Below are 72,089 nucleotides of genomic sequence, written 5' to 3' on the forward strand. Positions count from 1 at the left end.
CACAAAATTGTCAGTTATTCTGAATTCAATTTATAATAATAAAACACAAGAACTGAGTTTGGACTCATGTATGTTTAACTAACTAGTCAAGCTAAAGTTTGGATTCGTATATGAATCAACTCTGTTCTTAATGATGAACAATTCCAAAATGCTTGCAATCTCAAACAAATCATATGTAGAGCCAAATATCTTTTACCAAAATATATTTTCCCACAATAAAATATCTATTTAAAAAAGCATATTCAATCCCCAAATATAGATAAATTTTAAGCAAGGGAAATCCATATTTAGATCCATTTACAACACCCAAGGTATTTACTTTAAAATAGGTTAGCTCTAAATCTAAACATGTTCACAACAACCAAAAATACATAAAATTTCTAAACACATTGAACCCAATATGAAATTCTTTAAAAGCAACTAAACATTTATCCTCAAACAAATGAATCTGCTTTGCAATCCTTTTATTGGAAAGTAGGTATTTAGAAACAAGAGGATTCAATCCAAAATTGATATAATCATATTCAAAATTTATAATAATTATCATTTCTATGTTTGAAGCAGATCTGTAAGTAATAAATCCACAACAAAATATGAATTTCTAATTTAGTCTGAAATCAAACTTGGTCCATCTAAAAAATTGGCTCATTTCTACATGAGACTCTCGCTCCTGGTCTAGTGGACCCCCACCCTCCCCTTAGTAGTCTCAATTCTAATCCCATAAAAGTTAAGAACCAAGACAACTAATAACTTAACAACCCTCTTTATAAAAGCCCTTAAAGTTTTCTCACAATATTCAATTCGAGACTAAACTTTGAAAGTGAGGTGTTACAATCCACTTAAGACACACACATCCGCACATGTGGGCCCTCGGATCCAAGTGGTTGAACCTAACTCTAATACCATTGTAAAAACTCGGCCAACTCCTACATTGATCTCAAGCTTCTAGTCCAGCAGATCGGAGGCCTACCCACTAACCAGGAGCAGAGCGAGAATTTTTTTTAGGGGCAGACCAAATTTTCCAATGAACTTATCTGGACAAGGCCAAACAAAAGCATTTAGATTGAAAAAATATGATTTGCTAAGGTTAATTTATTTTCAACTTGTTTTTCACAAAAGCAAAGTTCAAATAGAAACCAATAGATACTTAAAGGATTATTGGTTGTAAGATTAGTTGAAATCGGATTTTAAATCAAATTCCATGTATTCTTGATGTTGCAAGTCTTATATATACTTAAGCATAGTTTATTTTGAAACTATAATATATCAGATCAACTTAAAAATGTAAATGTAAACATATGCTACATAGTGGAATTAATCGGACTAGTTTCAAATCAAGTTTTAGTTGAAAATGATAACAAGTTTAAGTTTGGAATTGCTTCAATTATATAGGCAGAAACATTAAATATTTCCTGAAATTCTAAATTAAACTGGAACACCTCTGTAATAGGCCCTATTAATGGAACTTTAAAATGGTAGGCAAGGTGAAAACCCTTCTCAAGGCTTTGATTATTTTTTATTTGTATTCATGTGTCTCCCTTTTAGGTGCTTGAGAATAAAGAACCCTACAAGGTGTTTCATTGATGTGTTAACTTATTAAGAACCATGGCTGGTTAATGACAAACGTCCCCAACCTTGATCAATGCATACACAAGCCTTGTATTTTCCATGCTAACATACAAAGCACAGCATAAAATACATTATATCCATCATTCTCACAGTGGGAACTATAATCTAATAGCATGTTGTGAAGGAAATCACAAAATCATGGCATGCATGTATTTGATTTCATGTATTCAACCATACAGTGCTCATGCCAACATCATACTAAAACATGTAGACACAAATTACATATTGGGATATAATGAACCCCAATAAACAACATGCACACTTTGAGATAATGTTGAATACATGGTATTAAATACCCGTGTCATAATGCTTGGTATTTAATATCAGGTACCTTTCAGGTGGAACAAAAGTTTTATCTTTCATATATAATTTCAGGTGAAACAAAAGTTTTATCTTCCATATATAATGCACTGTTTGATGATTTGGAACAACATTTTAGTTTCATATTTGTTTGTGCATATAACTAAAATTCCGCTTGTTTATGACAAGTATTGAGATTTTATGCACGTTCCCTAAAGCCAAGCTATTCTACTGTAGAGGCTGAACTTTATTCAAATTTTATGAAAAGTTTCAATAAGAAACAAATGTGTCAGGACTTTTTAACAGGTTCTAGAACTTTAGTACCAAAAATAAAGTTTCACCTAAATATGTGAAACTTTAAGCTCAGATAAAATTTTTTTACCATTGCTTTTCAGTGATGTTTGTATATCAAGATGTGCATCACAAAAGAAAACTTCTATGTAGAAACAAACGTGCAACTAAAATCCTTGGAGCAAATGTTCTAAGTCACTACAAAAAATGGTGTATATGGGACCTGGAAATTTTATCCCACCTAAAAGTCACCGAATGTTAAGTACCCAGTTATTTTAATCTCATATTTTCAAATGTTACCTAACAAGTGAAATGGAATGGGCAAAAAAATTTGCCCAACATTAAAGTTCCACCTATTTAGGTGAAACTTTGATGCTAGAACTAAAATTCCAGAACCACCTAAAAACTCTTGGCACAGTTGTTCCATGTCTGTTTATTGCTGGATCTTTTCATGAAATTTGAATTAAAATTCTACTTCTACAATAGAATATAAACTCATGCAAGTATATGATCAACATGCACATGCTTAGTGCTCATACATTGAAATAAATAGGCTAGTAATAAATAAAGACAACCGTACCTAGCCGATGTGCACAGCCCTCAAAACTCATAAACTAGCCAATGCACACAGCCTTCAAGACTAGCAGAGTAGCAAGGAGGGAGAAACCGAGAAAAAGAAAGGAAGAGAAGCTCGCATAATGATGATGGTAGAAGAGGATTATGGGGCTTCAAAAGGTGTTGCGAGATGGTTTTCCCACTACCGTCGGATTCCTTCTTTATGAAATAGTAGCTAAAATGGGGGCGAAGAAACCATTTACTAAAAATGATGGTGTCCTTGTTGGCTGGTTGAACAACGATTGACATAAGGAATGCCTCCAACAGGAAGAGCAACCCTTTGTGGGAGAACTGGAAGTGGAAGAACAATATCTTCTCTTCCCCGAACTATGAGCAGTTTTCTTCTAGCATCACCCACGAGCACAAATTTCACCCCAGCGCCTGCAACATCTTTTCCTTCTAGTTTATCAACTGAATGTGAATCAGTCCTTGCTTAGTGCTTGAGCTTCCTTTCCTGGAAGAGCATCATCGCTGAGTTTCTTACCGAGATACTCTTCAAGCATCAAAGTTCAAACGCATATGCCTGTATTAGGTATACCATCCAGGCTTGCTCCACCTTCTCCATCCAAAATAAATGATTCGCCTTTCTTATTTCTTCCATCCTTATTGGAGCAGCAAACTATTCATTTTCATTATTTGTGACCTTCAACCGATCAAAAATGCCATCAACAAGCAAACCATCTATTTTGTGCGCATGAAGAAAATTCTCCAAATAGACACTTGCAGCCTCCAAAATGTCTCTACTCTTAATATAATAGCTATTCACCACCAAGGAGACTATTGGATTTGTCTTCTCTTTATTCTTTGCTATGTAGTTTGAAAAAATTTTGTGCTTCAGCTCCCTGTAACCAACTTTTCTTTCAATTTGTTTTGCCAAATCACTTCCTCATTATGTAAAACCTTTTGGCCTCCACACACCTTCTATGTCCATTTCAACCTCCTCCTCAGCAAACTCTAGGCTCTTTCATTTGTCATGTTAACATCTCTCTTGAAGTGCGCAGGGTTCTAGAAGCCACTTTATCTCATTGAATTCAATTTTTCATATTGTAAAAAAATTAGAATTGATATTTTTGTTGTAACAACCTTGCTGACCTGTAAAGGTCTTTCTGTAATTTGCCATTCGGTTAGGCTGTTTGCCTCTGCCAAGGCCACCTCTTGTATATATAGGTTATAATTCTTTTGTAATAAAGAAGACGAGAGAAACAGATATCTCTCTGTTCAGAGCTCTGCCTTCTCTGTTTTTTGGTGTGATGCTTTTATTTCTTCTTATCATCTGTATCTACTGCTATGTTCTTATTACAGAGTAATTCTGCAACAGAACCACATACATCTCACTGTCGCTCCTTCCTTTTTTACATGTCAAGCCAAAAGACTGCTTGTTCCATATTCTCAACTTATTCTTGAGCCCATTTAACTTCCTCGCCAGTTGGAGCATGAGCAGCCCTTCATTTGTCTGGCCTCATGAACTATCATCCAAGGTTTAGAAAATTTGAAATGCCTCTTATTGTTGTCAGTGTCACTGCGACACCATTGCATCAATCTTCACTACAAGAACTGTAACATACAGTAACGTCTTAGCCTACGTGACCATAAGTCTTCGTCGTAGAGTTTGTAACGGACATGATGCATTGTGAGGGACATGAGTTCGTTAGTGGATGTCTTTTTCCTTGTAGTGCTTACACTTACTACCAGTCTGATCTTTTAAGCTGACTTGTAAAGGCTCAATCAATTTTACACTGGATTAAGTCCACATCATGCCTTCTATTAGGTAAGTAAAACAACAATAAGGACCAGTAATCTCCCATTGACCACAAGCATCCATGAAGAGTCTAAAGGTCCTGCAGATGGAAAATTTGGAAGAGACCCTGCTTTATCCGAGGTCTTCCGAGTAGTGTTGAGGTCTCCTATTATAACTGTTGGAACCACCTCCCTAGCTAGATCATCTTCTAGCTCTAAAATACAACATGATCTAAAATTCATCTCATTAAGTAGGCATACTCCAACCACTCTTATTCTCCTATTGAAATGCTTAGAGAAAAGCTACCCATTGGCCACCAACAAATCATTCTCCATTCCTCAACCTACACTCTTGATTGACCTCACAAGTGAAATGAGGTCAGGGCAAGCATCCGTCCTATCCTGCCCTTGCATTCCAGCTTATGAACTTCCACACTTTCTCCTTTGCCCATTCTTGCCCCCAGACACTTGGAACTCTCCTTGTCTTCCTCATTCTCTCTGTACCTGGCTTGAAATGGCAGCATCTCAAACTAAGTCCTATTTTCTTTTGCCTTATTTTTCCTTCTTTTCCTATTCACTGTAGTTCAACCCCTCATAACCCACATTTGTGCCGGGGCCTATAGTATAGCTGGTTGGATTGACAGAGAAGTGAAAAGCTGGTGATTAATTTGATTCTCATAGGTGTTATTCCACTAAACTACAAATGATGGGTGTGCAACACATAGTTGACAAAGTGTTCCACACTCTCGACCTAGGTCGAGAAGCAGCCCTACACTCTGAAGGTAGGGAAAAAGGGAACACTACATGAACGAGTACAAGTTTCTTAAAAATATGAGTGCAAACAAGATTCATATGCACTGTTCAACATCTTAACCTACTCTAAATTTGAGTCAATGTCCAAAATAATTTTTGGAACTCGAGTTTGTGCAACCAATGTTGTCAATGTGGATATCGGTGCCATATTAGTTTACTTAGGGACATACCATATCGGTCGATATGCATCTTCTTGTATTGGCCTTTTTATCATATTTTGTAATTTAAACAATTTAAAATTTTTATAATTTTGAAAACATAAATAGTTGTAGTAGCCATGCATCCAACCAATATTAACAACACATGTTAGAAACATCTGGCCACTTGATCATACTATTTAAGTGTTACCCATTTGATAGCTAGAAAACATATTCTAGAAGATGAATTTTATTTATTGCTTTCAAAAATTGGCCCCGACCAATGCAGCAAAAAAAATTTGCTTGCTAGGCTCCAAGCAAGGACTTTTATCTTCCCCACAGAAAAAAAAAACTAATAAAATTTCTTTCCATTAGGGCATGTTTTTATACCAATGTCTCTCGCAGCAGCAGCCAGAGCTTCCCATCCCTCCTCCTCCATCTTCAACCAAGCCTTTGCTAGTGGCAAGTAGAGTGGGAACGAACCACCAACAATGTAAAGTTCCTTGCACCATGTACACACAATAAACAACTGATAGAAGAAAGTGAGATTATCTAGAATAAAAAGGGTTGGTCAGGATCTTATGGGGTTTGCTTTGGGATTCTTTTCACACTTCTATAAAACTCTCATGTTGGAATATGTACATCATCAAAGAAAGATGTGTGTTGGGCCTTTAATAGTGAACCACTGGTTTCCATTTGCCGAAGCTTTTCAGTTATAGGGCCATCATGAATAGTACGTTGCCATTACTTTTGTCAACCATTAGGGGCTTTTTTTTTTTAAATTTACATGTAAATTTTAGAAAATTTCACTTGTTTTATATAAAAATTTTGAAAAATGATATTTCTACCATTGTCAAAACTTAGAAACTTTAATTTGGCTCACCTCATGAAAATTTCTCGCTCTGCCCCTATTATGGGGTTCCATGATTCTTTCCTACTTTTTGGAACAATTTCGCTAGATAGTAATAATTTGTCTCTGGTTCCAAACAACCTCTTAATGAATATTGTAGGGAGCTCTCCTCTATTATGAGGTCGTGGGTCTGGCTCAATCTCTTCTATTTTACCATGAGGCTGCAAGATTGTTTCCACTATTATGAGATTTCTTCGAAAACAGTTATATGTTTTCCACACATTTGGTTTTCCTACACAATTTAAATATTTATTCAAATGAAGATCTATTATGAGTTTCCCATATCATGTTTCTCAATTGTGACTTGCTTAAAAGTTCCTTAGCCCTGTTTTTGCAGACTAATTTATTAAATAAATAACGGGGAATTCATTTGACCAGCAACTATATCAGCAGTCGAATTATGTATTATTCTTACTTTCAAATACTTAAATATTCTTTTAGGTGCTTGCAAATCCGGCCATCCGACATTTTTTTAGTATCAATCAACAAGAGCAACTGAAAAATCTATGTCCAGTCTTATACATGTCATATCGTATTATGTTATATTTCAAAAAATTTGAGCAGATTGTATATGTAACTTGTTATTCTTCAACAAACAGATTAATGATATATAAAATAAGACAAATGTGGATGCAAAACGCAAAAGGTTCCGAATTTAAATGCTGCATGAACATGATACAAAAAAAATATCCAGATCCAAATGAAAATTTCTAGTTCTCTTAAAGCAACGCCATAATGAATAATTTTTATACCAACCGTGTTTTCACAGACTGCGCTCCATCATCTGTAGAGTCTCATTTGTAGTTTTTGCTCATCAAAATGATTGAACTGAGTGATGTATAGAAAACCTTTTTGCAGCTTGTATAACATAAAAATGAGGAAGGATAAACAGGGATATTTCACCAACAAATAAAGTTTTCAAAAAACGAAATTTGCAGAAAACAGGTCACGAACATCTTTCTAAAATTTTTGAGAAATAAAATCTCGGGGTCAGGAAGTAATAAACTTTAACACTGTTTCCGAATAATTATTAAATTTACCGGGGTAAATTCATAATTTTTTGAAAAAGGTATAAATAATTTTTTGTTCGGCGTGTTTTTCCTGTTTCTCTCCCCGCGTTTTCTCCTGCTCTTGCGATTTGTGTTTGAGGGTTTGAGTGTCTTGGAGTCGGTCGCCAAGTCCGTCCGGCCAGCTGGGGCGACCGACGAGTTGCGACGGCAAGCCAGAGCGCCGGGTAGAAGCACAGGTTTTCCCCCCTCTTTATTCTCATTTCTTCTATGTTTTTTTTTTCTTTTTCGCTTTTTCCTTCCTTAGGGTTCCGGCTACCGGTGGGCCTCAGGGCGCCGGAGAGATAGCAGTAGAAAGGAAGCGCACGGAAAACACCCAAAAAATATCTGCCAACGGCAGGCCTCCGCCGGCAGAATGAAAAAACAGGGTGTCATTCCCTCCCTTCTTCTTTCAGGTTTTCCGTGAGAGGAAAGGCTCCCGGATCTTCCTGCGACGTCAGCAGCGGTATTTTATGAGCAGAAACATAGAAAACAACCGCAAAAAAACTTCAGAGTAAAAAAAAAAAGGTCTTCAATTCTCTTCTCCCATTCTTTTCCTACATTTTTTTTTAAAATTTTATGTTATCCTCGTGTTTCTTATAATTTCTTCCGTGGACTGCCGAAGATTTGCAAAATTCCTCCAGTGTCCACCAGATGCAGATACTCCCTTGCAAAGATCAATTCTGTTTTTTTGTTTTTCTCGTTTAGTGTCTGTTTTTTTCTCTTAAAAATGTTCCAGTTACTGAATCGACGAATCAGATTTTGTAGTTTCTGTAACAAACAAATTAAAGAACTCATACATATAGTCTCTAATATTTAATCTGTCAAGACAAGTAATAAACAGGGCATTCTAGCATACTAGCAATGAAGGATAGTGTCTAAATTGCGTATGAAAAATAAATGCTACTTCAGAGGCAGGAGTATAATTTTTAAATTTTCATCATGCATGCATGTCCATTATATATATATATATAAAGAAACTTGTCCTTTCCTATTGTTCACATGTCATCTAGCATGTCTTCAATTGTACCTAATTAATAGGCACAGTAGGATTCATGCGTACAAAGAATCAATCATATATGTGATTTAACAAGGCATGTTAACACTTAACCGAATTTATTAGTCTTGAATTTAATATCTATGTTTGCACTTGGTGTCATTTTGTTGTGGCTCCTAGTTTCAGTATTTAAGTGGAACAATTATCTAAATGCTAAAGAGTAAATTTGAGAGTGTAGGGAAAACAAACTCGCATATGTAATCTCAGAAGCCTATTTTGACTCATCGATTTGGAGTTTTTTGATTCTCGCAGATTTAATAACCGTGGTGCTTGTACACAAATATTGTGAGAAATGCGTCCTGCAGGTGAAATAGTTGCCGACTTGTACATGAGGGATATTAATTTACTAGAAGACAATAGCAACCCGACGGTGTTTATCAACCTTGAACCTGAATTGCGAGTGTCTTGGTTGATTCTTAAACTCAAAGGGCATTAGGTGAGATTTCAGTGCTTTTTTTCTAACTAATTATTTTATGACTAATGGAGATTTAAGTGCTTCTTTTTAGTGATTATTTTCTAACTAATTATTTTATGACTAATGGAGATTTAAGTGCTTCTTTTTAGTGATTATTGTATATAGTAGAATAGGCTTGAGAACATTTAAATGCTTGTTAGTGTTTCATTTATGTTTAGATTTATGTGGAATAGATTTGTGAGCAATTGCCCAAACCTTAAAAAGTTTTGCAATCAAAATCCTTAGTCAGGCATGCAAAGTAGGTGGATATGAATGAAATTAGAGCATATTCTAAGATATCTATACTAAACAAAGTAGAACATAAAAGCTTGAATGATTTTATGTTCGATAAAACATGTGATTGACACAAAAGTAACAAGCCAATGTAGACGTGCCTTACTTGTATAATTGGACATATTAATTTGCATTTGCTTTGTAATATATATTAAACAAATTTTCTCTTATTTATTTTCGACAACTAAAAGAACTTCAACAAGAGAACACAAGTTCTTAGCTGCCACATGGACACTTCTTGAAGAGGGCTATACTCATGCCTACACAACTCGACATGAGTGCGGGTATGTGATGTGGCTTGCACCAGTGTTATCCGTATCGCACTATACGGCCCCGTATCGTGCGATAGTGCGATACGTATCGTATAGGTTTGGAAAACCTATACAATATGCCTACGATACACGATATGCTTGTATATCGTAGGCGTATCGGCTGTATCGTGCGATATGAGGGCCGTATCATATGATACGCCCCGTACACCCCCGCATCATACGAGACAGAGATAAAATTTTTTTTTTTGGTTTTTTACAAAAAAAAAAACTTTTTTGTCCCTCTTTCTAAACATGTCTAAAAGTTGTCAGAGGGGAAAGTTTTACTAGTTTTTCTACAAAAATCACCCAATTATGTGATAAATCGTCGATTTAGAGGAGAACGTGCTTGTCGATAAGAAGTTTTACTCATGGCCCATGGGGATGATGGGAACTTGATTGATGATAATTATAATATATTATTTGTTGCAAACTTGTAATGTAATCTAAAACACTTTAAAGTTTAAACTTTAAAGTTCTAATGGATGTTTATTATGTTGTTATGAATTTCTTATTTGTCATTTCTAAATGTTCAGTGTTGTTAATATATTATGGCTTATGAATGATGTGATGAGTTTTTTTTTAATATATATAAAACATGACTTTTTTAATTGATTTTTTGCTTTTCCTGATTTTAACGATTTTTTTTCTATTTTTTCTAATTTTTAAATATTTTTATGAATTAAAAAATTAATTTACAATACGTTACGCTACGTTTACGATACGTTACAATATAGTGTATAGGTCGGCCCGACCGATACACGATATGCTACGCCTTTTATAACATTGGCTTGGACATGACATGCTCATATTTTGGTAATGTTTCAGGATATTTTGCTATTTTTAGTAATTTATATTTTATTGAATATAGTTAATGAGTATATGTATTCAATTGCTTGAGGTCCTATATATATTTTTTCACACCGCATGATCTACATGTAAATATGAAGGAAAATTAATTTTCTAATTATTCAACACTTAGTTGTAAAAATATATTCAATATCAAGTTGATAATTTAATTGATTTACATTGTTTGGATTTTGCACCTTGATAGAGACAATAATAGTACGGAATAAAGGGCCCTATATTTTTCCTACATAATGTTTTATTTTCCTCTAAACTCTCCCATTGAGTCCCCTTATCTAGTTTGGCAAATGCCTACATTAAACAAGAGGCTTCATCACTGGTATTGCACATATAGCAGCGCTGTGCTGCCAAAATTCTAAATCAATGATCATAGAATGTAATTGGAGAAAAGTGACATTTGAGTAGAAAACAACCTGCCTGCATTTCTATGATAGCCACTGCATAAGATTTTATGGTGTGAGTGACCAAACATTGTTTGAAACAGTCATAGAAAACACGCAAAAAAAAAACATATTTAAAATATTAAAAATGATTTTCAGAAAAGGGCAAAAAAACACATTTTTTGCAAAAAAAATGCCGAAACGAAAAACGAGAAACAGACGCATCTTTCCGTGCTTTTTCGTGTTTTTTTTTTGTGTTTTTCTATGTACTTCTATATTTTTTTGTCTTTTCATGTTTTCCTACATTTTTCACGTTTTTTACATTTTTTATTACCAAATTTTTATTTTGAAACATAGTCACAAATATTGTTAACAGTTAACAGGTTGTAGACAATGAATTTTTTTTTCTCGTATTTTTTAGAGAAGTTGAAAATCTCAGAAAAAATCGGTTTTTAGAAAATAAAAAGTCATACAAATTAGAAAAAAGTAAAATAAATGAAAAATGAACAGGAAAATATAAAAATTAACTTGATCAAATGATGTTTTAGTGATGAAGAATTCACTAACTTAAGTTGTAATTTTTAAGGCAAAAATAATGTAAACATAGCGAGAAAAATATGCGAGAAAATCATGAAAAAAGTTTTTTAAGAAAAAAGTAAAGAGATGGGTTTTTTTCATTTTCATTGTCTTTAATGTTTTTATTGGTTCTTTTTGGTAAAGACGGGTTTTTTGTAACTATGTTTTGAAATTTTACTTTTAAGATATTCTTTTTTGTTAATTATTTTAAAATTTACTGAGGTTTCCCAAGAAAAACAACTTTCTTATATTATACCCGAGAAAAACCTACATCGATATTTGTGACTTTTGAAACATCACTTTAAAATTTTGTATTCTTCATCTACAAATATAAGAAGATAAAAATTATAACTAAGTTGGGGGCGATTGCCAAAAAGCAAGTAGGAGCTTGCCAGGAAGTCCAAGATTGGAAGTTAGCTGAAAATGAAGTAAAATTTTTGTAAATTTGAAAACTTTACAAATGGCACTCAATTATATGAAGTAATATTGAGAGACGTGCAGAACTGCCATATTAGGCTCCATAATTATAGTTGAAAACTTGACCAGTTTCTGTGATGGGTGAGAAAAAAATAGAAAATCTCCTTGAGTTTTTTTTCAGAAGGAAGGTTCTTGATTTTATGATGCCTTGAAATCTTGAAAAATCTCAACAAGTGTTATTTAGGCAGTGCCAAACATGAAAGCGTCAGTGGTTTGGGTCTGGCTATGTTTGACTTGTGTCAAACCCACTTAGGTAATTGTGAGCATGTTTCCCAGCATGTTACTATAGAACATGTTGTGAAAATTCTTTATAATGTCTAGAGAAATTTGTCATAGTATCATGCTCTACAGTATATTTCTACAATTGACATGCTTAACATGTTAGGGCAGTAACATGTTATTGTAGAAGTTAGACATGCAACTACAGTAATATGTTACCGTAAAACTTATGCAGGTATGGTACCATGTTTCTGTAGAACGTAGACTTGCTCAACATGTTCTGTTGTAATATGTTCAACATATTCTATGGTAGCATGTTGTACAGTAACATCAAGCATGAGATTGATGCAATAAGTAACACATGTAGACCAAAAGAATGACATTCTTCAGCCAACAATATACCTGCAACTCTAAAATTTGCTGCATTTTCTCTGCTAAACAACACTGTGTTCCTAGTCCAATATCTTTTACATATCATAAAAGTATGAAATAAAACTTCGGTAGTCTTGGGAGTATGTGATGAGTGATGAATTAATGGATTTCAGAAACAGAGTACCTTGAGGCTTTAGGACAATATACAATAAAACTTATTAATGTTTTTGTTATTGTATCAGTCCCATACTACATCCATATCTCTTCAGTTCAGTCTCAATTAATGATCATATGTCTTTACTTGATCTTGCATCAAGAATTTTGCCTTTCAATTGATGATAAGACTTTGTTTTATGCTTTGGCCCTATAAAAGTAATTGCGTCTATCATGGCCTGGAAAGAAGTGAGTTAATCGTATTATAAAGAACAAAAGCATCATAAAATCATCTCTCAACTACATCATTTGCCTGTTCTATTTTATCTTTTTAAGTTATACTCATACAAATGTCAGCACTGGCACATATATTGAGAGAATTTTGAAAATCTTGTGATATTTATAAAAAAAAGTAAAATGAAAAATGGGAAAATCTCGCATTTCATGATTTTTTGTTAATTTCTTTGCGATTTTTGGCTACTTTTTTTGGCTTTCTCTTTTTGCGATTATTAGTTTCTCATTTGTTTGTTTTTCTCTAAATTTTTAGCATTTTTTATTTTCTTAAATTTCCAAGATTTTTCCTGATTTTTTCACAAGAACAACAACTTTGCTGAAAAAGTCTCTAGAAAAACCTTACAGATACTTTCCCAAGAACGATTTGTGACAATGAATGTTTGGTTGAGGACAATGAGAAGTTGAAACAGTATGAGAAGGGAGTAAACTTTTGATTGATCCAAAAGCATTTAACATGATACAGGGTCTATTGCACCATATCATAAGATATAATGCGATACAGGTATGGTACACTCGTGCGTCTGGATACAAGGGGTAGCTTTCATAAATATTAATAGTTAGATATGGCATACCAACTTCAGGATACATATAACATTGATACTGATTCAAAATGAAAGCAGAACCAAATCTTGTAACTGGATCTAGTTTGTTTTTCATACTTGTAAATGGATCCAGATCCGTAATCCATCCCTTTCTCTATATAAAGGGACGTTGGTTCATTTTGTAGACAGTAAAAAAAAAGTTTAAAGAATGAAATGCAATCTCTTTTTAGTTTTCTCTGTTTTTCCAATTAGTTTAGTCATTTGCTTAAAGAAGTTTGTTGTTTTTTTCTCTTCTGTTCTTCCCTTTCATAAGTCATAATTAGTGTTAAGCATAGTTTTAATTTAGTCTTGAATGCAGTTGGATTAAGATTCGTTAATCTTAATTCTTCTTGCATCAATTGGTATCAGAGCAAGACTTTACGAACATGAGAGACCAAGTTCAGCAAACCTTGCTCACCTTAGCAAGGTAGGAATCTGATTTATCTTATATTAGACAAGGAGTTGCTGCTTTAACGACTAAAGTGGATGGATTGGAAGCCTCTCTCGATAGATCAATGGACGAATTCAGGGAAATGATTCGCTCGGCTCTGCAGAACGTGCTAATCGTTCATGGACTTGTTGTTGCAGACATTCATCCGACCATTGGCGCTTCTGACGCTGAAACGAGAAGAGGCGAACAGTCATCGAGGGTCCCCATCAGAGCCCCCTAGCGTTCGTCTGGAGGAAGTGGAGAACCAGTTGCTTCGTCTTATTTCCATTAACAGACGGAATCTACAGCCGTAGGTAGACTGGAGGCGAGGAATCCGGCCACCATTTCTCCGACCGGTGGAATAGCCGGAGGTACGAAGACTAACAACCAGAAAGTTGCTGATCCACTCTTGGTTTGGGGGCAGAGGGTGTTGGAGATGACCATCGGTCGTTCGTCTGCCGGAATGCAATGGGTGAACCTTCCTTCAACTCAACAGCCTACGCTGCCAGCAGCCAGCCTTGCCATCGCCGTGGGTGGGCGACCGGTGGCGTGGGAGACGATGGCGACTCCGTTCCCTACCGAAGGAAGTGCGGAAGATGCGGCAGGCAGTAGCGGAACCTTCACCTTTCAGCCTGCTCGTGTGAGAGACCTGGGGACCAGCTCTGCCCATGGAATCGTTGGCCGGCGGAGGACCGGAGGAGACAAGTAGCCGCCTTCCCCCCTCAGACGGGATGGTTGGGCAGCGGTGGGTGCCCCACTCCCGCCCTTTGGTTTGCCCCTTCCACCTCTGTTTGAGGCGGAAAGGGGGGAACTCGAGCGGCGCCTTGAGCTACAGCTCGAGGGTTTGGGCCGGTCCCTTTTGGGACAGGTTCAAGCCGAATGGAGTTTTGGACATGATTCGGGTCTGCATCGTCTGATTCACGAGTATAGGGGTTTGAATCTGGGTTCAAACCAGTTCTTTCCACTATTTGAGACTGGATCTGATTCGGGGATGCCCTTAAATCCTATCCAAGCTCGCGTTCCTTCTTCAAAGCCACCACCGAAGCTGCCACCTTGATCATCAACAAATGATAGTGAGCGGACCACCACTTTAGCATACACATGCGAGCGGTGGGACCTTTTGTTCAGCAGGTCCAAACCTTATCCAAACTCTCTAAGGTGAAGAATCATTTTGGCAGAATGAAAAATTTAAACTCGTAGAGGACAACTCTTCTCCAACTCGGGGAGTCTGATGCAAAATGAAGCAGAACCAAATCTTGTAACTGGATCTAGTTTGTTTTCATACTTGTAAATGGATCCAGATCCATAATCCATCCCTTTCTCTATATAGAGGGACGTTGGTTCATTTTGTAGACAGTAAAAAAAAAGTTGAAAGAAAATGCAATCTCTTTTTAGTTTTCTCTGTTCTTCCAATTAGTTTAGTCATTTGCTTAAAGAAGTTTGTTGTTTTTTTTTTCTTCTGTTCTTCCCTTTCACAAGTCATAATAGTGTTAAGCATAGTTTTAGCTTAGTCTTGAATGCAGTTGGATTTAGATTCGTTAATCTTAATTTTTGCATCAGATACCAACTTTATTTTATGGAGGTAACCTTCTGTCTAGCTATGCATCTTGTCTTTCTTTTGCTATAATGCACTGTCAAGCCATGGTTCTTTGAAGGAGTGATTATCTACAGACGTGGTCAGACCTGTGCAGCATTTGATAGAAAGATATGCTGGCAGCCTGTTCTGACTGAAAATCTCCATCTCTCTCTCTTCTCTCTCTGTCTCTCTCTCTATATGTGTGTGTGTGAGTATGACCATTTCTTTCTTCTTGGTTACAAGAGTTCCTTTGGTATTTGGGATATCTGTACTTTTTTTGAATGATCACGCCCTAGACAACTTTTCAAAAGAGCAGTAGTTATATGATGATAATTTAATAGAGTGCAAATTTGTGTGGCAGTTTAAAGAATGAGCTGTTAAACCTGTGCTATCGAATTATTGGATTCATTAATGGACTTGAATGCTTCACCTTTACCTGAAGATGATGAAGAGGAGCAAATTCTAGATGCTCCTGTGCAAGATGAAATCTATGAGGAAGAACATGTAGAAACGGCAGTGGAGACTTTACGCAGGGTAAGTTCTAAGATGTGAAGCTTAGGACTCTTGGAGAATTTACCCTTTTGAATTGTACGTCTTCATATTTTCTAAAGCTATTCAATGGCATTCCTGATGGGTTTAAAGTTTAAACTATTGGAAACTGACTTTGTTAAAGCGTTCATAGTCAAATTTATGCTGTGTTAATTTTATTGATATGCAATTTTGGTGTCTGCTGGTCTCAGTTGAGTAATAGCAATTTAGCAATTATCAGTTTTCGTGCTACTATTGACGATACTAACATTGAAATACTTGTGTACTAATCTCATTCTCATCAACCCAAGTAACAGGCCAAAAAGGTCAAAGACTAATGCTCTCACAACCTAAATAACAATGTCAGAATAAGTGCATCAAAGTCCAACCAGTGCTTATAAAAAATGGAAAAGGAATATTACTGATCAGGATGCATAGAAAAGCATGAACAACAATAAGGCTTGCTCCCTCCTTTTATGGAACAAGAGAGAAGTGGAGTAGCGATTAGACCCTATAGAGCCTTTGGAACTAGTGTAAGGGCTGGTCAATCCCTTCAGAAGGTCCAATCTTGACCAGAAACTGAAATTATGTAAGTATACATGTATTTTCTTATATATAATTATATACTGAATAATATCTATAATTCTATATATACATATATATATATATATATCTATATTTTTACTGTATATTTGTTTATAGCTTTATATCTGTGGGCCGTGGCTATAATGATAACGTTTAATGTTGCATTTATTTGTTCTCTTATCTTCCTTTTCTTGTAGTTTTTACTTCCGAATCTCTTAGTCCAGCTTAAGCACGCCTAGGGTTTTGGCGCTACTCATTCCCCATGCTCTGCCTGATGCTTCTAAATAACATAGGTCCTTACATCAAAATTCATAATGAACAAAGCAGTGCCAGCTAAACATGATCTGAAACCATACCTTTCACTATATTAATTAAACTATGAAATCATGCTTTGGGAACCTGCTTGAGGCCATGCAAAACTTTTGCAAATAGAAACCTTATGCTTGGGAGCATGCATGCATAGGGAAAACATCCATACAAAGTCACTAAAGAGTAAAATCTCTATTTAGAAGTAAAGTCTCTATAGAAATTTAGAAAGGATTGTTTACATCAATTTTCATGGGATCCATTGCGGTTATAACCTATGCCACATGGGTAGGGGTATAGGAATGGACCACAATGTAAAACATTTTGATAAAACTTGGGTATAGGGACATTGCAGTGATATGTTTTTAAGCCAACACATATATTCAGTGTTTATATTCATAGAATATAGATTACTAAACAAAAGTACCAAAAATGTAGAAATACGAAAAGATGCAACGGTTTGGCATTCTTATCTTGGGCATCCTAGCTCTAGGATATTGATGCATTTGAACAAGACTGCTTCTTTGTTTTCCTAAGTTTTTGTGATACTGATGACTCTTGTTCTTTGTGTTGTCAGCAAGATGCACTGTTCACCGTTTGAAAGTTCTAAGTTTTCTGCTGATTTTCCTTTCGAAATTGTTCATGTGGACTTGTGGGGGTTGGCACCAAGTTTATCTAGAGAAGGATATTGGTATTATTTATTGATTGTTGATGACCATTCAAAATTCTCTTCAATTTTTCCTTTAGCTAAGAAATCCGACACCTTCTGATGCGTAAAAACTTTTAAAAATATTGTGGAAAATCAGCTTGCACCCAAAATTATAATCTTCGTAGTGATGGTAGAGGCGAATTATTAAAATGGTGAATTGAGTGATTTTCTAAATGAATTTTCTAAATGATTATGAAATCAAGAGATGAATTTCTTGCCCTCACACACCACAACAAAACGGTCTAGTTGAGTGCAATCATAGGCACATGATGATGCATGCGTCACTTGACAATAGTTTTTGGTATGATGCCTTTAAAAATGCTGTTCATGTCATTAACCGACTCCCTTCGTTTTAGCTTGAGTCTCCTTACAAATTGTTGATGAAAGTGAAACCAGATTATCAATATTTATGAGTTTTTGGATCACATGTTACCTATATGTTGGGCCATATCCTTAATCAAATTATCTCAAAAATCTAAATCTCATGTTTGTATTGGATATGGAGTTTGCTACGAAGGATATGCTTGTTTCAATCCAATCTCAAAGAAGACCATCATCTCTCATCACGTGGCATTTGATGAGACTAATTTTCTGTATCCCGAAAAGACTATTTGTGCTCCAGATATCTCCAAATAGCTTGGAGCCAGAGAAATGACATCTAATTCTTTTACTCATGGCACTATTATACAACTTCCAAATCCTATTCATGGGGTTTTCTCCCACCAAGCCCCAAGTGCTCATGGACCTGCACACAATGAGAGCTCCAACAACAATATTGGAATGCCTAGTTCTTCTACCACCACACCTCAAGAGCAGAACCAGCATGCTGAAAATCCTCTTGAAATCAATCATGAACCACCACAGGCGCCACCTTATGAGGACCCGCCATATGACCACATGATCCCAGGATGGAATGTCAACACCTAATGTGTCATTGTCTCTTCTAAAGGTTCATTATTCAAATGCAAATTGGGATGAGGAACAACCAAAACCAACAGATGGATGCCATGCATGAAGAGATGTCCGCATTGAACAGAAATCAAACTTGGGAGCTTGTTCCTGAATCTGGAAATAAAAAAAATTGTCGGTTGTAAGTGGGTCAAGAAAAGCAAGCGGAATGTAGATGGATCTAAATCTTGCTTTAAGGCTCAACTAGTCACTAAGGGGTATAGCCAGCAAGAAGGAGTGGATTATTTTGAAACCTATATAGGCTTCTCATTTATGCCCACCACAGTTCCCACCTGAGCCTCGTTAGACTCTGTGGAAGTGGAAGGTGTAAGTGAAGAGAATAGAAGCCCTTAGCCCTTGGTATTATCTATAGCAGTCAGTTGAGGAATAATGCCTTTCTTCATGGATAGTCAAGAAGAGGTATTTATGTCGCAAGTCACAACCTTCACGATTTGGAGATTCTCTGTTTCCTCAATTTCTTTCCAGATTGAAGAAGGCACTGTGTGGGCTTAAACAAACCCCTAGAGTTTGGTGTCTTAAGAAGATCGGATTTCATAATTCCAATTTTGCTTCGAAATTCTCTATAAAGGATCTTGGCATCATTCACTATTTGTTGGGAATTGAAATTGGATCCACAGAAGATGGTTTTGTTCTTTGTTAGTGCAAATATATAAAAGATCTCCATGGGCCCAAGATGGAAGCAAAGCTGAGCAATACTCCTGTTGTTGCCAAGTTGCCAGCTTGTCAAGATTTGATGGGAAGCCATTTAAGGATCAAGCCTTGTGTAGAAGCATGGTCGGTCGGGGCCTATAATATGCTGCTTTCAGAAGGCTTGACATTGCTTATGCAGTAAATAAAGCATGCCGGTTTATGCATGCTCCCATAGAAGAGCATTGGAGTTATGTTAAGAGAAGTGTGCGTTATCTCAAAAGTACTCTTCATTTGGTTTTCATGTTAGATGAACATGACTCATCTTGTCTACTTATGGCATATGCTGATGCTGATTGGGCAGAATGCCCAGATGATTGACGATCAACTAGAGGATACATCACATTCTTGTGAGAAACCTTAACATCATGGCACTCAAAGCAACGGGCTGTAGCAAAATCAAATACTGAAGCTGAGTATAAAGCTATGGCAAAAGCTGTTGCTGAAATAACTTGGTTGCAACAGGTTCTTCAAGAGCTAGGAATCTCATCTAGCGAACCACCAGTAATCTAGTGTGATAATCTTGGGACCGCCTACCTTGCTGCCAATCCCGTGTTTCATGCTCAGACAAAACATATAAAATTGGTTCCCATTTTGTTCGAGAAAAGTTGTCAAGAAGGAGATTCAAGTCAAGTTTAGAACTTCTGCGAGCATACTGCAGATATTTTGACCAAAGCGCTTCCAGGGCCAAGATTCACAAAGTTAAGGTTGAAGCTTAATCTCCTTCTAATGGAGATTTGCTGGAAGGGGCGTGTCGAGGAAACAAATAGTGATAAAGTCTCAAGATCTGTGACCTGTCAAACATAACTGCTAAAGATTGTACTTCCTTATTTGATTCCAAAAATTTTGTAACAGAAAGGCAAGATTATCAGCTTCAGTGTGGGAATAATTCTTTACACGCTGGCACCTACATCTCTTACAAACAGTGTGAGAAAAAGGCAAAGTCGTGGATGTAGGCCTAGTGCTGAATCACATTAAAATTTTTTTTGTGTGTTCTTTGATACCTTTTCACCTCACTGAGAAATCGTGAAGCTGTGACACTTCATCCGGGAACCCAAATCTACTTTCACATTATTATGTAGCACTGACCCCAAAACATACATGGTCTTGGACTTGGTCATCTGCCCACCAACTAGGTGACTAGTCAACTAGCTGGCCAACTAGTTCACCAGGTTAGCAGGGAGATTTCATATAGAAAGAGGTTAGTGATCTTTTGGTGAAATTTATGTCTGCCTCTGTTTTCCTTTGCCTCTTGGGACTATTAATTTTTCTGAAACTTTTCTCTGGTGGGTTTAACTTCCCATGGGAGGAAAATGATTTCTCAACCAGGTTGCTTGGTCAAACTCAAGGCATGCCTCATCACTGCTGTATACAAGCAATTTATCATTCAATACTCTCTTTAGGCCACTATTTTTCTGGCCTCATTCTGTTGGGTTTTGAAGAATTTCTGTGCTGCAGTGCCATCATTCTGTTGCTTAATTACTAGCTGGCAATGCATTTGATTAGGAGCGTGAAGAACGGCGACAAAGATTGAAAAGAGAACATCCAGATGATGTAGCAAGTCGTACGTCTGCCAAAATACAGAAGGCAAATGTAGCATTTCAATCTAGAAATAATGGGTCCAATGATAGAAGGAAGCAGGTGCCCAGTGGTAAGTGTATAAATCACTTTCTGTTGGCAACTATGTGTTCTGGTGATGGTGTTAACTCACATTGTAATTGCCATTATATGTGTTTGCTATTTTGCTCTCTTTTATCCATCTTTATTCATTGATTTATTGTTGTCTTTTTCAGGTTGGTCTGATTGTCCTCCATATGGCAAACCTATATTTAATATTATTCCTTCTAAAGTTCCATTAAGTGAGTTTTTCAACGACTGTGTTGTGCCTGGTAAGAGATATAACATTAAAAGGGTGATCGACAAGCAGAGGATTGCAGGAAGAGAGGTTTGTATGCTTTTGATTGGTTTAAAATTTACAAATACATCACCAAGCATGCATATCCTGTGCCAAAGTGGGATGACAGTGGAAGACATAATGGTATCATGGATACATTCAACTGTCTGGTCTTCATTTTCATTCTTTTGTTTTCACCTCGTTGCTTGTTTGGTATCCACTTGTATTGCGTTCTTTCAGATTTTGTCATCAGTTGCGTTGCATTCCAATTTTCATCCGACTTTTTTCATAGTTGATGGTTATTTTAGGAATTGAAAGTGTTGTAGTTGAGATGACATTAATGTTTAATTTCTGTAGATTGGAAATTTTGAACTCAGAAAGTCATTTGCATGTTGAAATGCATATGCAAGTAATGAGACAGAATTGTCATTTTGTTTCTTCTTACGTTCTTGCTTGTTCGAGGTTTATTCTATTTTGTTAGTGAAGGAGTGTTTGGGCTTCACTTTTCAATTACTTTATGCTTGTATTCTTGCTTGGATTTTATTTTTCTATGGCTTAACTTTTCAATTACTTAAATCTTTGTCCTATTTTATTGATACTGTACCGCCTCTTAAAGAGGAGCCCTGATAGTTGCAAGACCTATTGGTAAATTGCCCTCCATGCATTGACGTCTGATATTTTGCTAGCGTGGACCTTGATTGATACATTGATACATGGCTAAATGCATACTTGGCATGCTTTGAATGCCACTGAAGCTCAATCTTTATGTAAATAACCAATCAACAGGTTTGCTGTTGACTATCATTCACATTATAAAGGATATAACTCAGTTTTTGTTGTTGAATAGTTTATTGTTTGTGGTAATTTCAGGACAAAGTCTTGAAGATATTCTAGTCCACGGGAATTAAGTCAGAACTGCTCATGCATTAGCCATTTTGATCATGTTTACACCTGGACATGTTTATATGATGATTAACATTTTCCTTTCCCCCCTTCTAACTTCAACATAATTAAAATTTGCTATTGACTATCATTCACAGTATAAAGGATATAACTCAGTTTTTGTTGTTTAATAGTTTATTGTTTGTGGTAATTTCAGGACAAAGTCTTGAAGATATTATAATGTCAGAGGTTCATAACTAGGTGCTTGTTTCATGTGATTTGATTCATGAATTGGAAAGTTCATATGTGGTAGATATTGAGTCATCAGTTTCAGTGGGTCTGTATTTTATGTGCACAAAGCACACACAGACACATACGTTTTTTTTATCTCAACAGTGGTTTTGCTGCTTTATACAGTAATTTAATATATTCATACAAATTTTATTACTTATTGAATACATTTTTGATATTTTTTTGCACAAAAGTTGGCTGAAAAATTTTCTAAAGGAGCTTAAGATAATTGCTGGTCTTTCAAACTGTTCTTTTCAATATTGAATGGAAAATCTTCCTTCTTATTACAAGAGGGATTCTGGCTGCAGCATGAAGCCATGTTGTAGAGTTAAGATGACGTCCATTACATGCACGAGAACGGTAATACTGGCATTGCCAAGTTGATTATAATAATGTGGGCCTCTTCAAATTCTTCTTTGGTATGGTCTGGTTAGTTTGGAATGGAAACGTCAATGCTTCTGACTGGATATTTTTCTTCTGATTTTCTAATTTTGTTGTTTGTTTGATTTTGTATTTGCTAGCTTGGGTTGGTAATTGATCTGACGAATACTTCTCGCTATTATTCACCAATAGATTGGAAGAAACAGGGGATTAAGCATTTAAAGGTGAGATTTACTTGTGCAAGAAATTGTGTTCCTCACTCTCAGGCATCATCTGATGTTCTTGTGCATTTTCCTTTATAATTTTTTTTTTTTTTTGTAGATAGCGTGTAAGGGACGTGATGAGGTGCCAGATGCTCTAGCTGTGAACATTTTCTGCTATGAGGTACCATTGTCAAATCTTTATTCCTTTCAGTCACTCCAGGTTTTTATCAATGACTGAGCCACAAATACAATTAGAAGAGAACTGAAAGAAGATGATATTAACTGACTCCAACATCTTCTATTCTGAAATTGCGGCAGTTTGATCACTTTGAAATGAAAAGCTATAACTGTGTCCAGGGGGTGGAAAGGGCAGTTCAGATTTTTGCTTTGGCCTTTGGAGCATATCAATCAAAGTGGTTGAATTGGCAGTTTTTTAATCCTGTGCTAGATGATTATGATTGCAATGCAATATTTCAGTTACTACTGTATAAAAAAGAGAGGAGACAAAATATCTTCCCACGTTGACTCTCAAAAAACGAATCTTCCCTTCCTTTGTGGACGACTTTGTGTATAATGCCTCTTCATGCAGCAGTTTTGGTGGCTGATTTCCACAAACAGCTTTCTCATTATGGATGACAATCTTTTAGGTATCACCACGTGTTTTTCAAATGTGGATCTGATTACTTAGTCCAAGTGAGAAAATTGGCGTTCGATCAGGATCTAAATTGGGTAAAGTGGTATAGAGATTTCTTATCAGATCATTGGGATAGCTGATTCCAGAAGATACATGAAATTGTTAATTCAATTGCATGTGAAATTCATGTTTACTTTGTGGCTATGTTTTTCCATTTATGTTGTTTTCTCAATCTCTCAGGATAAAACTGTGAGACCTCAAAATATTGCTGAGATCTGTGACTCTGCTATCCAGTGAGGAGAACAACTCTATTCCATAATGCTTTGTCCATCCATATTCTCATTATCTTTGTTTATTTCTTGCGTGGTTCTAGGACAGACATATTGTAGTGGACCTTTCTTCGGTTTCCGTTTTTCTATTCCTTGGCATTGTGAAACTACCTCTTGTTATCTACCTTGTAGCACCTTTTCTCTCTCAAAAAATTTGACTGATGGAAAGAATAGGTGAAAGACCATGAATCTCATGTACTTGCTTGTTGATGGAACAAGTGAGTCATTTTTCAATGACCCTTTCTTGAGGACAAAAGTAGTCCTTTTTTGATATTTCAAAGAGAACCTTTACTAATGGAAAGATAGGTTCAATGGCGTAACCTACATTTCTTGCATATTAGAAGATCTTGAGATCCAATTGTTTCAACATCAAACTTCACATGACATGACTAATGGAATATAAACATCAGTATCCTGTCTGTTGTGGCATTAGAATTTGGTCTAAATTTAAGCGTCTTAGCTTTTAAGTTCTAACATACCTTCCAATAAATATCGGTAACTAGTAATTAAAAATATAATGAGTATGAAGTTAAGAAAAAGTGTAAAATGTAGTAAATATCTCCCCCTACAATTGTAGTACTATTCCCAAGTTTCTATACATTCAAAAGTACTGCGTCCCATTGCAATGTGCCTTTTTTTGGTTTCACTAAAAAGAAAAAAAAGGTTATGCTCACTGAGTCTAGAGGGAGGAAATAGACTGGATGGTGCTGTGGTAGCAGCAGGATGAGCCAGCTTGATTGTCATTGTGGTTGAATTTTCCATGAAGATTGCCTCTAGATCTATGTTTGCAGCAAATTGATGAGATGGGGTTCGCTTGAATGAATTTTAGATTGCTAGATATAGTAGTTGTAACCCCATTTTGGTGGTCCATGAGACCCATTTCAACAGACCCATTTTAACATTCTTCAAATTATGGTTTTGTGATGGAAAAATGTGGAGTAAAACTGAGGGAGTAATTTTATATTTGAAAGTGCGCCTCAATTTCAAATTATGGTGTCGAGATGGTAGCCTAAAGGCCTAAGCTGTGGCACCTAGGCAGTCCAAAGTCCAAACCATTGTCATAGAAACCGCATTTTGTTTGAAAAAAAAATTCAAAAACACATTAAAAAGTAAGTTAGCCAGAAAAAAGGGGAAAACACATTTTTTTGAAAAAACCGCCAAAATGGAAAAAACACATATTATTTGTGTTTTTTTCGTTTTTTGTTTTTTTTCAGTTTTTTACTTTTTTTAATTACCAAAATTTTAATTTCACATTTTAATTTTGGTTTTCAACATTACGTATTATATTCGAGAAAAATCTTGCCAATTTATATCTGAAAAGTGAAAACAAAATTTGTGACAATGGTCCAAACTCCAAACAACAAAAATATTAATTTTTAAGATTTCAACCCTAAACATTTATATATTTATTTTTTTGTTTATACGATCTTCTTGTATATTGATCAAAGTGGTGCTTTCCAAAACCTCCACTTTGACTTTTCTCCCTTTCAATTGTTCTTCCATCTTTATCTTTTCATCTCTGTTTTCCTACTGCAATTGCTTTTTTATGGGGTTGGCCGTTTAGGGCTGCATAGAGCTTTTAACTACGTAGTAGAATAAAGAGCTTTATGAAAGAACATTGGCAAGTGAATATTCTAACCTTTTCCAAGCTCTCCACTGAGCCAGAGCCATATGCCTTGTTTTTTTAATTCCTTTCGATGACACTGTTGATTGTTTTTGTTACGATGAGAGAGAAAGAGCCAAAAGAATTTTTTATTAACATAACCCTGATCTCCTTTAAAAGAGATTAGGGTTGGCGATACACACTTCACAAAAAAGGTCCAACAACTATAAGAAAATATTTAAAGACCTCCTCTCTAACTTTCTAATATTTTAGAAATACTCTGTGACACTCCCCTTCAAGCTGGAGCATATATATCAATCATGCTCAGCTTGTTACGTCTCAGGAAATCGCCTATGTGAAGAGCCTTGGTGAGGATACCTGATCTTTTGAGGAGACATGAATAGTGCTAACAATTCCTTCTTGAACTAGGTCCTGAACATAGTGGCAATCCACTTCAATGTGTTTAGTCTTCTCATGGAAGACATGATTGTTAGCAATATATGTAGCTGCCTTGTTGTCACAATACATCTTCATTGCGAGATTCACTGAAACACCCAACTCTAAAAGTAGTGATCTAACCCACGACATTTCAGCCGCAGTTTGAGCCATAGCCCTATATTCCGACTCAGCACTAGATCGAGCCACCACATTCTACTTCCTGCTCCTCCAGGAAATAAGATTACCTCTCACAAAGACACAAAAACCTGTAGTAAACTTCCTGTCGTCTACAGACCCTGCATAATCAGCATCACTATACACTTCGATGTCAACACATTCTCCCTTGTTGAACCATAACCACTTTCTCGGGGCTGATTTCAAGTATTTGACAATCATTAAAACAACATCCCAGTGAACCTTCCGAGGTTTTTCCATGAACTGACTCAACTTATTCACGACAAAGCTAATGTCAGGGCGAGTGACAGTTAAATATAACAGTTTTCCTATCAGAGATCTGTAAGATCTAGAGTCACGACTCTGAGTCATCATCATGTATATGAATGCGGGGATTCATGGGAAGTGTGGCAGGTTTAGCCTTCAATAGTCCTGTTTTCTGCAGAAGATTAAAAACATATTTCCTTTAAGACAATACAACTTTTTTATTACTATGAGCCACCTCAATACTAAGAATAAGAAAATAACGGAGTTGTCCAAGGTCTTTTGTAACAAAGTGTTGCTGTAAAAACTCTTTTGTTTGAACTATCTCTTGATCATTCTCCTCGGTAAGAACAATATCATCCACATAGACAATCAATATCACCATATCCGATGAGCCTCGCTTGATAAACAATGAGTGATCAAGTTGGGATCGGCGAAATCCACACTTAGATAACACCTCAGTAAGCTTTTGGAACTATGCGCGAGGACTTTGTTTAAGTCTATAAATAACCCTCTTTAATTTGCATACCTTGGAACACTCCCCTTGTCGCTCAAATCCAAGTGGTTGCTGCATATAGACGGTTTCAGAAAAGTCTCCATACAGAAAGACATTTTTTATATTCAGCTGAAACAAAGGCCACTCTTACTGGACAACAAGAGATATAATCAATCGAATAGTGCCTAACCGAGCCACAGGCGAAAATGTCTCAAAGAAATCAACACCATAAGTTTGAGTATACCTTTTTGCGACAAGACGTGCCTTGAACCTTTTAACTAAACCATCAGAATGATAGATAATTGATGGTGAAAACCCATCTTGATCCAACCACATCACAGTGCATTTGGGAATCCACCAAATCCCAAGTCTCCCAAGAAAGAAGAGCATCCATTTTCTCCTATATGGCTAGTCGCCAACGTGGATCTAACAGGGCTTGATGGTGAAAAGATGAGATAATATGACTAGATAGAGCTTTGATCAAACTGCACCAAACTTGTACTCAGATGGTCAGTAGAGACAAAATGAGAAATATGATGTAGTGTGCACTGTCGCTTGTCCTTGCGAATGACAATAGGGAGATCTACTGTAGAATGGTCATCATTTAAACCTGAGTCAGTCTTATCAATGGAGCTCACCTCTTGAGACGATGTTGGTGGACGGTTGAGAGAAGGACTAAGACGACGAGTGTAAACCAATGGAGGATCAAAGAAACGTTCATGTGACATAGGTTGAGATGGTGGAAATGACTCAACTGACACTGGTGGAATAGGAAGAGGTACAAGTACATGCATATTAGACGAAGATGGACTTGACGGGGAAAAATAAGGACGAGACTCAAAGAAGGTAACATCCGCACTGATAATGTCTTTTTTAGTCAGGGGATCAAAACATTTATATCATTTTTGATTGGCTGAGTAGCTAATAAAGACACATTTGATGGCTTGGGCAGCAAGTTTATTTTTATTTGGGCCTAGGATATGTGCAAAGCAAGTGTATCCAAATACTTTGGGAGGTAAATGAAATAGTAGATGCCTTAGATATAAAATTTGAATAGGAATACGTTCTTGGATGGAGGAAGAGGGTAATCTATTAATGAGGAAACATGCAGTAAGAATAGCATCACCCCAAAATTAGGCAGACATGTGAGAATATAGCATAAGGGTGCTATCCACATTTAGGAGTTGCCGATGTTTGCGTTCAGCTACACCATTTTGTTGGGATGTATACGGACAAGTATATTGAGGGCGAATTCCTTGATTGGCGTAAAACTGAAGTAGAAGTGAATACTTGAATTCAAGAGCATTATCAATGAGACCAAATTGAGTTTTTATTTCCTTGACAAATTTTTGAAGAATGCATATGACTTCAGATCTTTCCTTTAACAAGAAAACCTAACTGACTATAGTAAAATCATCAACTAAAACAAGATAATATCATAAACATGACCGAAAGGGAACTCGACTAGGACCCCATACATTCACATGAATGAGATCAAACAGACTCTGACTAGACGGACTCTGACTCGAAGGAAAGTTGCTCTGTGTATGCTTGCCCAACTGACAAGCATCACATAAGGACTCTGATGCAGGAATATCAGGAAACTTGCGACGAAGTTTTGGTATTGACGGATGACCCAGTCTTCGATGCCATGGGAAAGGAGAAGGCTTCGAAGGGACTGAAGATGCAGCAACATCAACTGGGATCGACAAAAAATAAAGTCCCTCACTTTCATGGCTGCCACCAATCATCTTTCCAGTTGGTAAGTCCTGAAAAGAACAAGAGCCAGGTCAAAAATGACTTTACACTGTAAGTCAATAGCTAGCTGCTTAACAAATAACAAGTTACCAGCAAATTGATGAACATATAGCACATGTAATAGTGCCTAAATGTGGAAGGTAGATATCATTGCTGCCTAAAACAGGGGACAGTTTGCCATCAGCGAGCCTGACATGCTGTGGTTTAGAGAATTTGACAAATGATGAAAAATTCTGTGGTTGATTACAACAATGTCTAGAAGCGTCAAAATCTATCATCCAAGACATACCTGGATCATCAGTAGGAGCACCAACAGAGAATGCTGAATCTATAACACTAGCATTGGTAGATGAAGAGGCAGACCTTTGAGCAAGAACACGATCATATTTATCCTTAACTTAAGAGAATATGACATGGATATAGAAGGGTCAGTAGAGGACTCAACCATAATGTTGTTGCCTTTAAATGAGCTGCTTGGGATGAAGAGAGACCTTTGCGGCTTTGCCTGTGGTGATTCTACCTCCACCACGTCTAGAGGAAACACTAGAATTGAGGTGAGGATGCTTGTCCCAACAACGATCCTCTAGATGACCAATTTTGCCACAATAAGAACACTGAAATCTGCCGCGTCCTGCACCACGACCTGTACCATGTCCCCTACTGCCACCAAAAAAACTAGTCACCCGTCCTCCTGATATCACAAGTGCAGAGACTGGTGTGTCTTGCGTATTCTGAGAAAGAGTGACTGCAAGACAACTCAGCCTATTATACGTGTCAGCTAAATCTCGAAGATTACTGCCTGTGAGAATTTGAGACTTTGCCACAGAGTATTCTGGAGATAAGCTCGATAGAAATTTCACTACCACTAGTTTTAAAGTGTGATGCATAACAATGTTGGTAAGGTAGACGAAAAGCCTTTAAGACTTTAACCGTTCATATGCAGCAGTCAAAGTAGCAAAATACTTAGATCCTGATCCTCTTGCCGTATGTTGCTTAACTCTTCTTCCAATTATAGGATCTTAATTACATTAGTGGCATGCAAGTATGTCTTCCTCAAGAAAAACCACATATCCTTGGCCTTGGTATAATATGCAATAGTTGGGGTTATATGAGACTCCACACTATTCATAATCCAAGACATAACAATATAATTATCTTCATCCCACACAACATATATTCCCTTTTTCTCAGTAGGTTCATCCTCCTCAAGAACATATTTCTTCCTATGCCCAGTTACAAACATCGTGAACACCCTAGACCATATTTCATAGTTTGAACCATTCAATTTGATCGTGGTTCCATAAGAGAATGAATTTCCAGCTATCTTGTATTCAGTAGAACTTTCTGATTTACTGTTTTCAGCCATAATAAATCAAGAGGACCCAGCTGACTACGAATATTAGAGGAATATCAAAATCACTTGCAGCGTAGGAGAATCTGGAAAATTCTTACAGCTCCAACATCAGATCAGAAATTCAATAAAGCAGGCAGCAACCCAGGCATAAACTCTGAATATTTCCAGCAGACACAAGTAGCAACACAGACTAAAATTCAGGCAGTGAAACAGGAAGAAACACAGGCAGACACTCAAATAGTTGCAGCTGATGGCTGCAACACAGGCAGGAAATCTTCAATAGACAGTAAATTCTAATCTTCAATAGTATTTGCCAATGACAGCAACTACTTCCACCATCAACAAATGACTGCTGCTATTCTTAAATACAGCCATACCACATAAGACCTATGTCACATAGGCACGGGTACGGGTGCCGGTGTGGGTACCGGTACTGACTATTTTCAAAAAACTTGGGTGCGGGGGTACAGTCGTATATATATATATAAACAATAAGAAATACTTAGAAAATATGTATCAAAATAAAGAATATACATCAACATAAACAAATAAATAACATAGAAAATATATATCATCGACTCTTGCAGCAGTGTGTTTAAGAAACCTATGAAAAACTTCTTAATGGACAACCAAGCAGCCCCCTAGTCAAATATGAACATCAATCGAATTTTCACATCCAAAGAATAAAATAAAAAGTAAGGTGGAAAAAATTAAATAAAAGTAAAATTAAGCAGTTTGGATCTATAGGTACCCAAGTGTCAAAGTACCCATTTTGGGTACGGGTATAGCGACACGGGTACGTGGACCTTACTGAAGTACCCATGTGACTGTGCATAAGACTGGCTGTCCACAACGTACGACAAGAATCTCAACACAATCAAATGATAGATTTCATACTTACGATCAGCAGCAGTCCACAACTCATTAAACTTCAACTTTAGGACTTCATATCCACTATCTATAGGACATACTTCACATTCACGATCTATAGGATATTCTGCTCCCCACGGTCAACACAAACTCTGATCACAGCAGCAAAACCATCCACGAGATTGATAAACAAGGATTTGAATCATCTGATCACGCCTTCCACATAGGTGTGGTCAGGTCCTTCTCCATGCGGCCCACCCAACCTCTATTCTCTTACCGTCTCCTTATTGGGTGGTAAAAAAGAATGGAGATGGGAGATGAAAAGAGTAAGGAAGAGATCGCTGGAAGAAGAGGTCGTCGGAGGAAGAGGTCGCCGGAAAAACTCACTTGGCTGTCGGTGCAGGAGAGGGCTCTGAGACCATGTTACGATGAGAGAGAAAGAGCCAAAAGAATTTTTGATTAATGTAACCCTAATCTCTTTTAAAAGAGATTAGGGCTGGTGGTACACACTTTACAAAAAAGGTCCAACAACTATAAGAAAATATTTAAAGACCTGCTCTCTAACTTTCTAATATTTCAGAAATACTCTTTAACAGTTTTGAATATCCTATGATAATGTTGCCAATTTCATTTACCATGGTAATAATTAGAATTCTCATCAAAGGAGAATAACGTCATCATATTCCAAAATGGGAATATCATGATATTATTAAAAAAATGATATTTTGGCTATATGTTTAAAATATTGCCAATGTTTTCCCAAATCATCTTATGAGATATTCTCTGATAAGAGTGCAATATTTTCAAAAACTGTGGATTTGGGTGGCTTTACTTATAGCAGGATAGTTTATTAATGCAGAGGAGCTCAGATTGTGGAACGTTTCCTTAATGAGCAAATCATGTGTGAAATGCTAGCAAGCCAAACCAACTTGTGCAGAAATAGCAACTCTGTTTGTTTCCAAGAACTGTGTGTAGCTGCAGGTTTGCCTTGATATCAATAGGTTCTGATATGTGTGTGAACTTCATGTCTCATTGGTCCCAGGTAATGCAATTTTTCCAGCGGCAAAAATCAAAGTATATATTAGTCCACTGCACTCATGGGCACAACAGAACTGGATACATGATCATTAATTTTCTTGTACGGTGTTATGGTTATTCTGTCACTGAGGTACATTTTTGTGCTTTACTCCATTCTAGGCTTTTGCTATTTGAAAGCTAGGCTTTTGCTATTTGAAAGTCTTGTGAAGACTGATTAGTTAGTCTTGTTCAGGCCATAGAAGCATTTACAGCAGCTCGTCCTCCTGGAATATATAAACCGGACTATATTGATGCACTTTACACATTGTATCATGATAAAAAGCCTGAGTCATTTGTGTGTCCTCCAACTCCTGAGTGGAAAAGGTCTTCTGAGCTTGATCTGAATGGAGATTCTATTCCAGATATGGATGATGATGATGGTAACAACGGGATTTCTGCTACAGTGCAGGTAGTTACTGGGTGGACTATGGAGAGAGGAATTCTTTTATGTATTCTTCTGAGTAGTACGTGCATGATCTATTATTATATTTTGACTTTAATTTAGTATCTTAATTGTGTTACATGCATTTCTCACATTCCGTCTCTGCTGTAAATTCTTGAATGGTGTCTGGACTATATGTGGAACCTGTTTGTCCAAGAAGATGCTTGTTATTTAATTTTTGTTCAGAAACACAAAAGCAACAAAAGCTTAGTGGTGAGGAAATGTTTGATTCACAACATAATGAGTCAAACGCCTGTGTGTGGAAGGAACTGAATAGGCTCATATTTCTAAAATAATAACCAAGTGCAGTTGGAATAACAACTATTTAACATCATTCTGTTGGTAAGTGAACTCACTAACTTTCTTGATCATGAGTTTTTAAGGTATTTGTTTGAATGTCTTGATGAATGTCTTTCTGGATTGGCTTTGATTGTTGAAATGATCATAATTATGGTCGATTACTAATGAATGGGAAACTTGAAAGTGGTATGCGTTATGATTAAACATTCGATGACTTTAACCCAGTACAGCCTTAGGAAAGGCCTTAGGTTGGGGATGCTTGTGGGGTGGGGGCAGCTATTTCTGCCCTTTTGGATTTATACCTGGTAGCATGACTGGGAATGATAAAGAGCGTGCAGGCGAAAGACTTGATCTTTTGGAGATGCTACTAACATGGTATTAAATAGAGAATGACTAAATATGCATGACACTCTGAAGAGTTTTGAACTTAGATTGATTTCTTGATTTTTTTTGTCACAATCAGTTTGTCATTGGTTGCTTTTCCCTCTTCTCCCATTATCTTGTTGACCTGTATTACCATTTCATGAATGTTTTTTCTTTAGTTGTGGTTTACCTTAATTTATGGGGTTTACAATTGTTTTGGCATAGTTCCTTTGTTTGATAATTTCGTTGTTTTTTCCATTAATTCTGCTTTCTTTATCTGTCATTGAAGTTGATGTCTTATATTCTTATTCTAGGAATGTCCTTCCTCTTTTTGTCTTAAGCCCATTTGTTTTATTTTCATCTTCCTCTTGTCACAGTTTCTATTTGAACTAATGATGGCTGAGTTAATGTCTTTGAAATGGTGTAGAATATCCCTGTTCTCATTTTTCTTTTTCCTTTAATACCTAAAATTTTCCTCATGCATGTCTTAGTAGGGTTCCTTGAAATGGTTTGTTTGCTTGCCCTTTTATTTTTTGTCTCCATTTGAATTGCTGATACACATTTATTCATTTGCTATACCATGAGCTGTTGCTTCATGAGCTTATGTTCAAGTAGTGGATTTCTGCTGTATTTTTCTTATTTCCTTTGATGGATACTTTATCTTGATAGGAAATTGGTGTGACTAATGTAACAATGACAAATGATGATGTTCTGGGAGATGAAATATCTTATGACCATCAAGTTGATTTGCAACGGGTCTGTTGTTGGGCACTTGGAGTGGTGGGTTTATATTCTATCTTCTTTTGCTTCTTGCACATGGACACACATCGCTGACACAGTGACATGGGTATGGGATACATTATGTCTCGGACCTGATCCAAAATATATTAAACCCTTTTTCTATTTAGCAAAATGGATGAATGTTTGTGGGAATTTGTGTCAAACTATGTGTGTGTGTGTGTGTTTGTGTATATCAGACCCGATCGAGAACACATCAAATCCTTTTTCTTGTAACCAAAAACATGATTGTTTTTATGGGATTTTGTATATATTATGTTTCCATATCCTCATGCCCACATTTTCTAAAATTACTATGTCCATATCCATGTGAACTAGGTTTCTTGTTTTTAGGTTTTCTTTTGGATTTTGTTTGGGGAGGTTGAGGAGCAGCTATGCAAATTAGATTCGCTGTCTTTTCTTCTGAAGAACTAGTCATGTTCCACTCATTTCACTTGTGTTATTCCAGTTTCAACATCCAGTCTTAAAGATTTATCATGATAATACCATCCGTTGGAACTCCATTTTGTACCTCCTCCTGTGATCTTGTCTCTGTATTTTGACCACTTATCTTTTGACCATTGACATCATTAAACAACATTCATTACTTTTGCCTTCAGTTAGTTCTCTTCAAACCTAGGGAATTAATCTGGACACTCCATTCATAGTGTGACATTCTATTTATAGTAAAATATGTGTGTCTGGGTTATGTGACAATGCTAGCTAAGCAACTCCTGTTTTTTTTTATAGAGAGCTTACCTTACCATTCGTTCGCCCCCCTAGTGGCTGACACCTGCGAACAAATCCCGTCAGGGGATTTTCTTGTTCTTTTAGATTTTGCATGGTGCTACGAGTGTGTGGCATATAATGTGGTGAGCTTCTAATCAACTTCTCTGATCCAATTTGCATTCTGTTTTTTGGTTCTCAGGGAAATGGAAGGCATTTTCCAGGCTCACAGCCCGTTTCTCTTGACAGGTTTATTATCATTGTCTTTACTTATTACTGCACAAGCTTGTATGCTTTTCTTAATGAAGATATGATTGAGACCAACAGCATTTGGGACCATATTCAAGATAATTCGATCCATAGTTGACTCCTTTTTTTTCTTTGCACAATATGAGGTTTGCATTATGGCGTTATAAGTGTGATCATTTTCAGGGAGCCCACAAAAGCCTTTTTCTTTCAGTTTTCATCATTTTATTTGAAAAAATATGTTAGTTACACTCTTACAAAATTCTATGAGATCACTTGCAGTGCTATATCAGGTCATGTCTTAAATCATGGATTACAGGACTGAAGGATGAATTTCTTGTTACTTTGCTATGCCTTTTGTTTCCTGGTAGCACTATATTGTATATTTATCCCCCATTTTAATGAGGCCTGTATTTAACTTTTAAATGCAATCTCAATAAATGGTTTCTTACTCATTTGATAAAATTAAGTGCAATTTACCAAAATGGATGCTTTCCATGTATTTACAAATGCATGCTCATTTTCTGAAAATTTACTTTCAGCTGCTTGAGTTAAGGAGTTCAATACTGACAATGGCTCCAGTGGGTGTGAATGGTGGATAACATCATATATACCTAAGGGAAATCACCATTATATATTCCAAAAGAAAGTGTCAGTAATGCTAGTATTTCTTGCATTGATTTTGAAAATCGTATCAAACATTGATAAATTCTCCCTGTCAAACCCTAAAACTGAGAGGAGAGATGGTGCTCAACTAATTTCGAAAGGACATTTGTATTGATTGTATTCCTCAACTCCAATGGTTTCAACATGGAATTCTCCCAACCTTTCTCTCTTGCTTCACAGCAGCACAGTGAAGCCGTGCAAATGCTATTAGTCTCTTCCTCTCCCTCTTTCATGTGCACACACACACACACACACACACACACACAAAGTACATATCCTTTATAGTGCTACAACTAAGACTCAATGCCTTTTCACTTTTTTCTGAAAATCAAGTATGCTGGTTTGATCTTTTTTTGTAAGAGATATCCTTTGTCTGATGAAGCATTCATTCTGACATTTGGGTAGGTTTTTGTTGCTAATTTTTGTAAGTATTATATCCCGTACAGCTACTTTTTAATTTGTATTTTTTATTAAAAAACCATGATTTGCTTTTTGATTTACTTTCTAAAGGAGCTTTATGTTCCTCTGTGACACAACTTCTCTGTGGAGGTATTTCCCTGACTCTATCATGCCTTTGTGTAGGACAAGCTTGCAACTTCTGAGGCAGCGTTATTATTATGCGACATGGAAAGCTGATGGCACACGATATATGATGCTTATCACACATGATGGTTGTTATCTGATTGATAGAAAATTTTATTTCCGAAGAGTTCAAATGCGGTTTCCATTAAGGTCTCCTGCTCAGGTTTGTATGTCTCCTTTTTCTTTCTTGGGGAATGTTTTCTGTTGGAGTCCCTTGGAAATGTAAACCTTTTTACCAATTTGGATATTGTGTTTTTCAAGGATGACAGAAACCATCATCACTTAACACTGCTAGATGGTGAGATGATAATTGACACAGACCCAGAAACTGGGCAGCAGAATAGAAGATACCTAGTCTATGATCTCATGATGCTCAACCATAAGCCAGTAATAGAGGTGAGGTTTCCTTGATTGCATAGATAACTTTTTAACCGAAACTCACCAATTCAGGGTGATAATAATCTAGTATCCAGGCAATATTATGGCATTACATGAGTTTTAAACAAAGTTAACTGGTATCACCTGAGTTAGATTAGAGGTGGAATTGTAAGCATTTTTTGTTTTGTTGGATTATGCTGTTTCTCGAATAATTGGTGTCAGCCCACGACCTTACTTGAACAAGGATACTTGGTGTCAGTCCATTGAGATTGTTACACTTTCCCTTCCATTATTGGCTTTGCTGTTCGATATAAGCCATCAGGTCAGGAAATCAGATTGTCTGCTACCTATGTCACACATGCATGTGCATGTGAGTGAAAAAAGTTAACAAGTAAAGATAAAGTCTGTTACTGTAAATTTTGTAATACAAGAACATTTTAACATAAAGGATATAAAAAGGTAAAAGAGTTACGAAATAAGTTCCATTTGTAGATGACAATAAAAAGGAGGTTTGAAACAAAAAATATTTGATGAAGACCTTTTGTTAGCTGTTCCTCTTCTGCCGCAGCCAGGAATGTGTATCATATAGGCCACTATACACTGACAAGGTCAGTCAAAAAGGGTGGCTGCTGCTACTCATTTCTCATGGAATGTGTGTGTGTGTGTCTTAATGCACACTTGTGGTTGCCTTCATATGCTTACAGCTTTTCTAGTTCCTGCGTCAACCATGTCCAGATAGCTTCATCTAGGCACCATGATGGCCTTGGTTAGGCATGTTGTTATGATCTCTACCAATAATGCTTTTGCCTAGATAATCCATGTGAGGTTTTGATGGAATTAATTACTATCTATTTGATTTTTCTTGTCTTACTTAATGAAGTTGATCCATACATCCTCCTTCTTGTAGTGAGGGGAAAAAGGTAGGCTGTTTTGTTGGTAACTTGGTAGTCGTTCATTTATTATTTATTAAGAAGGGAAGGTAAGGGTGTTTCTTAGAGTCATGAGTTCGCCTGGTGAACGCGAAACGGGAGATGGGAAGAAATCCAAATGGGAAGTCATAGAGGTCTTATAAATGTGAATGCACCACCCTTTCTAACTCTTGTATATTTTCAGTTTCTTCCTTACACAGCTAAATTTGCTCTAACTGATCTGTTGTTGAATCCTTTCTTAAGCAATAATTTGGAACACAAGACAGGTCTGATTTCCATGATTATGATCACAGTCTCACAAATAGGCACAGATAGGCAACAATGGTTGCAGTGGGGGAAAAATTGCTCTGATAATATCATTTTTGGATTCACCATACGTGCTAGAAAAAGTTGAGTTTTTCTTTAATCGTCAGGACAACCTAATACCCACCCTTTGTTGTGCCTATGACTCTACAGATGGGCAAGTCATATGCCATTTGGAATATATATATATACATAACTTGGGGCAAGTCAACTGACCTGGCACTCAGTTCTCAGCCTGAAGGATCGACAACACATAGATGAGTCATCTAAGAATACAAAAATAAAATCCTTTAATTTCAACAGCGATTTGGCTTGTTGTGTCGCACTTATCCATTATAAAAGTAAAAGCAATTGGATCTAGGCTCATGACCCAATTTATTTTCAAGATTCACGATTCTCAAGTGGTTGAAGGGGGTTTATGTTTTGATGTTCATAGGTTGTGGCTCTTGGAGACATGGTGAGCTACATAGAGATTGGAGGGAAAGCAATATTTCAGGTTCTGAGACGTAGAAATGAAATGCGATCTACGACTTGGATATCTTTGAACATTAAAGCAATTAGTTGATTGATGTAACTATATTTGCGATGGATGACCTACCCATCTTCTAGATGAATGTAGTTTTTTGTTTTTCCATCTCTTGGCCCCTGCATCTATCTTCTCTTTAACTCTTCTTGATCACTGAAAGTTTCTTCGGTTTCTGAGACACACACTTTGGAATATAAAGTGATGGAAATTTCTATTCAGGGCTTAGTTAAATGGATTTTGAGTCTTGTCATTGGGTGTCCACTGTGTGAAAGCTTAGGTTTGCCTTTACAGTCTTATGTTTCGGTTGACATTTTTTTTTCTCTCTTCTTTTTTTGTTATTTGAAAGTTTTTGGGTTCATCAATGCAGTTACCATTTTGTGAAAGGTGGAAACTAATTGAGAAGGAAGTGATTGAGCCACGAAATATTGAGCGTGCGACATTTGAGCGGGAACGTGCAACACCAATACATTACAGATATGAGATGGAGCCTTTTCGCGTAAACTTATATAACTACTTATTTTCTGTTGGCTTTGTCAAGTTTATCTCTTGCTATAGTTCTGTCATGAAATTTATGTATCGATGTTTGACAGGTCAGGAGAAAGTTGTTCTGGATGCTATCAGCTGTTGGGAAACTTCTTGTGGAGTTTATCCCTAAACTTTCCCATGATGCAGATGGTCTCATATTTCAGGTACATTACCGAAAGATAAGCAAGTTCTTTTAATTATTCTTTCCCTTATGTACTAATATTTATTTCCATATTATTTGCTGATGTTTTATTTATTTTGTTGGACACGTGGTCACCAATGTCGTTTATGGGTTTTAAATTGCGAGGTTTTTCTTGCATATTTTTCAGTAAAGTTGCAAATCTCAGGAAAAAATCAACAATTTTTTGGAAAAGAAAAAAAAAAACCTAGAAGTTACGAAAAAGTAAAATAAATGAAAAACTAACAAGAAAGCATAAAAAATGACTTGATAAAATGATAAAAATGAAGATAAATAATTTAATTTAAATTTCAAACCTTTAAACAAACTAACGTAAAAATAATGAGAAAGAAAACATGAAAGGAACCTGAAAAAGGCGTGAAAATTTCATAAAGTTTTCTTAGAAAAAGGAAAAAAGGACAGTTTTTCTTGTTTTCATTGTCTTTAACGTTTTCATCTGTCTTTCTTGGGAAAATGGGTTTTCTATGACTATGGTTGGATACATAGTCACAAATAACGTCTCGGAGTTTTAAACGGCGAGGTTTTTCTCGAGTATAATACGGTGAGCTTGAAAAAAAGGGAAAAAACGGAAAAAATACGGTAAATTTTTGAAAATTTAAAAAAACTAAAAATGTGGGAAAAATAAAATAAGTGAGAAACTAATAACACAAACATAGTAGATTTGTAACAAATAAAAAATGAATAAAAAACTGTTTGGCATGAGAAAAATGAAAAAATAAAAAAACGTGTGAAAAATGCGTTAAAAATGTGTTTTTTTCGTTTTTAATGTTTAAAAAAAACGCATTTTTTAAAGTTTTAAACTGCCATTTAATTTATCGCGTTCTTTTCGAGTTTTTTTTCGAAAAAAACGTGTTTTCTGTGTTGGACATACATAATATTATTATTACTGTTATTTTTGGACAGTGGTTGGACAGATTTTTGGGTGATTTTGCCAAGAGATACACTCCAAAAATTGATGCTTGAAACTTTGGGCCCGCGAGGTCCATATTAAGAGCATAGAAATCTTGTTCTCCTTCAAGATCCAAGTCCCAAATGCATGGATGACCCCGAATTGTCAAGTAGCAACACAATGTGTTTTAACTTTTAAGTTAATATTTAAATTCAAGCAACCAATCATCAGATTTCTAGTTTTCTACATATCAAAGATAAAAATTTAAAACAATTACCTATAATAATCCAAAATGTGTGAAAGTTAAGTGTAGATCATCTCCTAATAGAAAAGTTTTCAAACTCACCGTTTACTAACTTCAACATATGATGATTACTAAAAGGTTTTCCCAATCATATGATTCTATGCCTTTGATATTTCTGGATCTTCATTAGGAAGAACATGGCTAGCACTTTCTGATAGCCCCTTTTGTCTATAGTATTTTGGATTTAGAGAGTGCCTTTTTGATTAATTTCCACCTTTGGATCAGCCATACAATGCAAAGGGGTATTTCTTTATCTTATCTTTCACTAAAACTAATTACACATGATTGAAAAAATCTAAATCATCAAGTATAAAATTCTCTTTCTTATTTTTATGTACCATATTTTGCTTTTTTCAATCATGTTATCCTGCATTTTGTAAAATTTGTGAAGCATGGACCTTTCTTAGTCGTTTTCTTTCAATTTCTGCCAAATGGGCTTTGTAAATTGAAGGAAATATGTGAACTTGTCTCATAATAAATCATATATAATGCATTTTTTTAACTTTTTGTGATATCTGCTCAACAACCTTCAATAATTTCGTAGAATGCCTATTGAATATGGAGAGAGCATGTTGATGGTTTACAGTAAATTTTTTGATGCTTTTCATATCTTTATCAATCTCTTCAATTCATGAATGTATACCATATTCTTTTGGCGAGTGGTAGATATTTTTTGTGCTAGATTTTAAGCTGTTTGCCACATAAAAAGTCCAGAAGATATGGTTCAACTTGTGTCACTCTACCAAACTCATCCCTACATGATTGTAGCATGTCTTCATCCACTTTTATAAATTTTATAAGCAACCCTTCACATGCTCAACATCCTTATACTTCTTAGATGCATGAAGACACTTCAAAAAAATTGGCTCATTAAATGAATAAATAATATTGACAAACTGAGAATGGGTGGCAAATGTTGAGAAACTGAGAAAGACAGCAATATGAGGGGGGGACAATGATGGAAAGAGTGATACACGACCGGAGAGAAAAGAGGTGAAAGGTAAGCTGACCAAGGGAAAGGATACAAATGCTGCGAAAAGGAGAGAAACAAAGAAAAAGAGGGAGGAAGGCACTAGAGGGAGAAATAAAGAAAAAGGGGGATAGAGATGGGTTCGTCAGGATGGGAGAAACAAAGGAAAAGAGGGAGAGGGATGGATATGCCAGTGAGGGATGGAGACATAGAAAAAGTGAGAGGAAGTGTAAACAGCATATCTATTGCTAAGAGAAAAATAAGCTGCCGAAGATGAGAGGAGAACTTATAGATACAGAGACACACACATACTCCTTGCCTCTGAAGTGTATCACTGGATGTAGTTGTCAGAGTTTTGCTGGATGCGGGAGAAACACAGTGTCTCATAGGTTTTCTTGTAGGAAGGTTTGACTCGAGCCTTGGAGAATTGTTGAGAAGGGTCAAGAGTCAAGACCTCGACTCTTTTTCGCATGTACACACAGTAATTTAAAAAAAAAAAACCTCAAATTCTGAATGAATATGGACTCAATCAGTTCTGACCAAATTGAAAATCAATTTGATCCTTCCTCAGTTATGTTGACTGCAGCTGACATGGTCAAATCCACTTCATAGCTGTGACCAGGCTGCACTCATGTCCACACCCATGTCAAGGCATGTTGACATGAATACGGTGACTAAAGCGAGGCATCTGTGTTACTTAAGCACACCATCTTCAAATCTCCTGAAAAGAAATGCACTTGGGTGATAGAACTTGAAATTTGGCTTCTAGTTCTAGGTCGTACTATTTTACGATTTTGCTAACTTCTGATTTTCTTTGTTAGAAGGTTTCAATGTTTAAGCTTATTAATCTATTTTTTTTGTCTTTTTCTGTTCTTGATTTAATAAATTTTTATATTGCATTGGCATTGATTAGTTATTCAGTTAGGTGGAAAACAAGTGTTTATGGCTAATGCAGTTCTTGCTATAGCATAAATGTTGTAAAAAAAAATGAAGTTTGGTACTGGAGACAGAAAATTTTCAGATTTTTGCATAATTCTAGCATGGAAATGAGGAAGGGATGTATATGGAAACATTTGACAAGTGAAGCTTTTCCTAGTTCAAGTATCTTTTCCTTCCTTCTTTGCCTTGCTCAGAACTCATGCTTATCATTTGTGTGTGTACAGTAGCCTTTCAAAGTAAAAATTCTAGAAATCCTGAGTTTGCTAATACAGGAGTTTTTCTATGAGATGTTCCAAATTGAGCAATGACAATTTGGTTGGATTCATCAGTGCAGTTAATGATTTTCAGCCGTATGTTTCTTGTAACACTTCAACAGAAGTATTTATCTTTCATGTGTTAAACATTTCTATTCAATGTGCTGAGCTTGCATGGCCAGCCATGGCATCATCGGATGTTGGGTAGGGTGTGAAGCAACTGTGGTGGCAACACATTAGTTGGTTTCCACACCATTGCAGAAGATGGTGAACTGTTTTTTCTGTTTCATGTAAAAGTTTCCACCTTATCCAGTCGACGCCACATTTACTGCCTCCTATAAAGAACCTACTGATTCGGGCTTGAACTATTTATTTTTTTTATCTTCTATTGACATGGAGTATGATCTTTTATCGATCAAATGGATTATTTATTTATGTTTTGTGTGTGCAGATGTTATGCTGACAGCATGTTTGCTTTGATCTTTTTTGATCTCATCTTCTGATCTATCAGTAGAATATAATTTTAAATGCATGCGTGCAGTTGCAGTATATGTTTTTATCAGAATCTTTTTGCCTGATTAAAGTTTATAACCTCTTCGCTACCTATTGGCCTGTCTACCTGTGCAAAAGTATGGAATATGGATGTCTGAGCTCACATTGACAATTGATTTGGTGTCAGGGATGGGATGATCCATATGTACCCCGAACCCATGAGGGACTTCTAAAGTGGAAATATGCTCATATGAACTCTGTGGATTTCCTTTTTGAGGTTCTTATTTTTTATTTCATTTTGTAGTTCTTCCTTATAATCTCAAATATATTTGTGTAGATTAAGCAGTGGTCCTAATGTTTGCTACATATTTTCAGGTTGGGGAGGGAGATTATCATGCACTTTATCTTATTGATAAAGGGAGGAACAAGCAATTGGAAGGAGCCTATGTTGTATTCAAAGGTGACTCTTCAACTTATGCTGATTTCTGTAATAGATATGTCAACTTCATTTGCATCTTTTCTCCATCTTAACCATCTAATTGCATTGGGTAGATATAGCTTGGTCTCCTTGCATTCATTGTTAGGCCTTTTGGTGTTTAGAAGCTGCCCGACCTTTGTTAATGTACTTTTTATTTCTTTGTCGCAATCTAAGTTTTAAAGCCCAGTGACTTGGGACTCTGCTCATCCATTCATGACTCGTCAGGTCAATTCTGTGACTAGGAACAAGTTTTATCAACTAGTTTTTTTTAAAGAGAAAACAACATATTACTGGTCTTCTGAACATAAAAAGGTGGTAGAATAAACTAATTACTTGTGTGATTCAAAAACAAGTAAAATTAGCATCAAGTGAAGTCATAACTGAGATTATTTACTCATGAAATAGCTACAAACCATAAAATTAAGGAATCAAGCTATTATTGCTACTCTACAGTTGCATACTTTTGCATGATTGAGTATTTAATGAATAGCAAAAAAAAAAACACTAAAATCAATATATTCAACATCTACAAGTTTGTTAACAAACTCAGCATGTATGTCATCAAAATTAAAATTAGCATTCAAAAAAGAAAAGTCCAATGCTCAAAAATTGAAATAAATAAATAAATAAACATACTTGAAGTTGAGGGCAGTCAACTTTAACTTTTCTTTTTCAATTTATAAATTTAATAAATGATTATAATGCTAACTTTTATATTCCAATAGATAGAAGATTCACATTTCACATCAGAAATTGACTAAATTGTTACTATTTGCTAGTTAATTACCAATCACCCCTTGATTACAACAATGTTGTCTATCACCAGTTTAGTACACAAAGGTTAAATTTCAAACAACCAATGTTGCAAAACACAGTATCTTAAATTGAAACCAGTATTCAAGTATCAAGACCTGTAATTTCTTCAAACTTGAGTCCTACTCTCCAATGGTCATTTGTGGACTTGATTTCTTGAGTTGGCAGGGGAGGTAAATGGCGCAATTAGAGTGGAAGTAATGAGCTTATTTTCTATTGCATTTTCATTTTCACATTCATCACCACTTTCATCATCAACAATATTGGCTTCATCAACGTTCTCAATGTCTATCTTTGATTCCCTTATGAAATCCTTCATTCAATAAAATAACATCCAGTTAAAAATGTAAAGAATATCACAATGAAAGAAATATAATGTATAATAATTAATAATGTCTAGTCAAAATTTCAAGTAAGTTTTTACCTCATCTCCTAAAACTCTTTCCATGACCTGTTCATCCGTTGGTTTTTGCAAATGTATGTTGTCCAAAAAATTGGATCAAGTCAAGTTTTCTTAAGTTGTCTTCACCACAAACTTAAATTGTAATGGGCAAGAATCGGGTTGTTCAGTTTTTTTTTGAGCAATCTATTAATCTTATTGGTGTGAATTTAGTCAAAGGTACTCCAACTTAATTGGCATCTAGATGAAGAATGTGTTTGACTCAATATAAGAACCAGCCTCGACAGCTAGTTTTCTGGCCCTTTTAGCTTGCTCAGCTGCTAAATCCTTTCTTTATTGTCCCTTGTTTTTCTCTATTATTTATGACTGTTATCCCATATAAGTTTGGGTCTTTTGAGCCTGTTTGTAATTGTTTCCTTCAGCAATACATACAGTTTCCTATTCAGTTTGAGCACTTTTTTGTTATGTGTTGTTGATGTTCTTGTTTGCACTCTCAAGTGAGGTAGCTGTTTGATCAAGTACTGTTGCTATTGCAGCTCTGATTTATATCAAATGCATATTTAAAGTACAGATAACAGAACATATGCCCACCTAAACATCTATTTCTTGGCTTGTGCGCTCTCTAGTCATAATAGTTATTGAAGGACCAAAATTCACAGCTGCATCTTCAAATAACCCAAACTAAAGATTGGTAACAATTACAAACACTTGCATGTTAATTGGAACTTATTGTATAAGAAATAATAACTGAGTAAGTAGAGAATCTAAGATTGTTGAGCACCTACTTTCATGCCCTTATTCTCGTTGGAATATTTGGCTTTGAGTTTTCAATACATTGAGTTAAACCACGCCTAACCTCAGAATGCTTTAGCAATTGCAATAGATCAATTGCAATAGATAACAACATTCCTTAGAATCTTAGATAAATGATAATAATAGTCAGAAAATTTTAAAAAAAGAATATATTAGAAAATGTGGACTATGATGGTACCTGGAATTGGGATAATGTGTAGCAGCATGAAGAGGGCGATGAAGTTGTTTTCCTAATAGTTGTCAATTATTTTTCAATAAGTTTTGTATTTTTTCTCTTCCTTGTCATGTTATATCTTCCTTGGATTTATCCATAGCTTCGTAAGGATATCTCACTGTAGGATTTTTTTTCCCCCTCTATCTACTTGACTAGACACTTTTTTGGTAGTCGATACTTGATTCTGTCTTACAAAAATTGGTATTCAATATGATTTATTCCATCTCTTTTTTATCAACAAATGTCAAATACTTTGATGTGTGCCATTCATCTGAAGTCATCACTTTCAAGGATCAGTTTGATGTTGGAATAAACTTTAGATCATGATAAAATTAGTGGTGAATCTTGTTCTAAATGGTTCTAGATAGCTCTTTGTTACCAAATTGAGTCCTCATCAAAGTCAATAAAAGGTATGGTTGTAGATAAACTTTCTGATCTTGTTTCCTTTCTCCACGTATCCAACTATTGTTTTGATTTTGCTTAAGTCTTGAAGCATAAGATCTATGTAGTGGGCTGCTTAGTAAGATAATTGGTTGCAATGTCTATGATTATTTGTATAAAATATCTGTGGTTATTAAATTTTGGTGCATTTCATATATGAACATAAGATCACAAAGAATAATAAAGACAAAAATTCGATCTAGACATGGCATTTTTATGATTTATTTTCTTTGTTGATGTATTTTCATACATTTTTCATCCATTTATATAGTTAGATTTATGAAAAACATATTAAGGCATTGGAACATAATAATATAATAATATAATAATATATATATATATATATATATATATATATATATATATATATATATATATATATATATTATATCACCCAATGTACTCAACAACTCCTTGGATAAGGCTAATATTGTGTATGTGTGTGTGTGTTCATACTTCATACTAGCGACCACTCACACTGCCAAGGAGTCCCTATGGAATTCTTCATACCATCTTGGTCGCCTTGTTCATACTTTATACCTATTTCTTAGAGGTGCTGGATTGATATCTACATTGGCCTATTCAATTAAATGAGTAGTTTGGCATTTGTAATTTTCACTCAAATCCCCTCTCTCCTTTTTTTTTTTTGGTTGGCACTAGATGATTTTTAGTATCAGTACTGGTGATGCTTGTCAATTTGTGGGCCTAACACATTATCTTATTCTGTTTGATGTTCTCTTCATGTTCCTATTAATTTTGCATTTGAGATCTCCCACTAAGTGACTCAGATCTATTTTCTATCATTTGCATGTTCTTCTCAATGTAATTTACCTATATTGTGTGATACATATCATATAGGTTTGAAAAACCTATATGATATGCCTATGGTGCATGATACACCGCTGTATCTATCGTGCATATGTTGGTGAGAACATTCTATTTGAAAACATTGAAACAATTAATGAAGAAAATGAGGATGAAGATGAAGAAGACGATGATTATAATTGGTCTTTGGCATTAAATGATTGTATGTTTTGTACTTTTGATATAATCTAAAACACTTTAAAACTTTTTATGGATACTTATTATGTTATTTTGAATCTATGATTTTTCAGACTGAATGTGTTGTTGATATATCATGGTCTATGAATGATGTATCATGAATATATTTTATGTGCGATGAGTTTTCTATACAGAATACAATTTTCTTAATTTTTCCTGAATTTTCCATTAATTTACAGTACGTTATGCTACATTTACAATGTATTATGATACGGCATATAGGTCAACTCAACCGATACACGTTACAATATGTCTTTTACAACATTGGATTTTGCTTTGTTAATCTACAAAAAGAAATCTGATCTGCATGCAGGCGGTGAAGATCCCATGGAATACTCTGGAAAGATTATAGAATGCTCATGGAATCCAGATCAGATGTGCTGGGAGTACATGCGAGTCAGAGTGGACAAGACAACTCCAAACGCTTGGAATACATATACAAAGGTAACCCTTTCTTCCATCCTCTGTCCTTGTTTTTTAATCGTAAAAATGCTTAATGACATTTCAAACTACAGGTGAGGAAAAGCATCGAGGATAACATAACACAGACTGATTTACTTAATGAGATAGATGAGATAATAAAGCTGCCAATGTATGCTGATAGAATAGCGAAGGAAAGCCACGCCCGTCATCACCATTCACATCCTGGCCGACGCAGGTGATATTTGCCTGTGGGTAGTTTAGCTTGCTGGTAGTTCTACCATGAGAGTCGAAGCATTGTAAAGTAGCAATTGGGGTTCCATAGTTTCTGTGCTTCATTCAGGGGGCTTATAGCGTCCTGATGGATGCAGTTCTACCTTGCAGATCTTGTAACACAGCATTAGGGAAGCAAGGTTGTCTTGTAAATCATTCCTTGTGTTAGGCCCAGTAATGACGTAGTTTTTGATATATGGTAGAACACCTTGTAAATCATAAAATTTTACGTTCTAACGTAGTTTTGGTATCAAACATCATGCTGTAAACTTTCTCCGGAAGTTCTCCCCGGGATCCACATCCCAAGAGTATGTGATCAAGATTAGTCCAATTACCCTTAAGCGTGTCAAATGCTAGCGCCTTCCGATGTATCTACTCATGGTAGGAAGTTACTAATTTCGCCTGCCTATGGGGGCCTCCGTACATTTAGGTTCTCTAAGCAATGTTGTCAATCAGTTTCTGAATGGCATCCGGAAGACCAAAGGTCCTCTAAGCAATGTTGTCAAAATCGGTTTGACTGGAATCAGAAAGTAAAAATCAAAATGGTTAGAAAGTACTTGTAGTCTGTCACCAGGGTGCGGCAGCCCTGGTGACGCACCCGTGTCGATGCGGGTGCTGGTGCGGGTATGGGTGTGACCCAGATTAGCACCCAACCCGCACCTTAATAGAATAATACGGTGGAGCCGTGGGAAGCGAGGAAGCAGTTAGCACAGTGGCGGAGAAGGAAGGGAGGGGGCAGGGGGAGGCGGCGTCGGCAGAGATGGTGAAAACGAGGTCGTCGGAATGAAGGACGGTGGAGGCAAAGAATGGGTTGCCGGTGGAGAGGTTGGAGCGGGTGATAGGGCTCATGCCAAGTCCCCAGGAGAAGCGGGCGGCGGTGGTGGATGTGTCGCCACATCAAAACTCGACATGGTGGAACCGCTTGACGGTGAACCGGTCCGATCAGGGCGGACGAAGTTCTTGAAGCCCACAGGGCCACAAGCTTGAACTCCTTCCCGTCGTCGAGGGCCATGACTTCCCTCTCCTGCCTGCGTTTCTTCTTCGCTCGCCTTCTCCTCTCTCTTCCCCTCTTGGTGTCTGTGAACTGCCTCTCGCTGTTGGAAGATGGGAGCTGTGGCGTACACATGGTAGCCTAATCAACAGGTGGTAGCCGTCGCGTGTCGCGTTTCACGAACTACACATAAACTAAAACTGGATACGCTGCTCCTGCTCCCTGTTTTAGACTTTAATAGTCTTAACGTGTTTGTGCTTCTGACCCAAGTGACACAGCCCATTCCCCAGCTAATGAAAGAAGCCAACACATTGGCACCACTAACCAAAATCTATGTTTTTGCAAAAGAATTGCAGGGCTTACGATATTCAGCACTAGATGCACTTCAATAGGGTGCATTAATAATATCAAATTTGATATTATTAATATATAATATTAATAATAAATTAATAATAATAATAAATACTTTTGCCGCACCGTCGCACCATAATTTTTTGAGATGTATCGTACCGGCACCGGCACCCTGCATTCTGGTGACATACCTTGTAGTTTATAAGAAGGTTTAGCAGTTTGGGATTAGAAAGATGATGAAAGGATAACTATAGTCATTGATGAGCACAATGGAATAAAATATTTATCAAAATAGGTCACACGTTATATGGTAATTCTATTTCTCGTACGTTCAGTCCAAGAACTTGTCAATAATGTATTTTGAAATTCAAATTGTCGATAAAGCAGGCGTCCACAACCAAATTCGCACGCCGGATCATTATGGGCGACGTTGTGAGCTACAATGGATTAGAATAACGAACAATTTCACATAATTCAACAAGCATAAATTAATGAAAGGTAGGAGCAGCACACAGGCCCAGAATTAATGAGTGACAAAAAGCACCCAAAGGGCGATGGGGCATCGCGATTAGCGTGATTACCTTTATTTGGCAATTCGATTTGAATCACCCGACTCACCTAACTGTCTAATAAATTGCCCGATTTTAGGTGTATGCTGAATCAGCCACTGCATCGGCAAAGGACTGATTCGATTCGAATAGGTCGATTCAGGCCGTTTTTAATAACATTGCTTCCTAAGGCGTGTGCTTGAATGGCAGGGAGGGCATCAAACAGTGTCATGCCTCAAGGCCATCTTCCACTCTGAAGTGAAGAGGCCGAAGCTCTTGCTCTTGAGATTCAGGACTGTTCAGGGACCTAAGTGAGAAGTGAAATACTTGTCAATCAAACATCGCATACCTACCTTTGGCAGTCCAAAAAAATAGTGCTCATGAAAATCAAATTACCAATCAACCTTTCATCTCACCAGATCAGCTATTCTGTGCCTCTATCAAAGCACCTTTTAATGGAATTATCATATAAGAGCATTGGTTATGGTGATGCCCTTTGAATGAAGTTGAGACACAAGGTCTGTCTCAGACATTTTATCCGTGAGACACACCCTCACCACACACAAGAAAATATGTTTTCGCGATATATATATATATATATATATATATATATATATATATATATATATATATATATATATATATATATAGAGAGAGAGAGAGAGAGAGAGAGAGAGAGAGAATACTAACTAATCCACAAAAGTATTTTATTATGAAAATTTGGAAATTGTTTACAAATATTGAAAGAAATTCACAAAAGAAGAAAAATGAAAAAAACAGAAATTTACTAACTAAAACTACCCGCAGATTAAATACATACACATCTAAATGTTTTTTTTAAAAGGAAGATTCATATATTCCTTTTTGTGCCAAACCTGCTGGACCCACAAAACTACAAAGTTCTAATGGAAATTCTCTTGTTATATAACATGGACACTTTGAAAAGGTAGAAGTACCAGTGTCGATGTTTTGTACTCTGTTTTCTATCCATATATGTTCTTTCAATAAAGGGAGCCTCTGATGTAAGGATAAGGTATTGACTTTTACTGATTTCAACCTAATCGTATTCAAGGTAATTAAAGTCAGACCTGAACCTGGATAATGTAGGACTTATGTAAAATTGAATTCAGATCCATCCAACTAACATAGGATCTAATCAGCTCAAATGCTTATCTAACCTAATATATAGGCTTATATAAGAAGATGCACCAAGTAGGAGAATTTTTTTATGCCCCAACTAATCTTCCACATGAACAATTTAAGATTTAGACATAATAAAGGACAACGAAGATTTGCCAGCTGCTTCGACAGAAACATTTCTTTTCATTGAAAATCACGGGAACTTAAAAAAAATGCCTAAAGCCAGGTGGGTTAGCATAAGGGGAACAAGTACTCTTGATGTACGGTAAGGAAATAAATCAAAAATAAGATCTGGGCAATACAATGCAGTTGTCAATTTTTAGGAAGAAACCAAGCCACTGAAAAAATAACAGACGTCTTTATTTTCCTAACCAACAGTGGGCTTGAATTCACATCTAACAAAGAAAGCATTTCCAAGTCACATGAGAAACATTTGAAAACAGATTTGGCAGCAAACAGGTTTATTTTCTAATTAAATATCAGAAAATCAATTGTAGCACCAAAAATAGAAATTGATGTCTTGACTTGGACATGATGGAAGATGGATCGTGTGTAGCAGTCCACTGCATATGCACAAAATTCTACCATAATCTGCAGAAATTCGCTCCTATCAATCACAGACCTTTTCCAGCAGCAAAGTTTAGATATGATTCACTTTGACAGTAACAATGCGCAGTGGATTGAAAAAGAAACCGATACTAATGTTTGGTTAAAATAAAAGAAGCAAAAGATTCAGATAAAAAGATGACTGGATACTGGAAACTCACAGAGAGGATTCATCAACCAGTGGGTACAAAGGCCAGAATGGAAGCAAAAATGTCTATCAAGGAAAGATCAGTCACAACCACTGCAACTGCTATACCAATGACAGCCGATAAAAATGCTGACAATGTCGATGAGGGCTGAAATTTTTTTGAAGAAGAGGGCTGCAGGGTGCGTGTGGATTTAGGAATGACAACCTACCTTGTAACTGTGCAAAGGAGCCCACGGAAGGAAGAACGGCTGCTTCTTCATCCTGGACCGCGTGAAGGACAGGGATGCTGGTGGACCTTCTCGCTGCTTCGGCTTCTTCACCCTGCTTTGCGGACCTCGTGAAGATATCGCTGATTCTCCCTCACCTGCCGATCAATATCTCCCAATCCAGCCCAGCAAACCCCCAGAATCCACACCCTCTCCCTTGCTCCACCTCTCGAAGCTTCCCCACATTGTTCGATAAAAAATGTTCGGCAACCACGCCCTTCTTTCCCTCTCAACCCTCCATTCCGTGCCTATCTGATCCCTGACATTAGAAATGAAGATTCAGGCGAACAACAAATAAAGGAAGACCGTGAGGGTCTTAAAACCGGGTCGCATGATTCAAACTAGTTAACTATGGCCACGGTCATATTCATGGGCGACAACCGTGGCGCTTGAGCAATTTTCTTGTAGTGTTCCTGATAAAGGAAGAAAATATTGAAGTTGTTGACATTATGTAGAACATCTCTACCACCCTTAGCACACCTGCTATTTGTTCCAGAACTTTTGCTTTTTAGTATCTTGTTGAACACCAACTCCACACCTGCAACCACATCCCCATCTTCCCTCTTAGTAGTTACAGTAGTCACCGTTGCTTGAAAACTAAACCTTGGGGAGGTTCTCTCATAATAAGGTTATCAAGCTGTATAAAAAAGATTTAACACTCGTTGACTCGGCCCTCTAATGAGTCAACCCAGTAAGGGGACTCGGTTTTTGTCAAAATTCGGCATGACTCGGTTTGACTCAGCCTAACTCGGCTTGGCTTGGCCATGACTCGTCCCAAACTCAATTTAAAACTCGTTTGACTTAGTGTAGTCCTATAAATAGTGTATTTTGCAATTAACAAGGTCATTTGTTTATTAATTACATAAATTTTGACAGAAATCTTCTAACTTATTGAAATATAAGAATTCAGAATTATCGTTCATTTACTACTATACATATTGCAAATGAAAAGGTAAAGTTAATTAGGTATAACTTCTTGCACAATGTATTTATTTCATGTTGTAGGACATTGGACTCTTTACTTTTGGAATTTTAGTTTTGTATCATATTAACATATATGTCGAATTTGTTTAACCATTAGTAGTTGTAAATGTTGAATGTGTTAATCTTAGTGTTTGATTTTTATTGACTTGTTTTTTGTTGTTATATTGTTTCTCGCCATACAGTTTTTTTTTGAAAGATGCAATTATAGATATTGTCATGAAAAGAGGTAATATAACTTAGTTATTACTTGATGCCTGATGGTATGAATTATGCATGCATTCAAGTCATTTTACAACTTTTTATATTTAAATGACAGGTTATATATCATTTTTGTTTAAAATAATAATTAACAAAACCCAACCCGAGTTGACCCACTTAGTCACGAATCAAGAAATAACTAGTCGAATCCCGAATCACCGGGTTTTAAAACATTGGTAACTCACTGCCAGCGTCGGTCTCCCAACCATGGAAGCAGAATAGTCATCCATCACCATTGATTTAGGGGCAATATGCTTCAGCATTTGACCTTCTTTACCATCTGAACCCTAGGGTCTCTATGATGATCTCTCCTCTACGTCCTCTAAATTTTCTTTGCCAAGATAATTTTTCAGGGTGGATCTTTGCTCAGCGTCGCTACTCCTTGAAACAGATCGAGGGCCTGGTAAGCTCTCTCACTGTCAAGACTAGGATTAAGGTTAAAAAATTAATGAATGGTTTCTCTACACACCCAACTCCTGCTTCAGTCTAGAGTGTGCATGGTCACCCCACAAGAGAAGTGAAAACTTCAGTCTCACCTCCCACATAATTAATTGCCTTATTCAGCAAATTGCTCTAACCGATCACCAGCTCGATATATGATTTGAGCTCCAGTTTCTGAAGGAAGATCCACAAGTATGCGAGCAATCAATCTCCAATAAATCTCCATGGAGACTCTATGTGACAACTTGATCAAAAACACTATGATCCATAACACCGGACCCATGCTTGCAGGGTGAAGCCAAGGTAGGGCTCACATGGGCGCTGACCCACCTCAAATTTTTTTTTTTTTAAATTATGTAAATTTTAGAAAATTTCACTTGTTTTATATGAAAATTTTGAAAAATGGTATTTTGGCCCTAGTCAAAATTTAAAAACTTCAATTCGGCACTCCTCATGAAAAATTTCTGGTTTGGCCCATTTGAAATATGAATCTACATAGGTTTGAACCTATGGATCAATGGATAAGAAAAGCATGTTCTCCATCTACGGGTTCTAGGATGTTACTCGCAACCGTCTATGATCTCTTCCTTGAGCACCAAAGCAAGCTACTTTTAACTATGAACCCAAATCGAGAGCAAAGTAAATTTGGCGGAAACTTTCTCCTCCCAAAGCCTATTTAATTAACAAAAAGCAAGTGCATATTGAAGACTAACCTTTGAAGAAGTAGTCGATCACAACCCGTTTGAAAGGCAGCTCATACGGTCATAGATCTCTTACAGAACGACAATCCTCGTTGTTCCGTTAATCTCCTGCACTTCCAAGGCAGGGTGATGGACAATCTTCTGATTTCACTTTGCCTACCACAATCCTTGCCCTTGCCCATGACGAAGAAGAAGACTTATGTTATGCTTGTTTAGGGGAGATGGAAGAAGGAAGTCTTCCCTTTCCCTGGTGCCTTGAACCTGCATTTGGACAGTAAGGACACCTCATTGTCGTTGTCGTTGTCGTTGTCATGGCCAAACACCAAAACCCCCTCATACATCCTCGTATCCCACAATGCACTGCACACTTCATTTACTAGATATATATCATTACGGTGCGTGCACATTACTACGTGAGATGTGCACAACAGCTCAAGTACGCCTCACCTTTATTTTATTTTGTGATGCACTCAACTATTTGATAAGCACTGATGTGTGTGGATCACACCTTGATGTGCATGTATGTAACAACAATGAAAAAATCATTAACAAAAATTTTGTGACAAGAAGTCACGAAAGTACAAAAAAAAAGTGAGAAAACGAAGAAAGAAAAACAACAAATAGAGAGTAGTAAGAGAGAGGGGGGGCAGGGTTCAAGTCCTGTATGTCGTCTTATGTATGTAATGAATATACACCAGATGTGGACCTTACAACTAATATGCACATTTACTTTCATGTTCAAACGTTGCATATACAGGTGTGTAAGATAATAAATAAGTATTAGATAATGTTTATGAGAAAACAAAAGATTTATAAGATAATGAGATAACAGACGGACATATGTATAAGATAACGCTAAACATAAGCATGAGATAATGTTTATAAAATAACAAAAGATTTATAAGATAATAAGATATAGACGCATGTATGAGATAACACTAAACATAAGTATGAGATAATGAATGAAAGTATGAGATAATATATTTATAAGATAATGAAATAATGCTGTGAGCAGAGAAAAAAAATGAAAAAAAAAACATTTTTTACTGCTTAAAGAGGGATATTGGTCATAACAATATGTATATACCGACTAACAAATTTTACCTTTATCGAATCTTCAAATCTTATTTTTGTGATTTTCCTTTTTGTCCCTACAAAAAGTTTTTTTGTATTAATTATGGACATTTTTTGTCGTTATTAAAATGACACATGAAATTACATACCCAGGACAACATTTATTGTCACACCCCGACCTTTTGACACTCAAACATTTTTTTTTTCTAAACATCAAACATCGAGGTGCGACTACACAACAATTCAAAAGAGATGAGCCAAACAATTCAAAACAATGGGGCGAACTTTCATTTATATAATCATTTCAATTCATACAAAATCACATCTATGTATAACAAAAATGCCCCAGACTATATAATTGATGCCTAACAAAAACAAGACATCAATAAAACCAAAATAAGACGCGCCGGCACTACAAAAGACACAACCCAAAACCTCCCCAGTAGGACGTGAGTGAAGCCATCTGCTCAACCTGCTGCCCCGGATCTACCAAAACCTGAAAAAGAAACAACTGAAGGCTTAGCCTTCGCAGTATGGCAACAAACCAGGAAAATACCAAACCCTCTTAGGTAGGGCTCAAATCAGAAAACAATTATCAAAATCATTCATCATCATGTCGTGTCAGAGCATGACACGTACAAGCCACTCAATGGCCACAGTACAAAGTTTCAATCACATGCTTTCACATCAATCACATGCACATCAGTCACGTACAATCATATACATTACATTTTCATTGAGTTTAGTGAATTAACAGTTCTTGTGGGTGCAACACAGGCACGTGCACACCATGGGCGGCATACAGCCGAGAGACAACCCTCGTGGTGGCCCATAACAGTATGGATCCATTTCATCCGCTGCAGTGGTAGAGCACTCATCCATGGATGTGTGAAGTCCAAGGAGAGATACTCAGCCTTCCCTAGGACACCCAGGTTGGGAAGGCAGGAGCCCAATGCTCCAAGCACAACACACAACAGTACCTTGGGGCCTTGCACTGCCTGCGCTCCGACAGGCGAGACCAGTGGCGAGAACGGGACGTCTCTCAAATACACAGCCACATCCCATTGGCCTCTCATCTCTTAATCATTCATTATTATCATTAGAATAATGCATTCACAAACTGACTGGCTAGCTCATGAGGTTGGTACACTCCATGAGTGGATTCACACCTCCAGTTGCCTCCACACGAGGTCTACATATAACACTAACAGTCATAGCTAGCCGTCAAACAATATGGGTACAATTACCCTTTAATCCATTCATTTGCATTATTGCCCACAACAATGAATATGTAACAAAACACAACATTCGTATCAATTATCACATCAATTGTATCTTTGAAAAACTTAGCCAAACCGTAGAGTAGTCTCGATCTGCGATTGACTCGTAGCTGTCCTATGCAGTTATCATTCTATGATGCTTTCTAATGCATAATTGGGGTCGAGGAGATACTCGACTCGATACCCCGCCTCATCTGTCCTAAACAGATATCAATTCTAGCATGCACATGCAAATGCGTAACCTTTTCAAAACAACTACTAATAATCTTTCAAAACAATTCATATCGTATATCAAAGCATGAACAAACATACATATACTCATTCATAAGACAATCAATCAAGTCACGTTACAATCTTAGGATCTCATGATCCTAGGAGCACACAATCACACATTTGCCCAGGCATGGATTTGCCTGAAATGTCACCATACTTGTGGCACGCTCACAAAACTCCTCAAAATTCCTTGAGCTTCGAACTCAAGGTCGACGGGATGTGCCCGGTGTACCTGCAGACATAAACAAAATGTAAGACTTCTACTAGTTACCTTAACATTCCAAATAAATACAAAACAAAATCATTGAGGCATACGTCATCGCCTCAAGAGGGTGTCGACAGGTAGTGTCGACCTACAAGCCCTCTAATAGGCCACTACGCAACTACTTGTCGTTCCCACCCAACGTCAAAACCCCGATGCTTCGATCAATCCATTCTTCATGCATTTCTCATAACCTTTCCTTTAGTTGAGGTGTCTTCCCAACATGTGCACCCTCTTCCTACTACACATACCACCCACGACATCAAGGGTGCTCCAAGCATTACCCAAAGGCGGTCCTACGCTTCTCCACAACGTCTAACTCTACCATGCTTCCCTATAGCATCGAAATATCATGCATAAAAGATCATAATAAACACGAATCATCTCTTCTCTCCCATCATCCTACACTTTTTCCAAAAAGCAAGGTCGCTAGCATGCGTCCCTAACTATCAATTCTACCTTCTAGCATGCTCAAACAATAATTATACATGCTTTAATAGATAAAATTCAAGAATCTAAGCTCAAATAGGCCTTGCTCACCCCAATCCAAGTGTCCAAACTGCTGTAACGCCTCCGACAGCCCCCTTCAAACGTTCAATCAAACTTCAACGGCACCAATCGTGCAGTGCCGCCACCACCAACACCGCCTAATCGCTGCTAAGAGGAGAAAAACACGTTCCCCAAGCTGGAAACCTAACAAACCATGCTGAAAACAGTGAGGAAGAGTGCTCGATTGGGGAAAAATGGAAAAACAAATAGGAAATGGGGAGAAAAACTCAAGTAGGAAACGTGAGGGCAGGGGGAGGGTGCTGTCAAAAAGGGTGGACAGAAGAGAGAGTGAGGAAAGGAGGGTTCGGACTGAAAGGGAAAGACGGTAGAGGGGAGGAAAAATCAAGTGGCCAAGGGAAGAGACGGTGAAGAGAAGATGGGTGGAACGAGTAGGGAGCTCTAGCAGAGAGGGAGAGGAAAAAAAATCATGCGGTAGGGGGAAGCTGACGAAGGGGGAAGAGGCTGCGTGGGAGGGAGGAGAAGAAACGAACAGAGAGGGCGAGAGAGAGAGAGAGAGAGAGAGCTCACCCACGCTGCCGCCGCGGCCACCTCTACCACTGCCGTCGCCGCCGCCGGTCCAGCCATTGCCCCTTCTTCTTCTCTGCGCTGGCACAGGAGACCACCAGGAGAACGACGAAGGAGAATAGGGAAAGGCGAGGGAGGAGCCCTCCCATCGGGCTTCGTCACGACAAAGGGGTTCGGGTCTGGATCTGGACCCTGACCCGATCCAACCTGCAAGAACGTCGCACATTACATTTATAACCGGCTTCGGATGATGTGTGGTGGTGGGTGGGGGACTAAATAGTGGTGGAAGATAAGCATCATCCAATGCAAAGTGCAAGGTGAACTTCTAACCAAACCATGTAGCCAACATAAGTGACTGAAGCTGTTGAGACTTTGAAGATGTGGTTATTTCGTTCCTCCCAGATCCTCCACCAACAATTGATTAACCAAGAGTTTTAGATGAAACACTAGACATGGCTGACAGAAGAAGAAGGGGCAAAGAGGAGGAGGGTGTGTGGGGTGAGAGGGGTAGGAGGAGAAGGGCAAACAAACAAGGCGAGAAGAAAAAGTGGTAGAAGCAAGGACAATAGGTGAAAAGGTAAAAACAGAACCCCATAGTTGTAAAACCAAAGGAGCACTAGTCAATAAACTAATGACCAAAGCAGTGTAGGCGATCAAATTAGGTCCATGGTGGCTGGTTTTTAGTACATGCTTTGGAAATTGTCCGAAAGCTTTGGAGGTCCTACCCCACCCTAAGTTTGCAAACATTTTACTGCATAAGGCCTTTGAGTTTGCTGAGCTGCCTTGGCCTCTTAGTTTCAATAGAAACTAAGTTCTCATCCACAAAGGAAAAAGACTTTTCTCTTTCTTTCAAATTAGTTTGATCATCTCACAAAAGTATATAGTACGTTCAGTAGATCAAAATTCTAAAAATTTATTAGTAATAATATTTCTATTAGACGATGTAGACATTGAATTTTTTGACGATTTTAATTGTAGTTTTCAATATTTTGAGCACAAAATTCAGCTAAAGCAATTTCAAGTGACTAAAAAACTAGAAGGGCCTTCTTTTCATCGGCTTGTGTAAAGAGTTGACACCAATGAAAATCATACTAGGAAACATGATTTCTATCAGTTGCTCATCTAGCCAGCTATGCCGAACCCCTTGCGTCAACTGTAGTGCATGTACTAAAGGCCATATATATATATACACACACACTCACACACATAAATATGTCTTTATCAATCAATGGTGGTCCACCCCACTTTAGATAGATATCTCCACATTTGCCTATGCTCATGCATTTGTCTAATGGAAAGAAAGAAATTGACAGGCAAGTGGTTGTTGATGAAAACCCTAAATTGCTAAGCATGGTTGGAGATGATAATACAATTTCTGCAGGAGCTGATTAGGAAAGCCTAATGAATGCCTTGTGTACGTTGATTGTGATGCTCTTTAGGGGACTTGCTTTAATGGTGGGCCACAAAATTTGAGGATTGGAGAGGTGATCTATCCCTTTCGGCTGTCATGGGGTTGCTGTCTTCTTTCTTAGGCATTCCCATTTCTTCTGTCCTTTTGCACTTTTAGATGGGATCACCAACAAAAATGAAATAAAATAAAATTATTGATCCTACTTTGGCAGATTTGTAGATTTAATCATGTTCAGCCGATGCATTGCATATGATGGCCTTGATTGGATGAAGGTTTGAATGGCCGGAAGATTTCAGTTTTTCCTACTTTGATAGGATTTCTTTTTTTTTTTTTTTGACGTTTTGCTTACGTAAGCAAACCAAAAATCGTTGATATCTGTACCGTTCAGTATCTAATGCTCGGTGTCTCGGGTGATGACCTCAGTCCGTATCGGTTTGCGTTGGCTTATTTTTTTTATTTTTAACCAAAAAAAGATAAAATATATTTAAGATTATTTTAAAATGATGATATTAGAATTTTTAGGCATTTATCTGCCAGTACCTTATCGGCAGAAGTGCCGCATGTTACATGTACGATGCATATGGGCAAGTTGGGATTTCGACTCTAATATAGGAGACCATGTGCTTATCAGACCACGCACTTATGTTGACCAGTAAGACTTGTAGTTTGTGGAATAAGGGCAAGTTAGGAGACCTTTTTATATTAGGCTTTGATATGAAATATTTGATTTTAAGGAGTTCAGAAGATTAAGTTGTAAATATAAAAGCAACAACAGGTTTCATTTTAGAAAAAAAAAAAAGACCTCATTCCCTGCTTTCTCCCTCTTCTCTTTTAAAAGACATTTTAAACTCTGGCAAAGTAAGCTTGATTTTTACATTGAGGATTTAATTTTTATCGTTTGATCTTTTTGGAATCAACCACTTAGAAGATTCTCATCAAATTTGGCATAAGACAATCTTTTGGCTACCTATTTTCCTTTCAAAACATTAAAAAATATTTAAAAACTGACAAACAACACCATCGAATTGGTCACTAAATTTAATATATTTTTGCCACTCAATATCTTAAATCCGCTGATTCAGGCATTTTCATAGAGTGCTCGGAGGTAGGGGCATACCCACGTCAATCAAACGCACCGGAGCTTGTCGGAACTCTCGAGTTCAGGATATCCACAAAGACAAAACTCCTCCTATTCCTAAACTTTATTAAATTTTGCCTCGTCATCCTGTTCTACCTGTCCACCTCTCCTTCAAAGGAAAACTAGGACCAGAAATCTGTTAAAGGGACATATTTGTTGCAACCCACTTTCCCGGACCATCCACCTAATCGGGTGCCACGTTTACATCAGGGAAAGAGGAAAAAATTCCTGGCTAAAGGGCAGTACTGCTTACCCTACGAGAAATTTTTCAACTGTGACATTAGCAAAAATGGTAGTTCACCGAGTTTAAGATCGAGCGGTTTCATGTTATGAAATCCACGCGTCAACTGGTTTTCTTGGGTGCAATTGCACCCATATCCCAACGCAATACCAGGAAAATCCATGTAATATACACTGAACAGACACAAAGTTCTTTTCTTATTGATTTTCAGAGATGATGAAAGCTTAGGCTGGCTCCTAGGGCTCTATCAACCATGTGACAGAACATAATTGTACTGTTGAAATATAGGCCTCGACCCTTCAATCAGAGGAGCATAGGCTTGTCGGATACGACGAACTTTTTCTCAAAATCAAATGAACTTTGAATTCTCCCATCCGCCAAGAGGGACTTTGCTTTCAGAGAATAAAGCCATCCGTGTGCAACTCTTTCAGTCTCTAGATTGCGACAAGACTAATCTGGACAACAGGAACAGAAAATTCAGGAGATGAAAATGACATCTTCAGAATGAAAGGAGGAAGCTTTAAGCTTTGCACTGCAACTGATCAACACAATTATGCAAGTCAATTATCGATAACTTCAGATTAATTGAATAAAGGGGAATCAATCCCCTAGTATCCATTCAAAAAGCAAGACACCATGTGGGCTGCCATGAGAAAGAGAGGAAGACTACCAGAAAGATGACATACTCCTGCATAACCAACTATAATGCATCATTGCTAATACATATACAAACAACCTTCATATTGTTCAACAAGGAAAGAACACTTTTACTGCAACAAACTATTGCCATCTACATCACAACTATTACTTATGGCCACTGTAAAACACAAAATGAATAGAGATAGTTATCACTCACAAGCAAATTTTGTGCCGAAACTGGTCAGACAGATGGCAAAAGCTTGGAAGGCAGAGAGTGGTTGCCGGTAATCCATGGTGAACATGTCATCCCCTACTTTGCCAAATTGGAGGAGGACCAACTCATCATCTCCGATTGCCCCAGGCTGGCTCGGATCAACAGTTGCTACAAGCTGAAAATTCTTTACAGAAGCAACTGTAACACGCCCATGAAAATTCAAACACCAACATTGTAGATGCTCATGCCACCTTGGGGCTTTGTTTTTGAGGATTACGTTTCCTGAGGTTGAAGTTGAAGTAGATGCTTCATGCCACGTACTCCTATCCTTTGCATGGGTAGTACTACCCGATGTCTCTAATGGAGAAGGACAGCGAAGATTGCAGTGCATTCTCCTTGGTCCTCTTGATTTTAACAAGTTGAACTTATATGAGACCTGCCCAATCTCATAATTTACATCAGGAACACGTGGACAGACTTGCTTTGGAGCAAACCTACGGCTGGTCTTACAGCCTGAAGGGCGAGCACCAGTGTACGGCTGACGGCTATCATATATAGTGAAATTCGTCCCTAGGAAATCAGAGCTGCAAAACATAGAAAATTACGTTAAGACAATTTCTCAATCGACATTTTGACAACTAGAGAAATTAACTATTTCTAACAATCCTGCTCTTGATCTTGAATTTCATTATTGATGAAACAAAGATTATAAAATCAAGCACAAAAGCATACAAACTGAAAACAAAAATCCCTGAACAGCAAAAGCCTATAAACTGAAACACAGTAATATTTTGCCCCGACAATTAAAAGTTATCTTTAAATCAACTCTCAAATCAAGATTACAAAATTGATGCACAACTAATAAACAAAAGATGCAATGTTAAAATTCAAATCTACGTGAAGGAAAATATATTGTTTCAAATGCATCACAAGGTCCAGGAGATCATAGTATTCCTGTCTGAACATGTTTCGTTGAGGTGAACATAAGAGGACCTCATAAGCCTTTGGATATAAACATCTCCCAACCCCAACAAAGAACCATATCAGTTCTTCTCTGTAGATGCTATAGCCGGATAAAATAGGATGCCAAGTCAGAGTAATTTTACAGCGCAAGGTTATTTCATGCCTGTGGTCTTAGGCTACAACAGTTTCAACAGTCATTTCTTTTAGATTGAACTGAACTTGCAGTTTACCTCAGTTTTCCAACATATGCACTGCTGCCTTGTGATAAGTCTTCAGAATCAAGAGAAATAATGTATTCACTATGAGCACCATGCCTGTACCGTCGAGCTGCCATGAGGAATTTACCTTTCTCCATGGAGGCTGCAGGAAATTAAACAAGCACAGGTGAGAGAAATCATATGGCCTAACTTCTATATGCTGGAGGCTGGAAGAAAATAGAGCTCCTGAAAAAGAAATTGAGCCAGCAAAGCCATGCACATACCAATAAAAGATTGAAACAAAAAGGAAAAGGAAATGTAACAGGATGAAATAGAAAACCTTTCTTTTTACTAATTATCTTATTTTCTAATATGAAAACCAACAGCTAAGACTCCTAAAAGATGTCCGAAGTAAGACATAGAATATGCAGGACTAGTAAAAGCAACTTACTTTGTGACAAGCCAAGATAAAGATAAAACGTTGAAGTTTTCCTGTTCCTCTTTATATAACATTGGAGGGGAAGTTCCCGAGGTCCTGGCTGCATAAACATAATATAAAACGTAAGCAAATTCCTTTTTTGGTTAACTTCAAGGATGAATGCGAAGTGTTGAATGATTAACTTAAACAAGAGATATAACAAGCCAATCCTCTGAAGTAGGGGGCCATGCTACGATAGGCAATACTATTTTTTATGCAATGTATAAACAAAGATTCCTCAGATCCGCATATGGATGAATACTTTTTGGAGAAAAATGATGCTACGATCAAACATCAATGTACAACACTAAGAACAAGGAAGACAAGATGGATGGAGGCCCTTGTATATTTCAATAACTACCTGCAGATGGAGAGTAACAGACAATGGTGTTCCAAGACTAATCATTAGCTTGACCTCTTAAAACCAAGGTATGACAACGGGAGCTACTCTTAAAGTGAAATGTGCAGGCTTGATTAATCTACAGTTGCGTAGCAGGTTCTGAGATAAAGAAATAGGAATGAAAACCAACTTTAATGATAAGTTAGATGAAAAAAAAAATGCACATAGCCTGAAGAAGCACTCTCTACACACCACATAGTATCAAGAAAATCCACTGGCTTCCAAAACAGGGAAACGTCGCGTATCTCTTACTTGGTGGCACACCATGTTATTGGACTTATTGGCATTTGGCGTTATTTTTGTGATTTTCCAACAGTACTTCGTTTTGTATCTCTCCGATAATTACTGAGGCTTCAGTTTACACCTTGACTCCGGCGATGACTGACACCTCACCTCGTTTTTTTTTTCTATTTGCAAAATGAGTGCCACTCGGCGCACTTCTCGCACCGAATTCTGCTCATAGAGTTGGAAAACGCCCACTCCATCAACCAAAGATCTATAATTTTTCCTTTTCCATCATTTATTATCTCTTTTTAGGAGTCATTGAGTTCATATCCATAGTAGTAAAGAAAAGACGCTTCTTACACATTGTATAAGAGAAGGACATAAGTACCAACCCGATGGTTCAGGTGCCATTTTTCTTCCTGTGTTTCTACTTATACGCAACAATTTTGCAAAGACAAAGCCGAAAAGTTTTATCCTCTGCATCCAGCTTCAAATCAAAGTGAATTGGTTTAAGAGTTCTGGTTATTGTTTACCTCAGAATCTCCATCACAATCACAGCCAGAAAAATTCCCAAGCAAACCACACGAAACATAATCCGCCTCAGCAAGACGAAAATTGTCCACTGTTTTATAACAAATCATCATATGCGGCAGCTTTAACAAGAAAAATTGAGGGAAAGAGAACCATATCCATTTGCGATCCCGAACAAATTGCAAAAGGATGGAACAAACTATAAAAGGGAAGAATCCCGTAGATCTCGGAAACACATAATGAAAAGGCTGAATCGGCTCCTAAAAGCAGAGAGAGAGAGAGAGAGAGAGAGAGAGAGAGTTTGACCTGCTTGAGCGAGAAAGGAAAGGTTATGATGCCGCAATCCTTGGGGGGCCTGACCAGTGCTCTAGTGACCTCCCTCCACCTCCTGCAAACGGCTGCGCAGGCCACCACGTTCCGCCTCACAGGCCAGGCGTCGTCCCTCGCCTCCACCCTCTGTATGATATCCACCAGAAGCTCCGGCAGCAGCCTCCCCCATGTCCTCACCCCTTCCCCTCCCTCCTCCTCTTCCTCCTCCTCCCCCTCCCAGAACCCTTCTCCCCCCTCCAACAACTCCTCCTCCTCCCCTTCATCCCTCTCCTTGCCTCTGTTTCTCAAACCCCCTTGCTCCGACCTCAGAATCAGGAAAGGGACGGTCTTCCCCTTCCTGGAGAAGCTCCTTCCCAGAGATCCGATCCTCGCCAGGCTTCTCCTCAGTGACATTTTCTTCAATTTCCTTTCCTCCCCGAAACTGATTAGATTATACAGCCATTTAAAGGAGCAGCAGAAGACTGGAGTGGGGGATGGGGGAGAGGGGGAGGGAGATGGTGTGTGATGATCTTATGGTCATCAACATCATCATGCCATCACCATCATCACCATGTCGGATGGACAAGGAAGGGTGGGGAGACAAGGGCGCCACCTTTGCCCCCGACGTCCGTTTCTATCATCACCGTCTCGCATACGCACTTCTTATCGTCCGTCTCGTATCGGGAGGTTTACGTGTTCCACTTTAAAAATTAAAGGAGTTTTTCATAAACACCACCAGCGGTTTTGTAAATGACTGAAAACTCACTTAGCCTTTCGTTATCATCCAAAACACACCTAAGTTTCTCGGTGGTTAATTAAAAATTTCATAAGGATATTTCTAACGGATTAAATCGTTAAATTAGTAAGAAAACGACAATTTAATACAACTAAGTTTTTTCCTTGAAAAAATATTTCAAGTTAATATATTCACACTAATTATTTTAGACATAATAAAAACCAACTAATTTAATATAATTAACCCTAAGTCAGGAGGCTAATACAAACTAATGAATCTGAAATTTGTCTTCCTTGAAAGAACTTAACTGATACTTAAGGTTAATTCACGAGACATTGTTTGCCCTTAACGGTGCAAAATTTATGGTGTATTTTTTACAATATGAAAAACTTAAATATCCTTTTATTATAATTAAACTTTTAATCTTCTTCCAATAAATATTTTCAAAATTTACTAAATATTTTAAAATATATAATAAAACGAAATAGTCGATTTTTCGAACGTTCAAGAGCCGTTGGCAGCTTTTGATAAAATGACCTTAGAAATGAGGTGGGAATGGTTAAAAGTTACACAAAACCATCATGATAGAGTACCCATCATCTCTTTCTCCTTTTTTTTTTTACTTGATATATGGAAATGGCTAAAGTAGGTGGCTCTAGATAGCCTGAGTCAGCATTCAGTTTTCTAGTTTAAGCTACCAATATGTAATCCCGTCAAACAAGAAGCAGGCCTAAAAGACTCAAGGCATCTCAATGAGAGTTTTATTTTATTCAAAACTTAAACGGACAATTTGCACACATGCAAGTTGCAGCCAACAAGGACATGCAACTTCAAACAACAGGAGAGATACACTTTACTAATTTATTCATACCATATCTTTTATATGAATCCTTTGGCTAAAAATTTGATTCCATACACTTGATAATTTAGAAAAAGACATTAGCTAGATTAAGTTGATCCTTTGACCAAAGATCTTATTCCATACCCTTAAATCATTTAGAAATAAACATTAGCTAGACTAAGTTATCCATACCAGATAGCCTATACAATCTACAAAGTTAGATAATGTTACATGTACTACAAGATAACCATATATTGTTCTCTTGTTCAAGGAAAAAAGCTAACCACTATTTTCCCTACCAACCAAAGTTTGAAGACAGCCTCTCTTCACTTTGATTTGAAATAGCCAGTAGGTTGGACTTTAGACTTTCGAGTCTAAGGAGATCGAAGAGTCTAATCACTAAGCATTTCTTCATCTCTTATTGAACCCCAAATCCAGCTTCACTAAGAGGGTGTTTGATAAGAAGAATATCATGTTCTTGGAATACGTTTTTTAGAATACGTGTTCATGGAACTAACATGTTTTTGTTGCGAGAAACATGATGTGATTATCTCTAGCATCTCGTTGGATCTAACAAAAACATTTATAATGGTGTAATGACTCAGCCTCTCTCACATCGGACTCGGACTTTTGGTTTATTGGATCTTACCTGCCACGAGCATTTTCGGCTCTAATATTAAAAAGACTATGAATCAAGACAATCAATCACTTAATTAGTCCCGTATGAACCCTTAAAATTTTTTCATAATCTTCAATACAAGACTAACTTTTTAAAAGCAGTGTGTTACACTCAGTTCACATGTTTTGGGACATGGGTTTTAAGAAACACATTGTTCTCTTAGCAAACACCTTCTAAGGATTTTTTTTTCTGTATGTTCATGTCAAGTTAAACAATTAAATAGATGCTCGCTAGCATTGAGAATGGATGTGTTGCGATATATATTGAATAAAAGATGTGCAATTGCACCTTAAAAGAACAAACAATCAAGCTTTTCATTAATAACGAATAACTTGTAAGCTACATTCTTGAGTTGATTAGTTTACACCATAAAAATTGAACCATCGGATGCCTCTTCCTCCATTATTGAAGAGCTGAACGTGGAGGCCCCTATCTCTTACTAATTCGTGCATGGAAAAGGCAAAAGATGTGCAGGTTAAGAGAAAAGCAGCAGACTCGAGCATGCTTAACTTTCGAACAACACGACAACTTTTCAAAAGATCATTTCATCACAGTATCACTTAAGCATGCTTAATTTTGGAATTCTGATGGGATTTGGTGTATTAATACTAGTATATATATATATATATTCACATCTGGTAGGTGATTCAAAAATAATTTACTTATATGCTTTGTAGCTTGTTAAAATGTGCTCCATTAGTTGTGAAAGAATATGAAAAAAAAAAAACCTATCTTCTACTCACTGATTTGCCCATGACCAAGATAGATGGAAAGTGCATGATAAGAAAAAAAAAAAATCTGTTTAAGAAATCAGGTCGGATTTAGATTTAAGATATGAATTCGATTGGATTCAGATTTAGATATACATAAATACCTTATTGGAGTCTAATTCAGATTGGATTTATTTCTAAATAAATATTTTATATGCAATTTTCTTACATTTTGAAAATATGCTAGATTCCATTAAAAATTGGGATATCCAAATCAGAATTTGGTTTCGAATATGAATATGTGAATATCTGAAAAGCATATGCGATTAGAGATATATATAATTCGAATTGAATCCACTGACATCCTTGCTCGTTGCAAAGACAATTTTTTTGGGTGCAATCTAACCCTATATATAATGTTAAAAGTGATTCGATCCTACTTTAAGTGATATTTTTTAAATCTTAAATGTGCTTTGCAATCATAAAAAAATTAGTAGCTCTTTTAATGTCAAAATGTGAACAACAAGAACAAGAAATTGATGTAAGTTAAAACACATTATTTATTGAATCAGTATTCATAAACACATTAGCTCCTTGGGCGGGCAGCTTCCACGACCACTCTCCTTAATGAGCTAGGTGATGACTTTGGATAGCCACATCGCCATTCACTTAGCTTAAACTCGATCATTTTGCAAATGAATGTGTTAAACTTGTCAAACTTAGAAAATGTACAAAAACTTCTTCTTATTGAATTTTCAATTTGTAAATAAACGTTTGATGTAGGCCTATCTGCACACGCAAATAAAGTATCTAATATTTAAATATGTAACTTTCAAACTACAATGGAGTGAAGAAGTTGAGAACCAGATATTCATCATATATATATATATATATATAGAAAGAGAGAGAGAAAGAGAGTGGAAAAAGTGAAAATACATAACAAAATTTGAGGACAAGACGTCCCCTAACTACAAGAACAAACTGCAAAAACAAAAATAAAATGACGAAATATACAAAACAACTGTACAATAAAACGAAATAAGAGGGGTGGGAAGAGAGTGAATAAACAGAGGACCAGAGCGTACCCAAAAAGCAAGAGAGAGAGAGGGAGAGATTCATTTGCATTCTCCATCCCCATGATCAGGGGTGGAGCTAGGATTTTTTTCAGGTGCGGGCCAAAAAGCAAGGGAGAGAGAGAAAAAAAAAAAGAAGAGAGATTCATTTGCAATCTTAATATTGATGGAGAGAGAGAAAAAAAGAAGAGAGATTCATTTGCAATCTTAATATTGACGTTGAAATGCGAGGAAACGAAGAAAAACTTCATTTTGAATTGTTTAATACAACCTTTGCTTGTACCCAAAGCATATATTCTCTGGTTCCTTCTTTTTCTCTAAAAAATTATCCCACAAGACAAAGTTTACGAACCTAATTCATGAAACCTGTCTCTAACCCATGCCCGGCAAATTCATTTCTGGACAAATTATCCATCCTCTCTTAGTGGCAGGCCATGTTATCCGCCGGCAATTTGTTGCGTGCGGGCATGTGCCATTTTCATGGCCTCAAATAAACAATGCAGCCTTGCCTTGCTCCTTGATCTGAAACTCTAAATATATTCGGTTGATTCCGCTTTACATTGGTTTGCAACCCTATACTCATTTTAATATAATTTGCTGTTTTTTAAATGGGATTTTCTAATACAAACTACAAAGCGATTAAAAACTATATTTTTATTACAGTAAAAAAAAATATAGATTACCAGCCATGCCTCGGTTTGCACAAAAATGGTATTGTGGTTGTCGATGAGGTTTCTAGTGTTTGAGTTCCACGACAACTATTCCTCCCTCAAAAAAGAAAGAAAAAGGCATGGTTGAGTGAGTGGCTGAGCTAAATGTAGGCTTGTGTGGGCAGTTGTCCATACGTAACCAAATAAATTTAGTTTGTTTATATATTAGTTCCTCACCACATAATTTAGTTTGTCACAATTTAGTGCCCCTTAAATACCAAGCAGGTTATATATTATGTCGCATAACATGTGATAAGCTAGAAATATATTATTGAATGTAAAATATATTTTTAATAATAAAATATTATATTATTATTTAAAAAAAAATCGAGTCGGCCTGATATATTATCAGGCCTGAACCTGGGCCCAATCGAACCGGGTACCACGTATATCAGGCCAGCTTTTTCGGGCTCGGACTCGATCGAGCTAAGTACCAAGTAACCCAATTACCCAGGCTTACTTGGGTTAGGACCAATAGCCTCTGTTCTTACACTTGACAGGTTACACTCTCCATCATTGGAATTGGACCATTACGGTATGACTCTCTTGAACACCAACCCACCAACCCAACGTTTGGTTCAGTTGGCGTAGCCTTTTAAAGGGCCGATAATAGACATGTGAATTTTCCTTCCCATCTTTTAAACGTAAAATCTTAAAAAGTGGAGAGAAATCGTTCATTATCTCTTATTAAAAAACTAAAAAAATTGGAAAAGGTAAAAGAGAAGGAATGAAGAACAATGTCGCTAGAGTGGGCAACTTGCGCAAGAGAACAGTCTTGTATTGGACACCATCTTCGTGTCTTGGTGCTTGCAATTGAAGTGTGTAGAATCAAAGCATACGACTAATCGTTCATCTATAAATTTGACTGCATGCCAACGACTGACTTAGATTAGTGCGAAAAGGTAAGTACATATGATGAAATTAGGCCTAGGCATCTGGCCCGGATAGCGATGGGTACCCTACACCCGAGCCAGCCTGAGTTCGAGCCCCAAAAAACTGACTTAGGCCCATCCGATGGGGCTTGATTTATTTTTTAAATATTATTTTTATTTAATATTGATACATTTTATTATTAAAATATTATATTTAAAAAATTTTATTATTTATTTATTTTTTTTATTTTAAAAAGGCTGGGCCCAAGCCCAAACTTGGATGTCGGGTATTCGGCTGGGCCCAAACTCGATTTTTGGGCATCAAGCCAGCCTGAGCCCAACCTTTATCGGGTCAGGTCAGGCCGGGCCAGCCTGATGCTAGGCTTAGATGAAATGGCTTGTGTAGTGGGGGCAAGGAAATTAAATCACTTGTTCTTGAATGCAGATTAAAATTGAAAAAGAAAAGACAGTGAAAGTTTGTCTAGATATCCAGGTGAGCAAAAAATTAACAACCCATTACCTGCAAAAGAAACATGAAGGCTCCAAATTTTCCTTACTTAGAGGGTCCTGGGCTACAGCGATGTCAGCAACAGCACTCGTGCACCATTTAACTTAAGTACGATCCTCCATCACTTTATAAGATGCAGAGACATAGTACACATTAGAATCAAGCTAGAGACTTGTCCATTGTAGGCTCCTAGTCCGACTAGCTACGCTATGACCCCTTGAGGCTCTAAGTATATATTTGAAGAGGAGATCTTTGATAAGAGGTGAAAATCTTTTACCGTTAGCATTTCTAGTGAGTTTTAATTTGAAAATATTTCACTCGGTGGGACAACTTTTTCCACCCACAAAATTATGCACCGTCAACCCTTGTCTCAATATAATTACCAAAATACAAAATCCTCCCACAAAGCATGAAAGTCCCATATAATCAACCATTTCAACTATGCAAACAACTAAGAAAAAAAAACACTGGTGAACGAAGCATCATTCTCAATTTCAAATTTTGAAGCAAGAGGACTGTAGTTGCCAGCAGTCACTTTACTAATAGTGACAATATCGGTGAAATGACATGGAACTGCCAAAATAACAATAGAAACATCAGCTTTGAGAAAAGAAAGGAGCGTACACATTGTAAGAAGGATACCAAGATCTCTACACACCGACGACAAATAGAACAAAGAAATTGAAATTTATAAGGTAGGAAAGTTATTTCTAACAATGCCCAACTAGGTTTTGGAACTACAATCCCGAGAAAAGAGGCCGTATGGCCTCTCATTAATTTTCTATACCTTCAGAGAGTTCTATTATGCATCAGCATTAACAATGGCAACGGCGCATCCTTCAACTTAGGTAATGTGCCCCACCACCTTAAAATATGTAGGCATAGTTTTGACGTATAAGCCTGGGCATCGGGCTCGGGCCGACCCGACCCGACCTGGGCCTCGGACCGACACTTAAAACCTGGGTTCAGCCTGATTAAATTAAAATATATATTTTTAATATAAAATAATATATAAATATAATTAATCGTAATAAAATATTATAATTATATATATAAATTAATAAAATATATATTTAAAATATAATTGGGCCCACCCAAACCAGCCCGATAATTGATCGGGCCGGCCCAGTGCCCTTTTTTTTAGG

At 36.9% G+C, this 72,089-nt stretch overlaps 2 protein-coding genes and 2 long non-coding RNA genes across 10 annotated transcripts; 1 reads left to right on the forward strand and 3 right to left on the reverse strand.

Moving 5' to 3' along the window:
* The first annotated feature begins 7,541 nt into the window (after window positions 1-7,541).
* On the forward strand, window positions 7,542-47,929 carry LOC116260211 (uncharacterized). 5 transcript variants are annotated; one of them, XM_031638364.2, is made up of 20 exons: window positions 7,542-7,678; window positions 7,895-8,006; window positions 8,788-8,971; window positions 15,878-16,050; window positions 20,807-20,951; window positions 21,094-21,245; window positions 22,889-22,972; window positions 23,070-23,132; window positions 31,914-32,039; window positions 32,142-32,357; window positions 33,723-33,833; window positions 34,759-34,805; window positions 36,051-36,213; window positions 36,312-36,446; window positions 38,554-38,682; window positions 38,777-38,875; window positions 42,946-43,035; window positions 43,134-43,218; window positions 47,293-47,423; window positions 47,495-47,929. In XM_031638364.2, the coding sequence occupies exons 4-20, from the start codon at window positions 15,928-15,930 to the stop codon at window positions 47,639-47,641; spliced, it is 2,046 nt and encodes a 681-aa protein (XP_031494224.1). In that variant the 5' UTR covers window positions 7,542-7,678; window positions 7,895-8,006; window positions 8,788-8,971; window positions 15,878-15,927; the 3' UTR covers window positions 47,642-47,929. The 5 variants fall into 5 exon arrangements, with proteins under 5 accessions (XP_031494224.1, XP_031494225.1, XP_031494226.1 ...); XM_031638365.2 differs by having other exon boundaries at window positions 8,841-8,971; XM_031638366.2 differs by lacking the exon at window positions 7,895-8,006.
* A 3,112-nt stretch (window positions 47,930-51,041) lies between these two features.
* LOC126410360 (uncharacterized) lies at window positions 51,042-52,086 on the reverse strand. Its single transcript, XR_007574211.1, has 2 exons — window positions 51,666-52,086; window positions 51,042-51,293 (listed from the first exon to the last, which is right to left on the reverse strand). It is a non-coding gene; the product is annotated as an uncharacterized LOC126410360 (long non-coding RNA).
* A 3,496-nt stretch (window positions 52,087-55,582) lies between these two features.
* On the reverse strand, window positions 55,583-58,135 carry LOC116259788 (uncharacterized). The gene is made up of 4 exons (XR_004173973.2): window positions 58,073-58,135; window positions 57,536-57,688; window positions 56,891-56,965; window positions 55,583-55,676 (listed from the first exon to the last, which is right to left on the reverse strand). It is a non-coding gene; the product is annotated as an uncharacterized LOC116259788 (long non-coding RNA).
* A 2,893-nt stretch (window positions 58,136-61,028) lies between these two features.
* LOC116261385 (tubby-like F-box protein 1) lies at window positions 61,029-65,423 on the reverse strand. 3 transcript variants are annotated; one of them, XM_031640123.2, is made up of 5 exons: window positions 64,813-65,422; window positions 63,324-63,411; window positions 62,906-63,035; window positions 61,716-62,296; window positions 61,029-61,314 (listed from the first exon to the last, which is right to left on the reverse strand). In XM_031640123.2, exons 1-5 carry the CDS (start codon window positions 65,227-65,229, stop codon window positions 61,310-61,312), a joined length of 1,221 nt encoding a protein of 406 aa, XP_031495983.1. In that variant the 5' UTR covers window positions 65,230-65,422; the 3' UTR covers window positions 61,029-61,309. The 3 variants fall into 3 exon arrangements, with proteins under 3 accessions (XP_031495983.1, XP_031495984.1, XP_031495982.1); XM_031640124.2 differs by lacking the exon at window positions 61,029-61,314 and adding an exon at window positions 61,411-61,547 and having other exon boundaries at window positions 64,813-65,423; XM_031640122.2 differs by lacking the exon at window positions 61,029-61,314 and having other exon boundaries at window positions 61,549-62,296; window positions 64,813-65,421.
* Between the last annotated feature and the right edge of the window lie 6,666 nt (window positions 65,424-72,089).

The sequence above is a fragment of the Nymphaea colorata genome, chromosome 9 (genome assembly GCF_008831285.2).
Source record: "Nymphaea colorata isolate Beijing-Zhang1983 chromosome 9, ASM883128v2, whole genome shotgun sequence".
In the NCBI taxonomy this organism is placed as follows: domain Eukaryota; kingdom Viridiplantae; phylum Streptophyta; class Magnoliopsida; order Nymphaeales; family Nymphaeaceae; genus Nymphaea; species Nymphaea colorata.

Coding starts and splice junctions, on each gene's coding strand:
- LOC116260211 (XM_031638364.2), top strand. CDS start 15,928: ATGGACTTGAATGCTTCACCTTTACCTGAAGATGATGAAGAGGAGCAA. Junction 22,973..23,069: donor AGGGGATTAAGCATTTAAAG/GTGAGATTTACT, acceptor TTTTTTTTGTAG/ATAGCGTGTAAGGGACGTGA. Junction 32,358..33,722: donor GGATTTCTGCTACAGTGCAG/GTAGTTACTGGG, acceptor TTATCTTGATAG/GAAATTGGTGTGACTAATGT.
- LOC116261385 (XM_031640122.2), bottom strand. CDS start 65,229: ATGTCACTGAGGAGAAGCCTGGCGAGGATCGGATCTCTGGGAAGGAGC. Junction 63,036..63,323: donor TTATCTTGGCTTGTCACAAA/GTAAGTTGCTTT, acceptor AATTTCCTGCAG/CCTCCATGGAGAAAGGTAAA. Junction 62,297..62,905: donor GCATATGTTGGAAAACTGAG/GTAAACTGCAAG, acceptor TATGTTTTGCAG/CTCTGATTTCCTAGGGACGA.